The 72,089-nt window shown below is 35.4% G+C and overlaps 3 protein-coding genes across 4 annotated transcripts; 1 reads left to right on the top strand and 2 right to left on the bottom strand.

Annotated features, from left to right (window-relative positions):
- The first annotated feature begins 23,603 nt into the window (after nucleotides 1-23,603).
- Nucleotides 23,604-33,835, top strand: LOC144422874 (protein Dr1-like). The gene is made up of 4 exons (XM_078112796.1): nucleotides 23,604-23,866; nucleotides 24,273-24,408; nucleotides 26,727-26,890; nucleotides 28,091-33,835. The coding sequence occupies exons 1-4, from the start codon at nucleotides 23,795-23,797 to the stop codon at nucleotides 28,259-28,261; spliced, it is 543 nt and encodes a 180-aa protein (XP_077968922.1). The 5' UTR covers nucleotides 23,604-23,794; the 3' UTR covers nucleotides 28,262-33,835.
- A 2,065-nt stretch (nucleotides 33,836-35,900) lies between these two features.
- Nucleotides 35,901-51,080, bottom strand: LOC120343973 (endoplasmic reticulum transmembrane helix translocase-like). The gene is made up of 27 exons (XM_039413031.2): nucleotides 50,805-51,080; nucleotides 49,990-50,118; nucleotides 49,566-49,714; nucleotides 49,269-49,341; nucleotides 48,842-48,997; nucleotides 48,134-48,316; nucleotides 47,268-47,477; nucleotides 47,013-47,139; nucleotides 46,527-46,664; nucleotides 45,647-45,760; nucleotides 45,211-45,302; nucleotides 44,729-44,831; nucleotides 44,129-44,214; nucleotides 43,923-44,018; nucleotides 43,445-43,558; nucleotides 43,041-43,166; nucleotides 42,512-42,620; nucleotides 41,928-42,034; nucleotides 41,749-41,847; nucleotides 41,233-41,323; nucleotides 40,409-40,601; nucleotides 39,453-39,601; nucleotides 38,789-38,985; nucleotides 38,114-38,253; nucleotides 37,273-37,381; nucleotides 36,787-36,930; nucleotides 35,901-36,271 (listed from the first exon to the last, which is right to left on the bottom strand). The coding sequence occupies exons 1-27, from the start codon at nucleotides 51,072-51,074 to the stop codon at nucleotides 36,164-36,166; spliced, it is 3,612 nt and encodes a 1,203-aa protein (XP_039268965.2). The 5' UTR covers nucleotides 51,075-51,080; the 3' UTR covers nucleotides 35,901-36,163.
- A 6,676-nt stretch (nucleotides 51,081-57,756) lies between these two features.
- On the bottom strand, nucleotides 57,757-71,337 carry LOC120343981 (uncharacterized). Of its 2 annotated transcripts, XM_039413042.2 has the most exons (16): nucleotides 71,193-71,337; nucleotides 70,696-70,846; nucleotides 69,935-70,008; nucleotides 69,633-69,825; nucleotides 67,012-67,275; nucleotides 66,895-66,930; nucleotides 65,127-65,350; nucleotides 64,571-64,650; nucleotides 63,742-63,867; nucleotides 63,086-63,186; nucleotides 62,657-62,844; nucleotides 62,221-62,340; nucleotides 61,855-62,044; nucleotides 61,125-61,218; nucleotides 60,808-60,942; nucleotides 57,757-58,491 (listed from the first exon to the last, which is right to left on the bottom strand). In XM_039413042.2, the coding sequence occupies exons 2-16, from the start codon at nucleotides 70,839-70,841 to the stop codon at nucleotides 58,009-58,011; spliced, it is 2,454 nt and encodes an 817-aa protein (XP_039268976.2). In that variant the 5' UTR covers nucleotides 70,842-70,846; nucleotides 71,193-71,337; the 3' UTR covers nucleotides 57,757-58,008. The 2 variants fall into 2 exon arrangements, with proteins under 2 accessions (XP_039268976.2, XP_039268977.2); XM_039413043.2 differs by lacking the exons at nucleotides 66,895-66,930; nucleotides 67,012-67,275.
- Nucleotides 71,338-72,089: the final 752 nt, after the last annotated feature.

Here is a 72,089-nt window from a genome sequence, read left to right as displayed (position 1 = left end):
GTTCACAGTAATATTCTCAGGATCTTTTGTAACAAGCCCCGCCCCAAAACAACACCCCGCCAACGCTCGAATTAAATAAAAATAGTACTTATTCAGTTAAGGTGAGGGATGCAGATTCAGCCGGAAATTCAAATTTTCGAATCGTTCTAACCCAAAACCCTAACTGCATAATTACTCATTTTTTATTTTAAAACTTGACAGGGGTGTTTAGCTCAGATCACACATTTTTGCATCAGTGACGGGAGCTTAGTACAAAGAATCCAGCAATTCCATTATATTTGTCTGTTTACATTTGTCGAGTGTAAACGCGCACGTGAATGCCATCAAAAATGTAACCGTCCTACAACTCAATGAAAGAATAACGGCGTGTACAGGTTCAGCGTTATATCAATGCATTCTCTGCATTGGCGTACAAATCTTAGCTCATTAACTGGCGCATAGCCAAGAATACTTTTAAGTTTTCTTACTATAACGTGCGGGTGATGTCGTTAAAAGGGAGGTCATATTGTGACGTTGTTTCGATGACTACTATATAGTAATTTCTTCGCCCAAACCAAACGGCGGAGACATAACATCAGCAACAAGATTAATCACGGTTCTATGTGAAGTAAATAATTGACTGCTCAAGACAAGAGCATACCGACGACAACAACTGATGATATATAGATCAACTATTCGAGACCATTCAAATATTTGGTGTTATGGAGCTCGTGAAGAGGTGGACTGTTATTGACGTAGCCCCACAATAAGAACGTAACAAAAACAAATTGTTACTTAGCGATCAATATTGATGGGTGAATTGAAATTACTCTATTTAATACTTCAGATGTATTTGCTGCTGCTTAAATTTTATTAATGCCATTTTGAGTAGACGAATAGATCGCGGAGACCTTAGGTCCGTTTGAAGCACTTTGAGTCTGTCTCTAGATTAGACCTCTTGGTAAAGAACGATCATGATACAGGAATGTAAGGCCGTAAAGAACATTCCTGAGATTTCAACATCCAGCGGAAGGGTATACACGTATTTTAATGTATTTAGTATCTATGTCATCCAGCGCACTGCAGCTAACTACGTTTGCGTTGAGTGGCGCATCGTGCTAAGCCCTAGGAATGCGCTTGATTTCTAACCTAAGACTACCCCGCTTAGATTCGCAGGTTCAAATCCCGTAGGGGATAATTTAGTACCAGAGGATTGCTGGCGGCTTCCTCCCGCCACCCCTACCCCAAGCCACAGAACACTTGCACTTTTTAGGTCGCTTCGCGGAACACCAAAAATGAAATTGATAAAGAAAAATGATGCAATGCAGCGAGTTGCTAAATGCGCCGCGAATACCTAAAATATGATTGGATATTTTTGTTTTGTTTTTTAATTTAAATGCTGGGTATATGAATTAATAAATTATTTTCACCTTTCTATGTCGATTACTTTCATTACGTAGTGTGTGCCTTTAATGTTACGTAACAATGAAGTACTTTTATTTATCTGCTCAATCTATTATTATTTATCCACTGAATCGAGTTTAGCAAACATAAGTAATTTTTTCCGCATTTTAAAGTGTAACCAGGCAGAGGTGGAGGAAGAAAAGTTGACCTTTTGCCATTATCCTTTAGGCATACATGTTTACCTACAGCAAAACCAAAAGCTGCAAACTTGATATTGAACTTGACAATCAAAAAGCTAGGCCGACGGTTAACGAAAATGCCGCCACCCGCAAAAAGATTGTCAGCTTTAGGCCGACGGTGACGCGATTTTCAACAGTCGTTAGTTGGGCGACAACTTTACGATGACGTGATTGACATGGCGACCAATTTAGCCCTAAGCGAACGCCATATAAAAAAGATGTTTTCTTGTAGGCTTTCCCACTACCGGAGGAAAAAATCTCATTATGTATAATTTTTGCAGCCATAGATTAAACATTTACATAAAGTCATCAGCTCCACGAAACTAGGGCTCAACGTCTCAACTTCTTAACTTTGGCCGCGAGTGAGCTAGCCTAAATTTTACTGGTTGGCAAAATTGGCCCGACTTCGTTCAGTTGGATGGTTCGTGTCAACCATAACATCGACTGATGGATTTCATTAATCATCTTGCACAATTTCATTGATCATTTGAAGGCTCTCTCCTAACTTTCCAAGCTAAGGAAGAACGCGAGAGAATCGATTCCGGCCCATTACAAGTTGAAGCTGTGAGGAAAGCTTACTTGTGCCTTTATGGGTTTCGCTTTGGGTAGGATCTTCATATAAGCGCGACTGGACTGAGGTCTGAACTCTGGATCTCCAGTTGGATAATGTATATTTAATACACTGACTTGTAAAGATCCATTTGTACACTCAGTGTCCAATGAGAGGATGAGCTGAAAAAGCCTAACTTGGTAACATCACGCGCACTCACTCAGAAATACAGGAGACCGATATCTGAGCAAAGTTACAGGCCAACACACTAAACTGCCAAGAAAGACTATAAAAATACATGATATACTCGACATAGTCGACCACATGTTGGAAGTACAGTAAGTTGGTCTCGCGCAATCCAACTCGTAATTCATTTAGATTCGCCAATATTATAAAACTTACGACACTTGCATAAATATAATTTTGTGTCTCCAGTATTATATTTTCTATATGTAGCCTACTATTCAAACAACTGAACTATCGCACTATTGGATTTCTCGGGCCCCTTAAATGTTCCACTGGGATTATGCTTCACCAAAAAAAAAAAAAATTCAAAACCACTGGGTTGCATCAATAAATGATTCCATGTTTGATAACTTGACTAACTGGACAGCATAACCGATTTTTAATCGCATAACCCACACGGACTGGTAACCTGGCAAAAGGGCGTGGTACTCAGGTTTGATTACGCAGTCATTTCGGCTTTCATCACCCCCACCGGATTGTGTGTGGAAATGCTTCTTATTAAATTTCATATTTTTTTTTTTTTGAAACTTCATCGCTTTTGGCAGAATCCAAAAATCGAAAATACCTTAGAAGAGTGAGTAATTTGATACATAACATTATCACATTGCACCAAAACTTGTAGGGTCACATTTTTGCCAGAACAGCCATAGACCACTCACAACACTATCACCCTTGTGTGGTGCATACCATATATGTACACACCCTTTAAACTTGACCATTTCCCCGTTTTATAGTATATATGTGGTATCATCACTCAATGGTATTGTACTTACATCCAAATTCTTAATCTTATTACTATATTTACATGCAGTGTGTTTCATGTTGTGTTGTGTCTGTATTTATATAGATGTTGTTTTGTTATACAAACTCCTTTGTACACACAGTTTTGGATACTCCACCCTTACCTCTGTTACCAAACCCACCCACCCTCCTTGCACAACTGTCTGTATAAAGGACCATATTATACGTATTTGATGTACCGTAATATAATTTATACATATCAAAAGGGATGTATGACGCACATTCGTGTTTTAGGCCAGTATGATCTTGTGCATACATACTGTATTCAGTATTTATAATTACTAATTCTTTTATATTGCTTTTACGAGACGAATAAACATACATACATACACCGGACCAATATGTAAATCCTATCCCTTTCTTACAAACTTTTAGTAATAATATACAATAAACATATATAACCGCACGAACAAACGCAGCATGTTAATTACCGAATTTGCCTCGAGGAAAATCTGCCTATAAGTAATATTTTGACGGCGGTGTCCTCGTCAGTCACCGTAGCACAGGGGTAGCGACTAGGTGCCGCTGAGCGTAAGTCTTTGGAGGATGAACTGATAGTAAGCCCCAAAACGGCCAAATATCAGTGAATAGCTCTAGAATAGAGCAAAATAGTATTGAAAAAGACGTCCTTACCACTTTGTGTCTAACTTTAAATGCCATGAAATCGTTTGTTTCAAAATTTCGGATCTTAGGGCAAAAAATAAACACACTCGCTACCACTCAAAATTAAAAAAAAAAAAAAGATTGCGCAAGAAATTCCAATTTTCAAATCTTTCCTAACACTAACTAGATAAATACCAATTTTTAAACGATGCGGACCGTTTGCGTGTAAAGCGAACGTGATGACCACTACACTACAGAAACGCATACGCCGGTGGGTCATATTAAAATGAACAATACTCTTGGGAGACTTCTATATAGGGAAACATATACACCCGTGGTTCGTGAAATCGGCTTGAAACCGACCCTGATGTCTTTCCGTAGTGTAGTGGTCATCGCGTTTGCAAACGGTCCTTCCAAAGTGAGAAACATGTTTTCCTGTTAACATTTCGCTCTAGCCTAAAATCTTTGACGGATCTCGTTCATCGCCGTAAGAAATGGTGCATATTATGAACTTAGGTATCCTTTTTAAAGTATAAATTAACTCTTCGTGGTACATTTTTACTTCCTCCTAATATCTCGAAATACTTTTAAGATGAAATGAATATTTGCTCGAACAATCGATAATAACCGAATGTATTTTTATCATAATTATCACACATTTAAGAAAAATGGGTTGAAATGCTGAAATTAATCAGTTGTTAAAAACATCTCAAATACAATGAGTAATTAAAGTTTAACTTCAGTGGGAAGTATTGCGGTAAACTTATAAATTAAAATAGTTGTCAAATCACCGACTTTTTTTTTAATTCTAGATAAGTAATTTTATCCGTTGCTAAAACGTGGAGATAATGAAGATAGACATTTCAAATGTCAAGTTGCTCAATTTAAAGCGTAAAAGTGTGGAATCGAGTAATATATGAACCGATTAAAATGAACAGGAGATGAATTAAAATATGCAGTGGATCTTGAGAAGACTTCGAAGTTTTTTAAAAACCCAAATAACACGCATATGCAGTTACCGGTTCCATTATCTTTGAACCCGCGTACATTTGAACCCGTACATCTGAACCCGTAATTTGAACCCAGAACAATTGCACCTGTATACTATTGCACCTATGGACATTTGCACCTACGGACATTTGAACCCATATATTTCCACCCATGGATTTTAGCACCCGCATATAGATTGAACCCGCGGACATTTGAACCCGTGTACGTTTGCACCCGCGTACATTTGAACCCATGTACATTTGCACCCGCGGACATTTGAACCCGTGTACGTTTGCACCCGCGTACATTTGAACCCATGTACATTTGCACCCGCGGACATTTGAACCCACGAACATTTGCACCCGCGGACATTTGAACCCATGTATATTTCCACCCACAGACATTTGAACCCACGTATATTTGAACCCGCGTACATTTGAACCCACGGACATTTGAACCCGCGTATATTTGAACCAACGTATATTATATTTGAACTCGCGTACATTTGAACCCGCGTACATTTGAACCCACGTACATTTTCACAAAAAATGTTTGCCCTAACGGCAATTTCCAGTCGCAAATAATTTTCATGTTACAGGCGCAAGCTCAATATTCTAAATTTTAACACTGTTTTGGTGTATATGCATTTACCCGCTTCTACGAAGCAAGCATTTTTGAGTGTCATTGTAGTCCGAGGGATAAACGTCTCTTAACGATATAAACAACATTGTTCTGCCAAGGTCTTTTTTCTTTTGCTGTTTTTTTACATTGACATTTGTAAAACCTTATCTCATTCGTTAGCCGCGATCTTCAAAACAGACGATGACCTAGAAAGCGGTAAACCTTATCTCATTCGTTAGCCGCGATCTCCAAAACAGACGATGACCTAGAAAGCGGTATTTCGTTGAAATACCTGAAACCAGGGCTAATACGGAACAAATATCTCACAGACCAATGAAGTCTTAAATGAGGGTCTTACTAAAACTAGCTTTACAGTAATATTTTTAGTGGTTAACTCCTATAAATTTGTTCTGAAATTATTGCACCAAAAACGCCTACTATGATATCCCGCCCAGCATGAGATTTGGGAGCTCTGTGGTCACTTCATGTTTTCTTGCTAGCATGTTTACAAAATTGTTATATGTATGCATACACGACCACGCTTTACTGTTGAAAATGAGTGTTGTCTCAAATCAGGTTTTGCCATTTTTCCTAAAATCAATCTATAAATTGAATACTATTGTCTGTATATAAATAAATAAACGCACAGATACTTCGTTTCTAAGAAAATATGAAATTAAGATAATGAAACTATGCCATTTTTGTAACAACATGTTCATAGCCAAATGCCAGTTTTATTGAAGTATTGTTTCATTAGAATGTCAGAACAAAACTATACATAGAAATCGTAAGTCATGTAAATATGTTGAATATTCAAAAGTGAAGAAGTTTTAAAATCATTATCGTGGCCAAAAATGGTTTTTGCTGTTTACACTATTTAGAGTAAATCGAACACATTCAGCATATAGGGTCTGTTAAATATGATATTGCAATTTACAAACGACGTCATAGGTTACGGATTACATTTATTTTAATATCTCAATAAAGTTATCACTCACAAATTTGTGTCGAATGGGCGATCAATTTTGAGATGGAGTAGCTATGGACGTTTTACAAAATAGGAATTTATCAATTATGATACAATAGTTAAACAACAAATCAAAATAATGACGATAAACGAAATTTTACGATATCACGATCAAAATCAAATAGACTGCATTTGAGCTATTGAGTGGAGATACCTCAGCTTGTCGGTTTCAGTTCCATATGAAAAAACTTAACTGACAACCTAACAGCAAGTTGTACATACTTTGATCTTCGGTGGGCCGTAACTCCTACATGAGCATTTGCCGCAGTCAGTTTGTGGACCGCAATGTCTTTTCGTAGGCCATTCAGCAAACCTCATATATATACTCGGATGTTTGCATCAGAACATTCCTTGTAAGGCGTTGTGAAATCCTTTTACAGCGTTTGTTGTTCTTGGGGCCGAAGGCATCATTTCAATCTCTTTGGCATAGTTCCACAATCGAGGGGGAAATCTTGCTTCTCTTGGACGTGAACCCACTTGAGGTCCACGAATGTAGGTAGATTCAAATTCAAAATATTGCAAAAGTTGATTGCATTCGGGCAAAGGTGTCGCAAAGCAAGGTGAAGACTTCGGCAACCTCGTTAATGGGAACAAAAGCCAGAGCTGCCAAACTTCTAATTTTCAGATTGAAAGAGGGTAAACATTCAAACTTCTCTTTTAATCCGATAGAATCAACTTTTCGAATTATAGCTTGTGACAGGTGAAAATAACATCCTTTAAAATCGGCCAGAGGAAATTGTGCATGGAATGCATTGATAGCTGCTATTTCAAAATCAACAATGATTTTGGTGGGGTTAGCATTTGGGAAAATGATTTTCAACACTTCCAACATCTGAACGTATGTTTCTTGTCGCTTGTCTCGTAATAGGAAATATACGCATGGTGGATAGGATGCGCCCACTTTACAGTGAATTGTATACAACTGGAAGAAAATATCGGGCACCACATCAAATGTACCGTCGCCAAGATATGGGTCACTATCTAGATGTGCAAGTAGTGATCGATCTCCAATGGCCATTATCCGATGACGATCCTCCGAGCCAGTGTCATGCAAAATGATATCTAAATATTCGCTCGGAATATCAAAGCTTGCACTTGTAGGATTCGTACGTGAACAATTTTTCTGTCGCCTTACTCTGCGTATATTGGCCTCCAGAGTCGACTTGCCTGGCAAGCGCATTAGTACATCTGTTGATCTATTATTCAATACTTCACCTAAAATATATCTTGTCGATGTACTTGATGGTGTTGATGCTGCTTCTTTTAATGTTGCACGGATGATCCCAACTTCAGTCTTAATGCTGTCGCCAGAATGACTGTGATATCCTAGTTCTTTTATTAAATTTTCAACGATCGTAACAACAGTCGATTTACATCGAAATTTCCTAAACTGACGGCAGCGCCAATGAGTAGCATCTGAAACCCGATCATTTCGCTTACAATATTCGTGGCCTTTGTAAATCAGTAAGTCGTTTCCTCTTGTGGTCTTGGAAAATGTAGGCGCCATGTTTCCAACTTATTTTCGCAAAGGGACTTGTCATCTTCGCAGCTGCAACGTCCTGAAGAAACAGTTTGGAATTGACTGCGAGGGAAAACAGGCATTGATGCGAGGAAAAACTTTGCGCGGGATCGAACTAACACATCAATTAAAATCCTTGCTCGCGCTCTTCAAGAGTCGTCGACCGTTCAAAGCACAAATCATACTCCCCAATTTTGGCTCACATTCTACAGCGGAACATTTTGTCCATTGAGTCTTATGATATCGACAATTGCGATGACAATGACAGACGGAGTATAATATAAATATATAATATAATTTAAATATATAGAAAATAGGTGTAATAAAGCCTTCGAGTATATAATCGAGAATTCCATGGTGTTTTCGCAACGTATGCATTTGGAGAAAGAATCCTAAGTGTACCTTCCAATCCTATATACTATAGTATATAGCATGGAAGGATAAGGGTGTATATGTAAAGACGCATATATCCGTAAATGCAAATGCCCATGGGTGTAGATGTTCATGCGTGCAAATGTCTGTGGGTACAATTGTACGCGGGTGTAAAAGTACGCGGGTGTAAAGGTATGTAGGTTCAAATGTACGCGGGTTCAAATGTACGTGGGTTCAAATGTCCGTGGGTGTAATTGTACATGGGTTCAAATGTCCGCGGGTGCAAATGTTCGTGGGTTCAAATGTACATGGGTTCAAATGTCCACGGGTGCAAATGTTCGTGGGTTCAAATGTACATGGGTTCAAATGTCTGTGGGTTCAAATGTCCGCGGGTGCAAATGTTCGTGGGTTCAAATGTACATGGGTTCAAATGTACGCGGGTGCAAACGTCCACGGGTTCAAATGTCCGCGGGTGCAAATGTACATGGGTTCAAATGTACGCGGGTGCAAACGTACACGGGTTCAAATGTCCGCGGGTGCAAATGTACATGGGTTCAAATGTACGCGGGTGCAAACTTACACGGGTTCAAATGTCCGCGGGTTCAATCTATATGCGGGTGCTAAAATCAATGGGTGCAAATGTATGGGTTCAAATGTCCGTAGGTGCAAAGGTCCATAGTTGCAATAGTATACAGGTGCAATTGTCCTGGGTTCAATTTACGGGTTCAGATGTACGGGTTCAAATGTACGTAGGTTCAAATGTGCTGTCACCGCAGTTACCACACACCCTGCCCTTATACACGGCTGTTGTGAATTAAGTATTTTAGGTTCGAAACCTGCATGGTCTAGCAGTATATTCCTACCAAGCCGCAAGTTTCAGATTTCAGAAGAGTTACAGTTTCCGTGAAGCCTCGTTCTGAGTGGAAATACAAAACACCGTGAGAAAATGACCGCGGAGACTTATCATAACTACATTCTCATTTGTCACATATACAAATCGTTACGTTGTAAACGATCCATCCAACGTGAATCTAGACCGCTAGGGTTGATATCTAACTTTTAAGTGTTTCCTCTTCCATGTCATTTATTTTGCCGTCATATCCATTGTGCAAGGCTGGCTGCATTCTGCATTATTGGACACGTTAGTGGACATAACGATCGTTTTGTTATTATGTTGTTGTTGTACTTGTTCTTTGTAGCAGAAAAAAACTCTTTGATTACTGGACTAATCAATTTGAAACTAAACTTTTCGCTAGAACGCTATTACTTTTATTTATTTCAAGTATCCCGGTGTGCTGTATGGGATTCGTTTCTTCGTGTGATATGACGTCATCACAATTTTGCCACTATGTTGAGCTATGTGCTCATAAATTTGAGCATAACTCTCTTGTTTATCGCCATTTGATTGTTCACAGCGTACTCAATTATAAATTTTTACCCACTGTCTAATGAACACAATTGCTACGACACCGTCACTCCCACCACTTCAAGGCAAACCATATGCTTATTTTGTCTCATATTCTTTTGAACGATGTATAGGACTGAAACAAGTGCAGAAACGAAACATTTAGTGAACTTGCAAACAGCTGTGAAGATTATATCTCATATTCGGTAAACAAAGGTTTAGAATTCGAAGTTTTATAAATATTTGCATATTCAGCAAACGAATAATTCAAATTTTACAATTGCGGTAAATTTTGAATTCGACAAACAAACATTTCAAAATCTAAGTTTTGTGATGAAGTTTTTATTTTGTGTTGCAGTCCTAACCAATTACAATTCTTATTTCTACGCCGTGATTATCTTGTTAAAACGTGTAAAAACAATAAAAAACCGTCAAAAAGCACTAGAAACCTTGCTAAAAAGTGCAAAAATGTATCAGAAGTTCGCTCAACTTCATTTGTCTCTTGTAACTTTGCTCAGAGATCATTGTTCTATATTTTTGAGTGATGCGCGTAACTTTGCTTTCAGTAAATTTGCTTATACAAACACACACACTTTGCTCTGATTGCATATAGGAGGAATGCACAAACTTCATGTGCGGCGAGCACCCTAATCATCATACACGAGTAGCAGACGTAAATTAACTTCTCGCTATATTTATCTCGGGAACTGAATGCCAAGCCCTGTATTATCCCCAAGATTAACAACTGAATAAAAAAAATATGGCTATGTACTGATTTATATTCTTCGAGTAAAGTTGTAAATTGATGATGTTTTAGCCTTTCTTGATATAATTCGTACACTTCACCACAATTTTCACATTACTTGAATTTCGAATACAATTTGTTGGAATGGTCATGATCACAAATGTACTGATTGACTCGACATGGTTTGCAATACGCTAATCATTGTTATCACATTTCCTATTTCCAGAGGTAAATAGTATCTTGTGCTACTATAATAGAAACCAGTCGAACTTTACATATATTATTGCGATTTTGAGGAAAATCCATAACATGCACTGCGATTAATACTTCAGCCTTCTCCTCTTATGGAATTAGTTTGAAACGAGCGCGCCAAAACCTGACAAAAATAGCACGTGGTGACTCAGTATTCTAAATTACCAAAATTATGTTGAAACCAATGCATCCATCGAAAATATTCATAACGGTCGGTTGTAAAATAGCAAATATGCAATTTATATATATGTATTCCTATTTTATCGATTTGATCGACAACACGGGGTTATTTTCGCTGTACTTGGGCGACGGTAATATTTGGGCCACATTTTGCTGTCGCACAAATAGTTTGGACTTTATTTTCTTTAGGAGCAAAGAGTGTGAAACTTTTTGTGATTCTGGTTCTTGTCGACAGCTTCTAGGCCCAGCTATCTATCTTGTAGTTGTTTTTGCTAAGTTGGGGCTACAAATATATATCATGATTTCTCTTTTTAGACCCGGTTATCTTTTGACAAGATTTTGAGGATTAACAGGAAAAATTTTTCGCTATCGTATTGTATTCCAATAATTCGCTGGAAACATATCTGGAACTTGGAATACTGTTATGGTAAATTTCACCCTAAATGTGCAAACTTGCAGACTGGACCTATTACGTCATATATAGTATGTATCTGCTTAGTCAGGAGCGATGAGAAGTCGGTTTTAGTTATCGATTCAAATAAAGGATAAATTCAGTCGGATCTTGCTCGCCTTACCGTACTTGGTAAGGATTTCCCATAATTAATCAAATTGGTGGGGATATCACTTCAAGTGTGCAAAGTATCTCACTATCTAATTATGGCAGCCATGAGAATATATGGAGCAAACATAATAATCCTCTCCAGAGTGACAGAATAGAGTCTTTTCGTGATATTATTAGGAGTGTTTATAGAGTTTCTTTTCAGGGTTTTGCTGATATATCAATTCAATGGACCATATATAAAACCTTTATTATGTTGTTTTGTTCTGCCAGCTAATATTTAGTAAGTTGCATATTAATAGTTTTATTTGAACTCCTGGATATGAATCACTGTTTGCCACAACTTGTGAATGAAGTTGCCAAAGTTCAATTCGTTACTTGAAGGTGAATATAATTTATTGAACAACTATCATAATGTCAAATATTCATTAGTTTCATAGACACCCGATTAGTTTTTGTTTTGAGCATTGAAGATTAAGTTTTTCAAACCAATCAATTCTGTACATTCTAGCATTGCTCAATCAGACATATCATCTCAATCATCATACACGAGTAGCAGACGTAAATTAACTTCTCGCTATATTTATCTCGGGAACTGAATGCCATGCCCTGTATTATCCCCAAGATTAACAACTGAATAAAAAAAAATATGGCTATGTACTGATTTATATTCTTCGAGTAAAGTTGTAAATTGATGATGTTTTAGCCTTTCTTGATATAATTCGTACACTTCACCACAATTTTCACATTACTTGAATTTCGAATACAATTTATTGGAATGGTCATGATCACAAATGTACTGATTGACTCGACATGGTTTGCAATACGCTAATCATTGTTATCACATTTCCTATTTCCAGAGGTAAATAGTATCTTGTGCTACTATAATAGAAACCAGTCGAACTTTACATATATTATTGCGATTTTGAGGAAAATCCATAACATGCACTGCGATTAATACTTCAGCCTTCTCCTCTTATGGAATTAGTTTGAAACGAGCGCGCCAAAACCTGACAAAAATAGCACGTGGTGACTCAGTATTCTAAATTACCAAAATTATGTTGAAACCAATGCACCCATCGAAAATATTCATAACGGTCGGTTGTAAAATAGCAAATATGCAATTTATATATATGTATTCCTATTTTATCGATTTGATCGACAACACGGGGTTATTTTCGCTGTACTTGGGCGACGGTAATATTTGGGCCACATTTTGCTGTCGCACAAATAGTTTGGACTTTATTTTCTTTAGGAGCAAAGAGTGTGAAACTTTTTGTGATTCTGGTTCTTGTCGACAGTTTCTAGGCCCAGCTATCTATCTTGTAGTTGTTTTTGCTAAGTTGGGGCTACAAATATATATCATGATTTCTCTTTTTAGACCCGGTTATCTTTTGACAAGATTTTGAGGATTAACAGGAAATTTTTTTCGCTATCGTATTGTATTCCAATAATTCGCTGGAAACATATCTGGAACTTGGAATACTGTTATGGTAAATTTCACCCTAAATGTGCAAACTTGCAGACTGGACCTATTACGTCATATATAGTATGTATCTGCTTAGTCAGGAGCGATGAGAAGTCGGTTTTAGTTATCGATTCAAATAAAGGATAAATTCAGTCGGATCTTGCTCGCCTTACCGTACTTGGTAAGGATTTCCCATAATTAATCGAATTGGTGGGGATATCACTTCAAGTGTGCAAAGTATCTCACTATCTAATTATGGCAGCCATGAGAATATATGGAGCAAACATAATAATCCTCTCCAGAGTGACAGAATAGAGTCTTTTCGTGATATTATTAGGAGTGTTTATAGAGTTTCTTTTCAGGGTTTTGCTGATATATCAATTCAATGGACCATATATAAAACCTTTATTATGTTGTTTTGTTCTGCCAGCTAATATTTAGTAAGTTGCATATTAATAGTTTTATTTGAACTCCTGGATATGAATCACTGTTTGCCACAACTTGTGAATGAAGTTGCCAAAGTTCAATTCGTTACTTGAAGGTGAATATAATTTATTGAACAACTATCATAATGTCAAATATTCATTAGTTTCATAGACACCCGATTAGTTTTTGTTTTGAGCATTGAAGATTAAGTTTTTCAAACCAATCAATTCTGTACATTCTAGCATTGCTCAATCAGACATATCATCTCAATCATCATACACGAGTAGCAGACGTAAATTAACTTCTCGCTATATTTATCTCGGGAACTGAATGCCAAGCCCTGTATTATCCCCAAGATTAACAACTGAATAAAAAAAAATATGGCTATGTACTGATTTATATTCTTCGAGTAAAGTTGTAAATTGATGATGTTTTAGCCTTTCTTGATATAATTCGTACACTTCACCACAATTTTCACATTACTTGAATTTCGAATACAATTTATTGGAATGGTCATGATCACAAATGTACTGATTGACTCGACATGGTTTGCAATACGCTAATCATTGTTATCACATTTCCTATTTCCAGAGGTAAATAGTATCTTGTGCTACTATAATAGAAACCAGTCGAACTTTACATATATTATTGCGATTTTGAGGAAAATCCATAACATGCACTGCGATTAATACTTCAGCCTTCTCCTCTTATGGAATTAGTTTGAAACGAGCGCGCCAAAACCTGACAAAAATAGCACGTGGTGACTCAGTATTCTAAATTACCAAAATTATGTTGAAACCAATGCACCCATCGAAAATATTCATAACGGTCGGTTGTAAAATAGCAAATATGCAATTTATATATATGTATTCCTATTTTATCGATTTGATCGACAACACGGGGTTATTTTCGCTGTACTTGGGCGACGGTAATATTTGGGCCACATTTTGCTGTCGCACAAATAGTTTGGACTTTATTTTCTTTAGGAGCAAAGAGTGTGAAACTTTTTGTGATTCTGGTTCTTGTCGACAGTTTCTAGGCCCAGCTATCTATCTTGTAGTTGTTTTTGCTAAGTTGGGGCTACAAATATATATCATGATTTCTCTTTTTAGACCCGGTTATCTTTTGACAAGATTTTGAGGATTAACAGGAAATTTTTTTCGCTATCGTATTGTATTCCAATAATTCGCTGGAAACATATCTGGAACTTGGAATACTGTTATGGTAAATTTCACCCTAAATGTGCAAACTTGCAGACTGGACCTATTACGTCATATATAGTATGTATCTGCTTAGTCAGGAGCGATGAGAAGTCGGTTTTAGTTATCGATTCAAATAAAGGATAAATTCAGTCGGATCTTGCTCGCCTTACCGTACTTGGTAAGGATTTCCCATAATTAATCGAATTGGTGGGGATATCACTTCAAGTGTGCAAAGTATCTCACTATCTAATTATGGCAGCCATGAGAATATATGGAGCAAACATAATAATCCTCTCCAGTGACAGAATAGAGTCTTTTCGTGATATTATTAGGAGTGTTTATAGAGTTTCTTTTCAGGGTTTTGCTGATATATCAATTCAATGGACCATATATAAAAACTTTATTATGTTGTTTTGTTCTGCCAGCTAATATTTAGTAAGTTGCATATTAATAGTTTTATTTGAACTCCTGGATATGAATCACTGTTTGTCACAACTTGTGAATGAAGTTGCCAAAGTTCAATTCGTTACTTGAAGGTGAATATAATTTATTGAACAACTATCATAATGTCAAATATTCATTAGTTTCATAGACACCCGATTAGTTTTTGTTTTGAGCATTAAAGATTAAGTTTTTCAAACCAATCAATTCTGTACATTCTAGCATTGCTCAATCAGAAAATTAACTAACAATACATATGATAACAATTTTTGATTTGGCAACATATTCCATATTCTTAACAACATGCTTGACTATGGCCGACCTTATTTATATTTTGCTTGAAAGCTAACAAAAAAGCGGCGACGTCGTCCCATAAACTGGTACCTATCTATATCGATAAATGAATATGAAACATTCAGTACTCCAGAAGTATGTGAACCAAGATGGCGGACACCGGAACATTGTATGTGTACAACGTTAGGGTTAGGCCATAATTTCATGAACAAATCGTACGGGACTCACTTGGCTATTCCCCGACCTTGTAATAGAACTAAGGAAAATTAGAATACAATTATGGCCTAATCCTAACCTGGTACACATACTGCGTACCGGTGTCCGCCATCTTGGTTCACATATTTCTGGAGCGCCAAACATTCATACCGGTAATTTATTATATTTTCCCAAACCAAATCAACAAAATCATTTTTTTGCTGAAGATGCATTTTAGATCAAATAACGTTAGCGTGGTTTTCCTAATCGCAGATGTGGTGAATTACGATGCTAACAAGAAAACAGACAAAAAACAAAGCGCTTTGCTTCCATTTTGAGGGTTTAATAAATGAAAGACGTTAAAGCGGTTCAATAAATGATTGAAGAAATATGTGCTTCATTGTACAGTATATAAGATAATTCGGAGTCATTCAAAAACATGTGGAAGGAAAGATGGTATTTGGAGAATGAAGAATTCGTTGAGGATAAAACTAGTAAACATCGCAAGAAAAATCATATGGTTGATCTGAAAAAAGAAGTTGTTCAGCAAATATCGGAAAAAAGACATATTGGCAGAATATCCACAAACCGTTGGTATGATTGGAAAGTTATTTATCAGCCAAACCCCTCTTGTGCACTATAAAAGTTTATCTATTACCATTCATGAATAAGTGATATAGCATAAGTGATATAGCATTGTAAGCTGGCCTCTAAGTGAGTGTTGATTCTGAGTATGCCAACAAAACTACAATCGAAATCGGTGCGAGCCTGGTAAAATATGTTGGTGATCGACAAGGAATGTCTTTTTTTAACATCTGTATCTAATTCTCAAACTCAAAATTTATGTACCTATACATGTACCTTATGCTTTATGAGGAAGTGAATAAGCGATTGGTGTGAAACTAAAAGTAAATGAGAAATAAATTTACTCTTACATTCTCTCTTAAAGATACTCAGGTTATTTTCTAATATGTAATATCGCCCCTCTTTTCTAAGTTTCTGATAATGCATCTTTCAATTGGTTTTTAAATTCTTTAAAATTTCGGCACGAAACACGCGCACCAATTTTTGATCTACATATTGATTTTCCCTTATCTTAAAAATGAAACTGGATTCTGAAACTATGCCCATTTTGGCAAATGAATATGGGTTATTTTTATTCATTTTGTAAAAATTGTTCGAAATACCTTCATAACGTTTCTGGACTTCGCTGACAACGAAATACTAGAAAAAGTGTGGTGCGTGATATATAGCGGTCATCGTGATATTTATTCTTGATTACTGTGTACTTTTACTAGGATTTTTGCCGCATTGTTGTAAACACATAATATTAATTACATTAACTGGCGTAACTATTTTCCGACTATCAAATAAGCAAATCAGTTAATGGCCTATACACTGTGGACTAATTTGGACTCATCCCACTCAGATATATATATTGCCTGAAATTGAAATTCAGATTAAAAAGATCTACTTAGCTCTTGAAATTTTTCTAACGAACTGGAACTCTGGCATATTCAAAAGCTCATGTTATTCTTTTGGCGACAGCATTCCTAATTAAACAAATGGGGTACAATTTGTTGCTGAGACTTGTGGCAACGTAGGAATTAGGACACGTCTATGTACGGAAAGTCTGAATTGCTCCTGACGATGCCGAGTTATTTCGTTTTCCACCCCCATTCCCTCTGTTCTCCCGTTTTAAATATATAATTATGCAACTTACGGTCATCAGAACACGAAATATTGCATTTATTAGGAAAAGTTTCTGGTAATGGTAAAAGTTTTCTGGAAATGGTAACTATATTTGAAAGAATATATTTTATTTCAAAGAACGGGTAATTATTCAGGTGATGGTTCGATTTAATGGTGGGAGGTACCAAAATACAACGTGTAGTTTTAACTTGCTCATATAAATACTTTCAATTGTTAATACAATAAATTATCGCAAAACAACTTAATAATTATGGCGATTTCAAGACCATCAACATCATGAATCGATATTTTCTAGTTCTTTTGCCTAAAAGTGATGTAAAGCACGTGTAATGCACTTATTATAGACAAATACATTTGAATACAACAAAAAACGACATCGAACGCACAAAATTGAGATAATCGATGAAACCCTATAGTAAGTTCGATATGCGATAATTAGTTTTCTAACCCCATTTATTTGCGAATTTAATGCGTCTCTGAAATACCAAGTGATTGGTATTGACATCATTGGTTTTCATCAAATATATCAAAAGTGATGGCCGAAAAAAACGATAAAAAAATAAATTTGAAATCCAATTTTTTCGAATTTTATTGATGATAACATTTTTAGCTTTCTTATGTTGAAATATATCCGAATATACTAAAAATTTGAATCCAAATGCAACAGAACAAATTTTCCATTTTGGAGTCCGAGGTCAAATATAAAGATAAAAGATATAAATATAAAATTCCCACATCGACTAATGCAAAAAAAAATTAAATTTGACTGAAAATTCGCTCATTTATATGTGTTTGAAGTTCAACTCACGACTTCGTAACTTTCAGCAATAAGTCATTTAACAGATAATCCAATTTATGAAATTATGGAAATTTTGTCATGTGGTATTCAAAACTCCACTATGAACAACTTTCAAAATATCGCTATTAGATCTCTTTTCAGGTTACACTTTGACCTCAATAAAATAGTCTATTCTATTTTTGAAATTGCAATTACTTCGCAAAATATAATTTTGTAGACGATGAGATTTTAGTTCTGAACAATTCCCGAACAATACTTTTCAGTATGTATACTGTCAATTTATTATTTTTTTCCACGTGTGTCATCTATTACGAGTATAAAAATAATTAAATGAGTAGTCTCATATTTTCATGTGCATGGTCTTATATCGTCTGTTACACGAGAATTTATGGTTATTTATGATTGGGCAACCGAGAGCACTTCAGTTCGAAAGCGCAGTCGGAGTCAGATGTCGTTACGCACGAATAAACTTGATACGAAAGTAAATTCGGGGTTTCGGGAACAATTTACAGGGAACTAATCCGTGCCAAACTTGGCAAGAAGGTCTGTCACGATGTCTACAAAACCCACAAAAGTGATCAGGCCAAAGGAAGAGTTTTTTTTTTTTGCAAAATCGGGTTTTTGGGTCTCGGATGCGGGTACCCGTCAATCTAGTCACACTCGAGTGATTTCAATGTTTACAGGTCATTGAGCTCTGTTTCCGGGCAGAGCATTTTGCAGACTATATTTTCACAAATATATTCAACGGGGTGGGCAGTGGCTTACAAGCAAAGCATTTAGGGGAAGCGCGAACGTTTTTAATAATGGACTATGATTAAATAGCCAGCTCGCGGTGTCGACCATATCCAATGATGTTCCTCATTCCCGCAAATAGGCTAAATAACGTAGTCCCTCGGAATTGGGCGACGACGATTGGGCACCAACTCCACTATATTTAAAACGAACTGTATTACTTGCGTGAAATTTTGTCATACCATTTTTTATTGAAAACCGCTAAAAATAACGCTGTGAGTGGCTCACCATATGCCACAGAAAACGAGTAGCCCAACTGCAGCAAAAAATAACATGTGACCGAAATGCAGCAAATAGATGTATATATATATATATATACCCAGTAGCCACGAGTAGTGAGATTCATCCTGTTTGCACCGATTCTATAGAACCGTCTCACGGAATTTTATGAGATCAGCGAACGGGTTAGCATTACAAGACTTTTGGTAACAGAACCGCCTGGAAATATGACATTTGTATGATGGAACCGACTGACAAAACATTTGAATCCCACAACTGTATATTCCTATATGTTAAAACCAGTGGCGTAGCATCCACCCCCGCGGTCGCGGGAGGGCCCACAGTGAAAAGGGGCCCAAGCGGTTATAATTTAGAAATTTAAGCCGCAAAACCAAAAGCTGCATTGCAAAACCAGTAACGCACATCTTACAACGTTGATGTTAGTTCTGCTCAAATCGTTTTGTTACGTAACAATGCCAGGGATTAGTCTATTTTCGGCGTTTTGTGGTTTGATCGCACCGGCAAAATTACGAAGTCTGTCAGAATGATGTCGAAAGCAAAACCTCTCAGTGGCACACAGAAACACAGAAAGGGGCAGAAGAGGAAGCACGTATGAAAAGAATTGACGTAACCAAGATAAACAGCAAATTTTAGGTTACCATTGCCTTTTAATAGCGACATGTTTAAGCTTTTTGACGAAATAAAAAAAGCCACTGGTTAAAACTATCGGGCGACAGAAGGGAATGAATGATAGTATACTCCCTTACCTCAGCTCTTTGTATGTACCAGTTATTATTATGGCATAGACATAGACCTACCCAGTATGTTCCCCAGCTTTTCTTTTTAGGGGGGGTGTTTCAAAATTTAGGGGGTGGTAAATAATTTGCTATTAGAGATAAAACTAGGCTATTTGTATTCTTAAAAAAATGGTATGTATTTAAGAAACGATGTACATGGGGGCCCCCAAGTTGATTGACGCGAGCCAAAATCCACAGCAGAATGAAATTGTAGGGCCAGAAAAGGGGAGCGAGGAAAACGCGGGACGACACGGCTGGGGAAAATTTTGAGAAATAGGCACCAAAATAGGCTCTAAGCTTGATTTTAGATACACCTAGCATCGCAGTTTGTTATGTAATGAAATCAATAATTATATTATTTAGCTGATAGAATTCCCGGGGAATAGATAACAAGCACGGCATTCAACCGTAAATATATACTACTAGGTTTCAATAAGTAATTTGCAACTGATAGTGACTAATGAAGTTACTTGCTAATCTGGCATTGTATGAATGGCTACTTATGGCTTGTTTTGTTACACATTTCTAATTTTTTTGAACATGTTTGTTTGACTTTTGTATGAATTAAATTTTGAAATAAGCTCGTCAACAGATCATAATGTCGCATAATGTTGTATTCCTTCAGAACTGAAATATTTTGTTGGTAAGAAGACAAATCGCTGAAGTTTGATTCTTTTTAATAAAGAAATAAAAACGCTGTCATTCATCTAAAAACGTCTGTTTTCAGTGCCTAGTTTTCGTTTTGTGACATCTTTAAGCTTTCTTAATATACGGCTGATATCTAAAATACTGCAGTGTGTAATCCTAATACGTATACATAAGATACCGGAATAATTCAATTGTTACGAAATAAACGTGCTTAAACTGTGAAAATAATGTAACAATAGACGGTATCTAAAACTCAAAGGCCGTAATTGGCCCGCAGACTGCGGTTCAGAACCCCTCAGTGTGGAATCGCACCTCAAAATTAGGGGGGGTGTTTGGAATTTTAGGAAGGGTGTTCACCCCCTATAGGGGGGGTGTAGGGAAATCACTGGACCTACCTATACTTGGCACTCAGGCCGGTTCCAGCGGACATGTAATCAGGCCTAATTCAATTCGTTTATTACTCCAGACCGCTGTGGTCCATATAAAAACAACACAACAAATAAACATAAGCAAAACAAAAATAACGCAATAAATACATAAAATACCTGATATGACAATCAGATTCACAGTAAGTCTCAAAAAAGAGTTATACTATAGCAATTTAAGAGACCAAAAGTGAGGTATAGAATCTAAGATAGCCGTAACAAACAGTATCTGGGAATGAAATAATGATTGTAATAGAATGTTATTGGAGTTCCTGCATCTCGTCATGAACAACCACAGATTTTTTCTATGGAGTGCTTCGAAAGAGGGAATGTTCCCAGATACCATTTTGTGACGGACACTCTCAGATCTAGAGACACAGTGAATTACGCGATAAGCATTATAATATGAAATTTTAACTTTTTTATAATTATAATTATTGAAAAACAACCAGAGCTGGCAGTTATAAATGCTACAACAATACGTCCTAAATAAAAGATTTTTCACAGTAGTGATATGTTTGTAGTAGTAATATGTTTGTATTTGCGACGGTACAGTGATGCCGTATACTGGCGCGTGATTTCATTTCGATATGTCTTGCTCAATGGTTTCCAACCTATTGGGTAAATTCTTTCCGTCCTGTGGTCTATTTGGATCACTCGCTTCCATAATCACCTCGCTATGCATGAAAAACTCGGTTTCTATTAGTTGTTCAATCTTTATAGCATTCGTAGCCAGTGTTATGAGCAAGGCGCAACCCAACTTTTGTACAATTTGAGTAGTTTGCAATGAGTGCATGAATAGGCTTATATACGTATTATAGTAATAAAGAATTAAATAGTATTACCGCAGAAAATTTCTCCCCAATAATGCTGAAATCTCTCCCTGCGTCGGAAACGTTGGTCTAGTCTAGTGGAATGTTGCACTCAATTTAGCTTCAAGTTTTATAATTTAATTCCATCTGTGTACCAAAGTTTCGGTTGAGTTGTGCATTTGAGGCTAATTTCACCGTTGCATCGTTTATTGTGTCTTTTAGCAAAAGTAGGTACTGTTTGTTGTCCGAAGGCATGGTTATATTGTGACCGCCATAGCTTATTTATTTTCACTGAAACATTATTTGAGAATTAAGTCAAACACTATTTCACTTCCGTCATTAAAGGTTCTGCCACTGTGATAGTTAGATCAGAAGACCCAGGATTCCAAATTGGTTATTTATTGATACGGCAACTCCACACTTAATTACATAAATAAATACGAAGCAGCAGACTTTTAGACCTCCAGCCCAGAGGCCCGAAAAGAGAGCAAAAGATGTATTTTCTCTCGCACGTGTAATGGATAACCAAATAAAATTGATTGATTGATTGAATGGTCGGAGTCTTATATTACAAATTTGGATGATACCACAATACTCAGGCCTGACAAAACAGTATTGGATAATAAGGGGTAAGCACATCAACTTAAAAACACATACACGACATGAACAAGGACATTATGGTTCGTGACACTAACTTTATCACTTACTCATCTGTATGATAACCGAACTTCACCTAGAACAGAACGACCTTTCTACATAAAAATTTGTTTATCTAAATTAGAACAATTGATTGACTAGACATTTACTTATTTAAAAAATTGCGACGTCGTAATATGACTTCATTTATGGTGACGCCAAAATAAATGCATATGCAGGCAAAATGCCAATGCAAGATTAAAAAATCGGGAATTTTTCACCGAGAATTTATATCAGGTAGGGATCGCAAAATTTGAAGCGGAACTGATCGAGGACAGACAGGAAAAGTTAATCTAGGTTCGAAGGTCGTGGAAAAACACCAAACGTTTCCATCTATCTGCCTGTTTAGTTCAGGCCGTTAGTCGTTGGTTCAGGCTAAAGCGTATATATAATATAAGCGAGGCAACGCTCGCTCTGCTCAGACAATGGACTCCATCTTGTGCCTATTGTTCTCGGCAATTTAACACAGCGCCTTATGAAAAGTTCCAACACAATTATTGAAACATATCTATTATTTTCACTAATATTTTAGGTAGAAAAACTTTGAATTAGAATCTTAGCCGTACATGCTTATATCCTTTCATGTTGGCCAAATTACATTTATAGTACATTAAATTGTCTTTGAAGACAAGTATACCGGTTCCGAGTTGCTTCCGAAGTAAATTGACCACTCTAATCGTCATAATTAACCATTTGACAATGACGTTCCTTATGACGTCACAGATGAAAAAGTTGTATTTATTTGTCGAAATTACCGGCCGACCCAACTTTGCTTCAATGGCCGTTTCTATTTTCTGGTTAACATTTTTTGTCTGTCAAGCTCCATAATGCCCTACTGCTCAGCTCCAAGCTGGGCTAGAAAAACAAATGACATTGTAGGATTGTTGCGGAGACATTTTACATTAAAAATTTACAGCCTCAAATTGGCGTATCACTATAAAATCTTTGAAAAAATGACCATTAATGGTTTTACGCTGTGTTTGTGGTCATATTTAACGCATTAGATAGTTTTTCATTCCTAATTGCGTTATATATTTAGATAGTATATATCTTAAAGTTCAAAATCCACCCTTCAGTTTCATTCTAGCCCTTATAACAGCGGACTTATTCGATTCGGTACAACAACACGACGAAAATTTCCCGTAAGACTCCATTGTTTCGCGTTTCCCAAATATGGCACAAGATGGCGTCCATGAACTAGTTTAACATCAGGCAAGTTGGTGCCGGCCGTTGTTTCAGGCTATCAGCATATCGCGCTAGGTTATTGTTAGATCTAACTTATTCTTAAAACTTGAATTCATGATTTGGTGATTTTACCAAGGAAACTTGAAAGACTTCTGTTGTATCGGGCAGCAAGCGCTAACGTTACTGTGGGATGGCAGATGATGATGAACTTAATCTTCCTCGCGCAGCTGTCAACAAATTGATCAAAGAAACTTTACCACAGGTACCGTACCCTACCTGCATCCCATATGTTGATAATCTTTTTTGAATATTGTTTATTTAAGAAGTTCACCTAGATGGTTCTGTGATTTCAATTCCTATTATAAACACACAACTGCAATCTACCGTAATAACACCAAAAAGTTCTGAAGTTACTAGTTCTAGCTTAGTTACATAAAATAGGAAGATTTGTATAAACATTAAAAGCTTTTAACAGATATTTTTTTAACGAGCAATGAGGTATGAAAGTAGTATCAGAAATAATATTATTTTTGGCATACCCATCATATATTTGTAAAAGAAAGTAGATTTTCTTGACAAAAAATGTTAACAGTGAAACGTCAATTGCATTGCAGAAAATTTGTTTAAAATCTTCAAATAAAATTATTAATTTTCCATATTATTTGTAGGTTCGTGTCTCTAATGAATCAAGGGAACTAATTGTTCAATGTTGCAATGAGTTCATTCACTTGTTATCATCAGAAGCTAATGAAATGTGCAACAAGAATGCGAAAAAAACAATTATGCCTGAACATGTATTGCAGGGTAATCACTAATATTAGCTTTGAAATATTTTTGCATACACTTCATCAATTTCCTTCTGATAGTGAATTCATGTTCTAATCTGTGATTGTGTCAGCAGTGGAGTTACAATCGGGCTTTATGCTTGTAATACAGGGTGTCCATAAAGTCTTTTTATAATTTCAATTATTGTTTATTGTTTTTTAATCAGTAATTATTTAAGTATTTTCACTTCATTTAATACTAATCTTTGGGGGACGAAACAATATATGTTACCCATTCCCTTTTGCGATTTTAATTTTTTTAAGACTTCGTGGACACTATATAATTATTATTAGGCTTACCATACGTCCCGTTTTAGCCGGGACAGTCCCGGATTTGACAAGCTGTCCCGGCCGGTTGACTCAAATGTCCCGGTTTGTCAGCACGGTTTTCATGGGTAAAAAATTCAAATTCATTAATATTACAATTTTTTTTTAACGGTGACAGCCCATTTACCACTGTTTTGCGACACACTTTGCTAGTCCAGAGAGAGAAATCGCTCTATTGTTATGTCACAATTGGTATATGTTTTAATGCGTTTTCTGGCGTTAACTGCAATGTCGTTAAGTTGTCGAAATGCCAAAAAGAAAGTACAAGTTTTCTGATGAGTTGAAGAAAGATTTACTTTATTTGAAGCAAACTGAAGGAGGAAAGGTACACTGTACGCATTGCAGATCTGTTTTTCTATTAGTCATGGCGGACGTTCAGATGTCAACGATCATATCCAAAGCAGGAAGCACAAAACAATAACATTGAAGCATCGACTCGACTGACCAATTTTGCGATAACAAATTCGGATGATTCTGTGTCGTTGGCAGCCGACATTTACCTATCACACTGCTATTCATGACCAAAGTTTTGACTGCACCTCTAAATTAATTTCAAATTTTTTTGAGGCTAAATTTGCATTAACTTGTAAATATACACAGTTAGAATTTCTGATGTCCGCTGTTTGATAAGCGGATTCGCTGATTTTGCACGTTTAGCCAGAAATAAATGAGAGTTGGTGCATTGCTCCGTTGTTCTCCTCTGAATTTAATGATGATTTACTTCAAGCTCGAATGGCAACAAAACGCAGAAAAGTTGATGCTAAGTGCAAAGGGTTCAATGGCGCTGAAAATATTCAAACGGAATTTTTTGAGATGCAATGAGGAAATAAATCTATATTCTATTCGAGAGATGTATCACTGCTTGATTTTTAATATAAAAACTATCATCCGTTCAGTTTCAACTTTCTAAAAATATCTGCGGCCCGCCAATGACTCGCAACCCTTAATTTTGGCCCGCGGGCGACAAAAGGTTGCCGACCCCTGCCGTAGATGTTGTAAATATTCTGTCAGAGGTGAAGCTAAATTTGCAGGGAAAAAATTTGTATTTAAAAAGAATATTTGCGATTTTTACGAGAAATGTCTATCGTATATAGAGCTGCACGATGAAGCCTACAATGCTGCCAGGCCACACATATGGACAAATTTGAAGAGTGAAATAAACTGGACTGAAGTGTTTGGTCTGCAAAATTGATAAATGATATATTTGGTTAGCTGATCAGATTTTGAATAGCGATGCACTTTTACGAATACTGATAAAGAGATATTTATCTGAGCATGGTTCAAATGCAATTTGACTTACTTTGCCGGTTGAAATTAAGTGGACAAAGATGTTTAACGTTTTTTCTAACAGAAATATTAGCATTTCGAATTTGCAGCAAATTGGTTGATTTTGTTTTTCGGAACATCGGCATCTGTTAAAAGGATTTTTTCCATTGTTAAAAAATTTTGGTCCGAAAGCAGGTGCAGAATGCCAGAAGAAAATATAAAACCACTCCGTAGCCTGCAAATTTAATGGTGATGTCTCTTGTTATCAGTTTTATGACAAAATCAAAACAAGAATTTTTGAGAAAGGTTCCATCTGCGGACAAATACTTTTGGTCTAAATGAATAATACAAACTAATTTTTTGTGTTTTTTCTAATTCAATGATCAGTAGAGATTTAAAGCCGTATATACCCGCAATGGCATGGTAGACGTTCCAATATTATCAAGACTGGCAATCGACCGAATGTTTGCCAAATCGCACCGTCCCGGTTTTTGGTTTCAGATTTATGGTAAGCCTAATTATTATGCTAGTATACAAGTAACCATGGACAAGCCACTCTTTGAATATAGCGCAAAATATCAATTGAATTCTTGCTTTTTTTATTATCGTTACGTTCATTTATTTTAGAGAATAGTTTCAGTGCAGGAGTTTGAATTTATATGTATGCAAAATTCTTATGGGATTTCATTGAAATTTTATTATCAGCATTGAACACTTTGGGCTTTGGTTCATACACACAAGAATGTAAAGAAGTTTTAGAAGAATGCAAACACGTGGCTTTAAAGAAAAGAAGAGGGAGCAGTCGACTAGAAAATTTGGGAATACCAGAGGAAGAACTGTTGCGTCAACAGCAAGAATTGTTTGCCAAGGTAGAGGCGTTTTCTTAGACAGTATATTTTAGTTTTGTTTTTATCGGTATTTTTTGTTTGGTTGATCGGCTATTTTTCTCTTTTTTATCAATGACCAAATTGTTGAATGATTAGAGATGATCAGACTTTGACATCTATAAATGTCACTATTTAATTTGTATCTCATTTAGTCTTCAATTTGTAGTAATCACACCTGGCAATGAATTTTTTCTATCTGATACTTGTTATTGACAGAAAAGTTAAATGGAATATGTGAGTCAGAACATGTACCTTACCTTACATATGTATGCTATGTTGTTCCAGTATTCTCTATATCAGGGGTGTACAACCTTTGTGCTATTGTCGGCCACATTGCATTCATTTGTATCCAATACGGCCTCCAGGGGGTTTATGAGCGTGCCGAAGGCGGGTGAAATTTATTGCTCTTATGACATAACTGCGTATTTGACCCATGCCATTTGCAGTATGCCCAATTACAAAGTATGTAGGACTACTTGGAAGAATAATATTCGCATTTTAATCGTATTTTTCTTTTCGGTGGACCTATTCTTGAGCAGATATATATAAGTCGGGCAGGGGCGGTCGCCCAGTATAATAAAATGTCAAATTTTTTTTATTGAATTTATTCTATAAAAGTTTGCAAAGCATTGTAGCAATTTAATGACTCCCTTGGTCTTGCATGTTGCCAAATCCTATATTTTGAACTTTTTTTTTGTTTTTGTTCATAGGATTTTGTATATGGACGGCCGCATTATTTTTTCAAGCCGGCCGCAGGTTGTGCACCTTTGCTCTATATAATCTTTAACGATGAATTTTCTATTAGTCAGGGGGTGTTGAATACTAATTGGATATTTAGATTGAATCAAAATTAATTATACCAGATAATTCAAATTCTTGGTTTAAAAAATAATTGAAAATATTTTCATTTGGAGTGTCTCAGTAGGCTCTAAAAGTGTCATTTATTTTCTAGAAACTTTGAGAAGTAGATAAATATAAATCAAACCACTGTTAATGTGAAACTTTCTTTCCAAAATAAATTTATCGAATATACATTGACATAAATGTTTACTTTTTTCAAATATGGCCCAGTTCAGAATATATTCGAAATTTGGAATAGTAGGATTATTGGGTTTTGGCCATCGCTGATTTTAGTGTATCTACCTTCATAGTTTCATATATGTATTGTATTTATGATCACAGGCTAGACAAGAGCAGTTAGAACAGGAGCAACAAGAATGGTTACAAATGCAACAACACATGCAACTCCAGCAACAACAATCAGGTGGAGGACAACCAATGATGGTTCCTGGCAGTGGAATGATGGATCCGTCTCAAATGGAAGCACACAATTCAGCATCCACAAGCGAATGAGTGAATATGCATACAGAACAATAAAAAAATGGTTTGCTGCTCCAAACCTGAACTTAATGGAGGCGTTGGTTCACCATGTGATTAAATAGAGACCTTTTCCAAAACACTTAATAACATTCAAAAGTGGTAGATTAATGGCATAAGCTGCACACTCAGTCAAAATGCACGGCTGTAGTGCATACTCTGGCATTGCAGGCATACTTTGCAAAACGATCTGCTTGTTCAAGATATGGGAATATCCTCTGCTGTCTTGGTAGTGCACTTTTGAATTCAGTAAGTGCAGTATTATAAAACAGTGACGACTTGTTCAATATGATATTGTTAATACAATGAAGTTGCTTGAAATATCAACACAAGTCAACAGAGCTATTGTATGCTAGTTGGCAGATGCTTCATTTTTTGCTTGATAGCAGTGTTCACTATTAGCGCACTTTTTTGCGAAAATTGCGAAACACTTTCGCAACTTTTTTTAGGGACTGCGAAATAGCACTTTTTTCCGATTTTGAAGAGAAAAAGCACTTTTTTCCGATTTTGAATGGAATAAAAATTCAAAGTTAACAAATATTTTCGAGTATTAAGTTGACAAATAAGTAACATACTAGTACTTTTGTAACTCAATTCTGCATATCATAACGATATTTATCGGAATTCTAACCTATGAGATGCAGACATAGGAGATAAAGCTTTTGCATTAACAGCAAAATTCTTGTTTATAATATGATTATTATACAAGCACACAGATTCCGCTTCTCCCGCAAAAAACGCTCCCGGGGCGTTTCTTTGAACGAGAGTGGTCATGTGACTATCAATGATATCGATGAATTCAAAATGACTATAAAAAGTGTTAGTAACCTGTTTTAGTCACTTTGGATGAATTGTGACCAAACTGCACGATTTTCAAATCAGACGAAACTTTTAGCAGCATGTCACAGATTTGCAAAATCAACAAATTCACAAAATACCATTAAGTGCCATTTTATTGTAATCACAATGTTGAAAGGACATGGCATTTTCCGAAATTTTGCGATATTTACACAACTATTTCTCATTGATATGCGAGGAGGGGTGGGAAAAATTCAATATTTTTTTAAATCGAATATTTTAAGGAGTACCGAATAAACGTGGTGGAAACATTAAAAAATCGGCAACAAAGCCTTTTTACTGGTTAATTCCGTTGTAATCGCTAATTGTTCTTGTCACCGATCGTTTTGGCGGCGATATCTAGGTTTTGGGTAATCTATATTCCCGCCCTCTCTTTTTTACAAATATGAATTCTTGTGGGTCGGCGGACATCGGAGTTTTATATTTCGGGTTTACCCGTTTGTTCACATCGGCAACAGCTGTTGAAGACATTGAGGACTCAAATTAACATTTGCGCTGGCTTTAATATTACCTATCAGGATTTGTAAATTCACCGTCCCAATTTTATGCGAATGGTAATATTGTCCATACCGTGATGCAGATATTTATTAAGACGATAATTAACTTCCTCATGTATTTCTATGGTGATAAACTTCGCAAATCTGAAATTGTGCCAATCCTGAATGTTGATTTGAAATAGTGATTGAATAATTCGGCTATAAAAGCATTTCTGCGTGGTCATAAGACGAGATGACGTTAATGAACAGCACTTCTTTTACAGGATATTTTACGTATGCGACTTAATGCTAAAAAGATTGGGCTAGAGTGCTTTTTTTTTCGAGTGCTCGAGTGCCTAATAGAGGTCAGGCGCTAATTGTAACTAATTCCCTCAAGTTTCAACGTGTTTCCAACAAAACAATACCCCAGCGATAATTATAGCTAAAATGTTACCGAGCAATTCACAATTTTATTTATGGAATTTGCAAATTCACCAGTTTCTTGACGATTTTGATATTGTCACGCCCTAATTATTAGTGCAAAAAATACTCCCCTTCTTCCGCGGCGGTTTGACGGGTTCTTTGTTCCATTCTTCAGAAAGTTCTGACACGGGGATATGGAATACTGAATCCGGAGGGTTGAATCCCTGTCCACTTACTGGTGATCCGTTTTGAAATGCGTGAAACATTCTCTATTTTAAATTAAATGACGTTTCGCAGGCTAGAGTTTTCCCCGAAAATGATGTGTTCCAGACGTTAGTTAGACGATAGATAAAACATTAAATTAATAATTTTCGTGATGCCCCGTTTTCGAAAATACAAAGTTATATCGCAAAAAAATGCGTTATGATACATTTGGAATGAAACATTATTTACGGTGAATTCAGATCACATTTTACTCTCCATGACACCCGGTATCCGAAAATACAGTTGTATCTCGAAAAATGTGTTTTGTTACATTTAAAATAAAACATTTTTGCGATTAATTTAGATCATATTTTGCTTTTCACGACACCCGTTTCCGAAAATACAAGGTTATATCGCGAAAATGTGTTTTGTTACATTTAAAATAAAACATTTTTGCGATTAATTTAGATCATATTTTACTTTTCAGGACACCCGTTTTCGAAAATACATGGTTATATCGCAAAATGTGTTTTGTTACATTTAAAATAAAATATTTTTGCAATTAATTTAGATCAAATTTTACCTTTCACGGCAACCCGTTTCCGAAAATACAAAGTTATATCAGAAAAAATGCGTTTTGTTACATTTATTTTGCATTCCCAATAAAATACATATTTTCCCTAATTAAGGTCCTCGATGAATCTGTTCCTGTCGTTCAAGCTCAACACACGTTTGGACGAGTGTGGGGTGTTTTTTTGATCGACGATAACTTGAAAAGTTGCCACACGTTATTTGTATAACGATAATAACTGAAAATTAAGATTTTATAATAGAAGTGAATTTGTCTCAAGATGGTATTTTACGATTCCTGCCCACAGAAAATAAACACGCTGACAGGCTTGGTTATAATTGATATTCGTTTAATTTATTTATCTTACACTATTAATAAACGCGCCACACCAATTGCGACCATATAAATTGCAGTCGCATCGGTATGGACTGTATGTTTTTGGCGCTCTCAAATTAATAATAATTTTCAACAAAACAATACCCCAACGGTCTATAAAGCTGAATTCGTTACCGAATAATTCGCAATTTTATTTACGGAATTTGCAATTTCAAGATCTCACTTGACGATTTTGATGATGTCATGCCCTAATTATTACTGCTTAAATGCCTCAAAATACAACAAATGTAATCATTTTCGACGATAACAGGCGCAACAATTCGTAAACGAGCCGTTATAACGAAATTCGCGATTGATTTTACCTCTCTCTTGTTTACAATTTTAACATCCCACCGGCCATGTATGGTCGAATAAAATGTTCACATATTCGAAACATGCCTTGGCCAAGGATGGAAGGGATCACTAAAGAGCTAATAGAAAGTACATACGCGAGGGTATGATATTAATATCGAGAATATTTGTGAGCATATCATAGGACGGAAATATTTTGCACCCGGCTGTTTGTTGGCCGAACAACGATACGCTAAAGTTAATTGATCGAATACAGGGAAGTATTTATTTATCATCTCACTTGCGAACATCGAGGTTTTGGCGGAATTGTACGATCATGTTGTCTTTCTTAAATAATAACTTTTTCAATAAATGTTCATTTAATTTTTCGTCTTTATTATATGTCTGGTTTTCATTTAAATTCTAAATTGTCCGAAATACTCCAACAGGTGTATAGGTACAATAATAATAGTACTTACCAAAGTACCTACCAGGGAAGTTTAATACACACGATGTGTAAAGGGCGTCGTAACTCCAGTTTATTAATTATAAATTTTTTTACATTCTGCTTAAAAAACAACGGCAGTGATCTCACGTAACTCTCGCGACCAAATCTTTTTTGTTTTGTATGGCATCGTCTTGGCGACGAATTTATTGCCGACTGAATTTTAATTGTGTTTTAGGTTAGTTATTTTCTGTTTGTTGGTTTCTAAACTTTACAAACTTGGGTAGCAATTACTATTAATGTGAGATTTGTGCATATGAACGATTGAATATCGCGACTGGATGTCCGATATCTGAGAATGCGTAATTCTCTTTCAACATTAATTTTCAGGATATCAGCGTTCATGTGGTCGAATAAAAATTATTTATCAAATGGATTGGTATTTCGAGACACTCTCAAAATTATTTGGGATCCATTATCATATCATTCGTTTATTTTTTATATTCATGTTTTTCTCAAGAATCACCCTCGTTATATTTAGTGTACCTTCGCAAAAGAAAACTCTTTGATGTCATCGTTCCTATTAGTGTAATTGAAATATATGGAAACCTCGCAAGTGGCGTTGTGATGCGAATATTTGATACTAGGTCAGCAGCATTACAAAGAGTGCTATTTATGAATGCTGAAAGTACATGAGTTTACTAAACATTTTGCCAATATATGATGTTTTCTGCCCGATTTAAACTAACTCGCACGCAAACCAAGGCATGTGGACATTTAAAAATTACTTGTCTTTGGGTAAGCTCTGAAATAGTATAATATAAATGTAAATGAGAAATTAGGTCACGCTAGCTCACGAAACGGGAGGATTTTCAAAGTGATCTTGTGTAATAATTCGGAGAAAAAAGTTTGAAAGGAAAGTAGGTCAACCTATCTCCTAAAACAGGGGAGTATCCTGCATATTATTTCGGAGGGAACGTAGGTTAACCTATCTTTTAATAAAACAGCCGGTGGCGACTTTCAAAGTGGTTCAAAATCACAAATTAATAATTATCAGATTAGGTTTAGGGATGAATCGATAAGTTGAATTTCCAGCGCACCTAACCCTAATTAGTTGATTGCTATTTATATTGGGGGGGGGGGATTATTTTGCACCGGATTTGTACAAACGATCCACCCTGTAACTAATATGGTTTCCAGCCGGCCTCGTGTCTGTTAGATGGAAGGAGTAACAAATGTGAAAGTCTTTGCTGTTTACGCGAGTAAGCAACTGACACCATGATACATTGCATGAAAGTTTTGTCCGCGGCAGGTGTTAGCAGATGTCATTTCGTTGCCGATGAATTCGCTTGTTTTAATTAAACATGAATTCGCTTAAAGGGAACTCCGTTAACGAAAAGGCTTCCCTTTAATTCATAATATTAACCGGAGGAGCACTTTTTCGAGTATCTATGCCGTTTTAAATGAGTTATATGAAAGGCTAGGGCACCTAACTTGTTAAAATCGGCAAAAGCACTTTCGCACTTTTTTTTTGGACTGCGAAGCACTTTCGCACTCATAATTTGCTTAGAGTTAACACTGCTTGATAGATACCCACTTTAATCCATACTATGCTATTTCTCCAAAATCGTGGTTGCGTTTTGTAAATGATGATTAATCATTATAGCAGCATTAGCAATTCCAAGATCTCAAATATTTTGGAAACCAACAATTTCGCATCTAGCAACACGTCAACTAATTTAACCATCCAAAGCTTAGTAATAACGTCATCAGTTCCTGAACTTGAATGAAGGTGCAGATATAACATTAATTGAAGCTAGCAGGGATGCTTATTTCCATGTAAAAGCTCGCTATAACCATGTAATAATGTGCAAATGTTTTGTTTATAATACACAACTTTCAAGGGACTGTTATTGTCTGTGCTTGTACTTTAAAAATGTGGCGGCTATGGAAGTCTGCTTTTTCGAGAGGGAAAGTTTTTTGAAATGGGTTAGACTGGGTACTTGCAGGAGTCTGGTACTCGGAAGCTTTGGCAAAGGTCGGATAATAGGAAATGTACAACGTGGGGGACTTGAGTAGAACCGGTACATTTGGAAACTATTAATGGAATTAGTCCAGATCAATGGGTATCAACCAGCAATTTTGTTGGTTTCTGTCGGCGCGACCACTTCACTGAATCCTAAATAGCCAATATGCGTTGCTCTGTTGAGCGATATATTTTCAGCTGTTACATCGCGTGTGTGGTTATTCGTGATATATTGTTGTATTTATTGCTCCAGCGACATGTTGACATCAGCGTTGACGCTGAATAATCACACTTTCTCGGTTCAGATTCTTCGTGAAAGCTCTTTGTTAAATCTCGAGTCAAAAACTTATAACGCTTGTTTGGTTCACATGTGAACAATGTTACATGAATATCATAGTACTTCGACAGCGAATCCAATGATGCTTAAATCAAAATTATGAACCGTCTTGTATTACCAATTTTTTTCTGCACTGTACGCCAAGTACTTTCGAACAGATAAGAATATTACTCGTTTTAAAATCTATTTTACCATTGAAACCTGATTGAGTTTCACATTTGAATCGAACATAATTGGTAAATCATTCAACTTTAAATGTCCCACAGAGTTTGCGAGAAAACTCGAGTTTTCATTCAAATGCGAACAAAGATTAACTTAATTCACGCAGTTTCGTGTGATAGTCTTTCTCATGCCATATTACATGGAAAATGCTTTACAATTGTACATTGTTTTAATGAAAATTTCACATTATTCAAAAATACGCCGACAGCTTCCACAAAGTACATGATTGCCAACAGGTAAATTTATGTCAAGTATAAATAAAGCACAACTTTTGCAATTTGGTAAAATATTATATAGCATATTATGGTAATTATTTATATCCATGTTATATCAAGTATATATGCATCAGAAACAACTTGTAACTGTTGCATATGTGTTTACTTTGCAATGCGTTGCTATTCGATGGTATTATTATTTGCTCCTCTATTCTCCTATTCCATAATTTCGAAGTGTTTTACACAGTCAAAGGCAAACACAACAAGCTTTCTTGCTTAGTTGGGTCATCTTAATACTGTGTTTCTGGTCCGCCGAAGTAAAGAAGTTGGGAACCACTGCATGATTCAAACCCACGTCGGGCAGTCGAGTAGCGGTGACAAACGTTTTATAAGTGCTGATCGACATTGGTAATGGTGGGACCATATGTTTACCATCAGCCAGATTACCAAACCATCACGTCACTTAACTTCGCCGCTTTACAAACCACGCACTAAGTAATATCGTCACCACCTATAATGTCGTCACGATGTCTTATATTTTACTGAACTGTGCAAGAAAGCAATGCCTATCATTTGATTATAAATCGCATTTTCTGTTCACAGATGTAGAGTATCGCGAAAAATTTTGCAGGTCAAGAGTTTTGGAAGCGACAGAGCTTTGGTTTTGACTTAAGACCCATAAAACAACAAGCACTTATCTTGAAACTTCTAGTATTAAACAGGTGTCCGATGAAAATTCGAAGCTGTGCCCAGAGACTCAAATGCCTTCCCCTTTTTTCACAACCACCAATGATGCGTCCTGGTTTTTTCGATGCCTGGTAAAATTATCCACTCTGCTATCCAACTCGGGTACAGATTTCTACAAAATCTGTAGATGCATCATGCGGAGATATGATTACTGGACTCTTTTACCATCTCATGGTTGTTCACAAGTCTGTACATCTGAAGCAATTACCTAGTTGCTTTAACTAGTATACGGCTGAGAAGCCAGCTTTGGCATATGATTTAGCTGCTCTATGGCTTTCTTCTCTACCCAGTATGAATATGACAAATTCAATCTATTCACTTTCAATATCTGATAAATAGAACCTATTATTTCACATGAAGCAAAATCTGGAAATAAAAGAAGAAAAACCCAGTACGCTACCTTGTGCATGAAATGAAACAGACCATAATCTCAAAACTCCTTGTAATGGCAAGATTACTATGGAGGGCCTTACAAAACTGAGGCCATAAATAGCAATGAAACTTTAAATATACACTCGGCAATTGGAATCTTCCATTCATTATCTACTAAATTCCGAGCTACCATATCTGTGCTCTGCATATCACAATGGAGATAAAATAATTTGACACCCAAAAACTGATCAGCAGCATTTATGGCGTCCAATGCCTTTAAAGAATATAAAATAATATCTTTGTGATGTCATCAAGTTCAAATTTTTGCTAATCTTCCACGTCCAAGCAAGAACCTCATCACTCTGTCCACAAGAAAAGCACACACAAAATCTGCTCCAACAACTTGCAAGATGAGCATTCGAAACTGTAACAAACAGAGTATTAACAAATGTCACAGAAAAATGAACAGGCATATTGTTCGGGGAGAAAAGAATTTTTTCTGGAATTGTGCGATAGGGTGGTGTAATAAAACTTCCGATTGTCAACTAAAGGTTCATCCACATATGTATCACACAACTAAAAATCGGCCATTAAGTCTTGAGGATTTCAAGAAATAAACAGCCAATAACTAGGAGAGACATAATGGTGTTTTAATAACCTTATACAAAGTTATCGTGAAGGTACAGGACCTTAAAGTCCCATCAGCCACAAAATATTTTGTTAACCACACACAATGTTATAGAAAAAATTCAGGGCACAGCAGATCCATTGGAATGTTTTGTTTATAAGAAGCTTCATTAGCCATATTACAAAACTATAACAATCAGGTATTGATATACACATTACAATGATCTGGACATCAACAGCTTGGTGTTTGATAAATGACAAGCTGCAAAGGTATTGCTCCATTAATATAACTCGTTAAAAGTGGTGACTGACCTCAGGATCAATTTCAGTTATTTGAAATTGTGCGTTGACATCAGGCATTGCTCCAGTTACCAGGCAAATCAGAAAAGTTCCTGATCCCACTAAACTGTATAGCAATGCTTTGTTTTCAAAAAGACTTTCCATAAAGGGATGCCCCTGAAATAAATTGATAAAATTTTTATATCTTGCTCCAGGTTTTATTGAAATTAGTGATGACAATTTGGTAAAAGCAAATTATGGAAAATATTTATATCCATGTTATATCATTATCAAGTCCATCCATATGAAACAAATAACTGGTTAAGTATTCACATACCTAACATGTACTGGTAAGCAGATGAGAGAACCTTTATTATATTTCAAAAAGTTAAATTTGAACTAATTTTCCTGTTGAAAATACGCCATTACATCAGGAGAGACAATTTCAGAGAAAAATGACAGTACATCAATGAACAGTGAACAAAAAACTCTTAATAAAAATAGCAAATTTCAACTCACCCTATAATTAATTGCAAAAGTATTTATTTGCATAGCAAGTGAAATAATATAAACAGTTGAGTTCAGTAAATTTGGCTCAAAATCTGCCTCCAGGTCTATAGGTTCTTCCCTGTATTAAAAAAAACACATTTGGTTGTGGTAAACTGCTTGTCTGAGGAAGTCCGACTTTGGTCGGACGAAATGTTACAGAGATACATTTGTGTTAGTGTGCAGCAAGACTCTTGAATTGGATAGAATTGTTGATTAACGTTGTAATAAATCTGGAATATATATTTGGACTATCATGCATTAACAATATTTTTGAACAATGGTAATATTTGATGGTATTTCATTACTGAAGGTTCATATGAAGCCCCGGCTATTATGATGATTATAAGCAATAATGAGAGAAATAAGTTTCATGTTGAAATTTTCATGTCATCCAGATTACACCATGGCATAACCTCAAACTATTAAACTCAAGAATAAACAAAATAAGTTAAATGGTAAGCAATAAATCTTAGCCAATAAATGTTGGCGCTCCAGAAGTATGTGTACCAATATGGAGGTAACTAATTTTGTTCGCCTACTTTACATCAAGTTGGGTAAAGGGACGGAAGCCTATGGGCAGGGGGTATATTCACTGGGCTAACACAAACAGTCCCCGAACTCGTAATAGAACTTAAACAAGGAAAATCGGAATAAAATTACGGCCTAACCCTAACCTGGTACACATACTACGGGAGTACGGAAATTTCTATTCGCATCGGTTGTTTTGCTCCACCCTTCAATTTCTGAAATGTTTCTTATTTGTAAATAGAAAACAAAAAATCTTCAATAAAAATAAGTCTTCTTAACATACTTTGGATCGAGCTCCTTTGCCTTCTGCACAAGAAATATAAGAGACACGAAATGTATTGCAAATTGCCCTATTACTGTTAAGATTGTATACATATTGAATATATTCGGAAGTGGCCGTTGTGCAGACAACACTTTTAATGGCTGAAATCAAAATAAGAGTGTCAAAAATACAGATGAACAGAACATATGCTGCTACTTGTTGATATTTACACTAGTGCGCATTAGCAATAACATCTGAACACAAATTTTTTCCAACAATATATTAATGCTGTATTAATTTAAAGTAGGGTTATCTAACTTTGATGTGATATATAGCGGGTTCATCATTTCAGCAGTGTTTTCAGGGCAAAAAAATGGCAGTACTGTTCTTGTTGTTACATATAGTATAAAAAGTTACAGATTACAACAAGTACAGTACTGCCATACTTCTATTACAGAACCCAATACCAATTTCAAATTCAGGGTTAATGATTTCGATACATCATATTCGAAAATTGTTTTTAGAATGTCTTTAAAATAGTGGTATATTCAATTTTAGCTTTGACGGCCTTAAATCTTTTTCATGATGACACTGAACCAAACACCAATTTGTTCAACATAAGCCAGCAGAGTCTTTTGTTTCTATTGGAAAAATAATAGCAACTGATCAAAATTCAGTAAAATCACCACATCTCACCTTACTTCTTGAAATGAAAAGAAAACAACCAGCCAACAGTAGACCTTGTAGAGTAGCCTGACCATCAGCAAATTTGACTCCATCCAAGTACAACACACTCTGACTGTACGCCAATATCAATGCATTGAGTGCAAGAATTTTAAACATTTGTAATGTTGTTACAAGAGTACATCTTCCTTGCTTGATAATATGACAAACTGGTGAAGTAAAAATACATAATAATCATATTGAATTACATAACTCCCGCTCGATACAGTTCATAATACCTTCTGCATAAGTAAAAAAGAAACCAATAGCTGACTAATGAAAATGATACTAGAAAGCAACTGGGGCTTACACAACCCTCGCTTCACAAATTTGCAAAATGAAATACTAAAAATTAGTTTCCCGACTTTAACAGTAAAACTGCACCACAATTGCAAAATCTTCTACAAACAGTTCCCCATGTCTTCAATTTTGAGCCTCGTTCGTGGCAGAAAAAATTTCAAAATACAAATTATATGAATTTCAATCATACCAAGTGTGATTATATTTTTCTGCCTTCAGAAGTCATTTTTAACTAAACAGTTGTAAACAAATATCAATGAGAGAATTAAAATTGTTTTATCGCTTCAACCTTATCACAATACTGATTTCCGATAGATACAAAGTGCATTATAATTACCTGCCATTATACTCGATAATTTGTAAGTAAATGGAGAAGCAATGGATGCGTCACCAAGTTTGACAACACTTGCATCTTGTTCCATTTCACCCATCATGTCTTGGAGTTTCTTTTTCTTACGTTCCAATTCTTCTTGTCTCTGTTGCATCCTGGTACAGAGAAAATATATGTTACACCTTATTTTTCTCTGATGCTGAGGTGATAGTCCGTAATACTTGTATCCATGGATGTGGATTGTGAAGTGACAAATTTGGCATGTTTTCAGTGAGGAAGATATTTGAATTCCCCCAAAACTGGAAGTTGAAATTTCAGACTTTTGATAGTGATAATCGAAATCATTCAAAGTGGTTGAGCATTCTAAATAGTCTACTAAAAAATGGTTGCACACGCTAAAGTTGTTATTATCGAAATTTAATTTTCTCTAAGGTGTGGAGCTGCAGTCGAAATTTCAACCAATTTCAAATATGAATGGGTTCACCTCCAGGAAGGGAGTCTATTTATTGTTGTCAATGATTTTCTTTGATTCCACGCCCGTGTTCGTATCCACTATAATACACTATGAACAGCAGATTCCAGACATTATTTTATTGTATCATAGTGCTGTTTTTGGAAAATAATTCTGATCAGGCAGAAAGGGTAATGATAATGACTTGGTTTTGAAAAAACCTCAATTGGATGTTTTTGCATACTGGATACTATAACAGGGTTGTGAAACTGTCTAACTGAACGTTCGCTTCGCTTCAAATTACAAGCAAGGAAGATTAAAGTTTATTTGTGAAATACATTGGATGAAAAAACAATGTATTATGACAATGAGACATTTAAGAATCAGAGAGAGCAAGTTTTCTATTTTGACTTGGATGTCACCTAGGCATACAATGAATACACATATTAATTTTATCTGGAAGAAATTAATATGGTGCAGTTTCCATAAAACAAAAATTCAAAAATATTACCTATTTTTGATTCCTCTGGGTTGACCTTTCTCAAAATTTCTTTGACGAACATTTTGCCGACCTGGGTGATTTGCTGACTGTTCAGATTGTTTGTTTTGTTGCTTTTTATCATTACCATTGCTTAAACTTGGCTTATTCTTGTCTTCCTGTATGTTTTTTTTTGGAGCAGGTGCGTTGCTAAGAAGCGCAACCCCTAAATATATAACGAGGTAAGTGAGCAGAATGTTGTATAATGGACTTGCTGTCTAAATTGAGAAGATGTAATTTGTAAAGGCTCACAAGTGAAGAATATGGAATTGAGACAAAGAATGACTAGAAAAATCATATGAATAGATGATAACAACCAGCAAACACCCAGATGATGATCTTTTAAAACCAGCGATGCATAATGACTGAAAGAAAAAATTGTATCAAGGGTCATGGAATCTGAGTTTGGGAAATTTAGTCATCTCATAGCATTGAATGTTGCCCAAGCAATGCAAAAATTCAGTATATTGTCACATATATTTTTAGGCTATTTTCTATCAAAAAGAGACATCATTTTAAAAAGAATATTTGTCATGTTACTGAATATATATTCTGTTGTATACAAGATACAACATTTGAAAAACTGATTATGAGAACTTTCCTTCGTCAGATTCAGATTATTATTTTTGTTACGCATGAAATAATTGAAAGAAAAAAAAAATTTAAAAAAATAATGACATACAATATTTTGACAGTGATTGATGAGTTACTGCGAAAGACTATCTGATCAACTAATGCTTATTCAAATGTCCGAGATGTTCTTCATCTCAATGAAACTTCCAAGATAAATTTCTTACCAACATTAGCATGCTTCAAAGCACCAACATCGTTAGTACCATCCCCACACATCAACACAGTGAAACCAAGTTGTTTCAAATTTGTGATCACCTGTTGAAAGTTAGATTTAAAATTTATTAATTCATACCGCCTCACAAATGACCAATCTTACTGAAAGAAAATTACTGCAAACTGTTTTATGGGTATGCTCGTAGTGTGTGTACCAGGTTTGGGTTAGGCCATGATTTTATTATGATTCTCCTGATTTTAGTTCGGGGACTGTCTGTGTTAGCCAAGTGAATTTACCCCCTGCGCATAGGTTTCAGTCCCGTCACACAACTCGATGTAAAGTCGGTGAACAAAATTAGTTACCTCCATATTGGTACACACAGTTCTGGAGCGCCATTTTTATGTATATACGTAGAATATTACGGTAGTTCAAAACTTGATAAATTGGATATCTCTAGTCAATGTGTTAAATATACTTCCCTGAGCTTGGATACAATTAGAACTGAACAAAAATAAGAAAAACAAACCTGCTCTTTTTGTTTTGGACTGACTCTTGCGAACACTCTGATGCCCGGCAGAACTTGTTTTGAGAATTTCATATTGAAAGATTCCAAAAATGTCATACCCTGTAATTTATATTTTCATTATAAATTTAAAAATAAAAAATAAATACATAATGAGAAATGAATTAGCATCACTATCTTACTTCTCCTGTTATACATAAATCGTACTGTTCGGCTAAAACCTTCCTCCAGTTTTGAGGTTCAACAGGGAAAGATTCAGCATCATCAATAGACTTCCAATGCCAAGAACCTATAATGAAAAACGATGTTAAAAATTAGTTCTGTGGTGGTGGGAGTCAGAAGTTTGAAGTGGTTTCATTGAAAATGGGGTCGAAGTCGTATTTTCAAAGTTATGCGAGTCAGAACGTTAAATTCGCTTGGCTCAGTCAGAAATGATAATCGACGTTGAAATTCCATTTTCGAGAAAGCATTAAGAGGCAATTTCAACCGACAATTGAAGGATGCTTTTATATGTCAAAGATCTTGTTATCAAAAGGTGACTTTCACTTAGCCCAGGGCCCCAGAGTCATATTTTTGTAGACCCGCAGTCAGCGTCAGAGTAGTTTTTTGAAATCGAGTTTGAAATCTGAGTCAATTGTTATCGAGATCCATAGAGTAAAAACATTATAGTTTGGCATGAGCAGTTCAATTTGAGTATTGTAGACCATTAGACTTGGAGATTAGATAATATTTCAGGTTTCAACGAATATGTACCAAAAAAACTGACCTTGATCTGTATCAGTTTTAGACAACACCAAGATTTTCTTTGCTGTTATTTTTAAAACCTTCGCAACATGACAAGCAGTCAATGGGTTGTCACCAGTAATCATGCTGATCTGAAAATAAATAAGTTCTGATTTTATAAAGTGGGGGCCTTCGTCCTGGCATCATGACATGTCTGTGTACCTACTTTGATATTTCATATTTTGAAATTAAATTGAATAGGATATCATACAATATATTTTAGCACCATCCGGTACAGGCACTCGTATGAAATCGGATGAAGCCTTCATAAAAGTTTTCCCAGGGTAAATATATGAAAAACTATCCATTATGAAGAAATCTTTATTACGCAATGGCCTACTAAAATTTATCTCATGACTGATTACCTCCAATCAATATTTCTCATCTTTAAGTATTTAATAATAGGATTACTTTTTAACACTTTGAGTCACGAATCTATAGCTTTCTCATGGGCAAATATTTGCCACCTTCTTTCGAGGCATTTTTTAATAAGAAAAACTTTGACATATTACATGATGAGATGCAGCCTTGAGTTCACGGATGACTGCTTTTGAGTCGTGCTTGAGTGGACTTGATATGATGACAAATCCAGCGAATTCCAAGTCCTGTTCAACTTCTTCCCTTTTAATTTCACGAATCTGAAACATCAAATTGGGTAAAATAAATGATATTGAAACAAATTATGCAAATAGCAACAGTTCTACCACCGAGGATTAAGAAAGCATTTGCCAAATGATATGAAGTCAAATATTGAAGGACTGTTTTTTCTCTAATATCTCTACTTCCACAAAGTTTTCAATGAAAGTAAATTCTATGATTCTTCAAGTATAGAGAAAAGTTACGACCAAAAAAAAACAGAATTCTATTAATAAAAATCAATTTTTAGTTTGTTCAAGTCGATAATCGTACTACTAACCTGCTGTGAAGAAAAATTGCTTCCCATTTGCCTGATTCCAAGTGCAAGAACTCTTGCACCTTGATGAGATAGTTTTTGATGAATTTCATCGTAATTGTCAGGGACTTTAGTGAACTGAATGAAAATGGAAAAAATAAACAAAATATATGAACATTATTAAGGTATGTATGGCAACTTTCCATAATTTCCACCCTTTGCCATTTATATTGAAATTTGTATCGTAGCGAAGATCAAAATAAATTATCTATCTAATTATGTTATTTTCTCCTTCAATCAAAATATGAAAAAAATTTTTTTGAAGAAGTATTAGGTCTCAGAAGATAAATTTGAAAATGATAAAAGTAATATTGTTTGGTGGCCTCAACCATCTTTAGGTATTGAGAATTTGAATGTTCGTTTTTTTCAGATAGGAATATCACTACTACCAAGTCTGGTGTTAACGTGAAACAATCATTTCTAAGTAATTTAATAAACATACCATTGGTTTCAATATTTCAGCAGCACCTTTGACTGTTGCCATATAATTATGTCCTGTTGAGCCAGACTCTTCATAACTTACTATCACACTCATTCTCTAAACACATAAACAGGATATGAGAAAAACTCAATGACTATCATGATATATAACTAGCCAATTTTTAAATACTAGATTACTAATAAAATACAAACAAATAATTATAATACCTTCAACAAAGAGCTGAAATGGAATCTGTGAACGATTTTCATTGGATGAGCACCAGGTAACTTCCTTCTAGGAATCACAATGTCACCTATGATTGTGATTAAATATATATTAAACCTGCAAACCTAATTTTTTCAGGGAAATTTGCTCAAAGAAAGACTCATAAAAGTAAGCACTCATTTAGAAGAGAAGGAGATCAATCTCTGAGTGGGAGTGACCTTACGAGTGAGCACTTAATATTGGAGCTACTAATATGTGAGTCTGTAAAGATTATGCTTGAGTGGACCACATACAATTACAATATTCAACCACAAAAAGAAATTACAGAGATACAGTGATGCCTCGATACTCGACTAAAGAACTTTAGCCAAAAATGCTGCGGTGGTACACTTCGACCACCCACTTGACCATACAACAAGAAGGTGGTGCTCGAATATATGGACACGAAGCTCAAAACTAAGCAGTACGGGTTCGCAATCTGTCACAGTAGACTACCAAACAAACCGATAGTCGAACACCAATCCTGAACAAAATATTTTAGCCTAGTGAGGTACGACTATTTTTATTTGACGATGAATGTTGGAAGTTTGCATTGGTGTTACCTTTGGTTAGAGACCAATCCACTGCTTTTAACATTGCCTGTTCCAATGGATCACCAACAAGATCATCTTCCATGTTCACTAGAGCATGACATGATGCAAGAACCTGTTCGAAACATAATGTAACAGTTCGGCAACATAAAACAATTTGAAAATTTCGAGTTGAAAATATTAAATTGAACAAAATTGTAAATATATTGAACAGAACAGAAAACATAATAGATTTAAGTTCATTAGCAATGAAAAGAATCACTGAATTCGAAAAAATGATGTATGCAGAACAGTAAGCAATATAAACAGTTTTGAATGAATGGGTCTTTATATCAGATTTGTACACTCAAAATTACTACCACATTTCTAGCAAGGTCAATCTAATGGCGTATTCATGCAATTAATCATTGTTTGAGTTTCCACTCAGACCTATCATACAGTAAACATAGCAACATAATCTCCAGAAACCTTTCTTAGTGTAAGTAAAAAAGTACCTGTTGAGTAATGACAGGAGAGTTGAGAACAGGACATAATTTTTGTTTGTTATTTTCATCTTGATTTTCTACTGTGGATGAAGGATTGACACCTAAAATAAAGATTGTGTAAAGTAGTGAAAACATAGCTTACCTGGAATTATAGTATTAGTTTTTCTGTGAAGTAAGTAACAATGTCTAAAATTGAAAAAATCTAAAAGGTATAGGCCTATAAACTTTAGAATTAAATATAATAAATTATAAAAGGTTATATAACTTGCATTTTGGCCTGAACATCAGAGAATAAAAGAGAAAAACCATATTATTGCGAATTGAATAATTATAAATGCTTCCTGAAATCAGGAATTTACAAACCAATTTTCAATGTATTTGAACATTCAATTTATTCTGGGCATACAAGCTTGAAGGTATTAAAAGTATTTAAATATGAACGAACCTGCAATTCCTTCCACAACTAAACAATCACTCGTCAGTGTTCCAGTTTTATCGAAACAACAAATATCCACTTTTCCAGCAAATGGAATACGAAATGGTTCAGTGCAAAAAACATCTAAATGCATAAAGTTTTTCGTAAAAATTCTACATTTCTTCTCAAACTTCCAAAATTTTTGAGAAGTAACAATTTCAATTTATAATGGATAACCACATTGTAATAGTTTGTAAATCTTCTAATTCTCTGACATCCATATTACATGTCTCAGGATCAAATCATATGCCACCACCTTACCCAATGTATACTAGATAGTGTAGGCTAAGCTGAACTTAGATCTTTGTTCGGAGCGAACGACATGTATGTGCGCCATATAAAAAAATTTGTGTGTGGGAATAAAACCGTATCTGTTAATTTGTTCTGTTAAGTTATTCAAACAATCCTTTTAGACACCCCAAAAAGTTTTAAATGATCACTGACACCCTAGATCAGGGGCGAGCAAGGTTTTTGGACCAAGGGTCAAAAATTTCACCCACCTAGACTGGCAGGCTATGTAAATGTGAAGTGAAAGTTACATTTTATGAACAAAATCCACAGTGTTACCAAAGCAAAAGTGGAAAACAATAGGGTTGGTGTCAAAACAAAATTAAATCGCAATCTTAACACATTCATTCAGCTATTTTTGGCTAGAACGTCAAAATTTGATTTTGGTTAGGTTGTGGCAGCATCAGGCGGGCCAGATTGAATTACCCAACGGGCCGGATTTGGCCCGCGGGCCGTGGTTTACCCATGTCAGCCCTAGATAAACCTACACAGTGTAAAGCTGAGAGATCCTTTCAGTATATAACAGATCAAGTTTTGAATGAAAGTTCATGAAAATGCTTACAAAGTTTTGACAATGCCAGGAGAGATGAATTAACAGCAAGTGAAAGTTCAATTGGCAATTCAGGAGGAACCACCGATGTCAGAATGAGAACACAGTTTAGTAGAAGTTTATATCGGCTCCTGTTTGGATCTTCAGTACCTGATGATAAAGTGAATAGCGTTGTGGAGAATTTGGTACTCCCGTAGTATGTGTACCGGGTTGGGATTAGGTCACAATTTTATTCCAATTTTAATTACTTAAGTTCTATTACGAGTTCGGGGACTGTCTGTGTTAACCAAGTGAATATTACTCCTCCCCATAGGTTTCAGTCCCTTTACACAACTTGATGTAAAAATACGTGAACAAAATTAGTTACCTCCATATTGGTACACATACTTCTGGAGCGCCGTGAATTTAACTATTTCGGTGGAAACGGTAAAAGATAATTTGAAAGTAATATCTGATTGCTATAAAAAAATTGTTCGAAATATTTTTTATCAACAGTACCTTTGATCCAGACATAAGCAGAAGCAGCAATCGCAAAAATGAGTAAAAATAAAATGAATGCAAATGTTTCTAAATTGTTAGCAGTCACTCTCTTCACACCAAATAGGATTGTTCTCAGAAGCTTGCCCTGGGAAAAAAGTTACAAAATTAAAAAAACGATTATGCCAAAGCATTCATTACAAATAATAATGGAGAAAAATTAAATATTGAAATTCCCGATTAGGGTTTCAATCAAAAATGCCTGTTGCTACTTACCTGTGATGTGTTAAAACCGGTTTTCAATACATATGCAACACATCCATTATCTGAAGGTCTCAATGGACTCTCTTTCCCTGTAACTTCCTTGCTTGTGTTTTTAGGAGGAGGTGTATGCTGCACTATTTTTGTTCCACCATTTATTATGTGCAATCTTGAATGAACATCTAAATCCAGTATTGTATCCGCAGATACTCCTTCAATAGGTTCCTAAAGTCACAAATAAAGATCATGTCTGAATAAATTTTGTTGTTCTCTGTGACAATTTCTTATATTACTGTAGATAAATAAAATTTGATATAGTGAAATTCTAAAATAATAACATATAAGTTGTTATAACTGTAATATTTCATTGAAAAAATATTCTGCAAGTTGGGCTGTACACAATCACAAAATTTTAATTAAAGTGGAGGTGCTGTACCAGTACATCATATGGAAAGTTAAGTATACTATCAAGGACTTAAAATAAATAAATTAACAGTATTTCCATGCCGGGTATATCAGAAGTCTGGTGGGCAAATGATTTTCATATTCCCCAATTAGGCATTGTGATGTAACATCTGAGTGTTATTTCAAAATAAATTTCAAGCAAATTTGCATACAAGTTTAGTGGTGGAAGAAGCGAAGCCATTATGTGAACCAGTCAGAGATGAGTCATGTCATACACAACCATACTGCTGGATGTTGAACATCAAGTGTCACCAGTACGACATACAATACTAATCAACAGGCCATATGGAGCAGCATATGGAAGCATACTTTTGACAGAAAAGTAGGGTTATGTTTATATAATTTATGGTAATCTACCAACCAGAAAAAGACTATGATAAAATGAACAGCTGACCAATTAAAAACCATAAAAATACCTTCATCTGTGGAATAGATTCACCAGTCAACATCGCTTCATCAACAATTAATCTTCCTCTTAATAAGAGCATATCACATGGTACAAGTTGATCTTCATCCATCCTAGACCTTGATATGGAAACTATATCTCCTGCCACCAACTCTTTGCTTACAACTTGTCTCCATTTGCGTTCTCTGTAAACCTGTAGAAGTAGAATTATAAGATGATAAGTGAGTTTGAAGATTTGCCTTGGATATTACAAAATTTGCATTTCTTTAGGGATTTCATTAAGGAAAAAAGAACCATACCTTCAAATGTAATACTAGAGTTGCTTGCAAAAAAGTCATGAATACAGATTGAACCACTAAAAAAAGCTGTGTAACTTAATTAACTGTGTAACTCCTGGTAAATTTTTTAGATGAAATTTTAATCTGGAATCTTCCAATGCATTAAAACATGCTTTTTATATTCTTTGCAACTGAGAAATCATCGGTGTTAAAGGGATATGGATTATATCAACCAAACATTTATCTTTATTAAACTGCCATTATCACATCCAATCCTAAAAGTATAAAGCAGAGATTATTGTATATATCAGCTTTCTATACAAATCGTTGTTCTAGACTGGGGTTATAAACTTAGAATACTACAGCAGTCGGTTGAAACAAAATGAAGTCCCTAAGCTCAATGTTAATAAATTAGCTTTGAAATAAAATTAAAAACTTACATTCACAAGATGAGGTTTATTTCCCATCTTTCGAATTTCAGCCATGTTTCTTAATTGCTGATAAACTAAAGAAGCCTCAAATGCAATCAGCATAAATAATGTGAAGACAGAGTAATACCAATACTCATCCATACACCATAAAGCAACACAAAATACCTGTAATCACAATAATATTATCTTGAATTGTATCATTTTGGCAACCTTATAAAATTTTGAAATAATTTTATTAGAAATATAATACAGAAATTATAATAGCCACATAGGAGGCCTTAACAACCAAGGTATTTGAAATTACAGATTTGTCGGTGTAATTTGCCTTAACTAAAGAAACAAGTGAAAATTTGAACAAATTGGACCTATTCTTGACTTGCTATAAACTAGCCCATATTTTGTTTACATACGGCTTCCAAATTCAATTATATATTACTTGAAAAACAAAAAATGGTGCAGTTGCTCTTTCTTGGAAAAGTTCACGAAAATCTGGTATAACCATCTCCATCCTACAATACAAAAAATAATTTAAGTTATTACAATTTATTTTCTATTTAAAACGTCATAATATACTTGACTGATTTGGCACCTTCGCAGCGCAGGTCAATGGCAGATGACTTATCAATATTTCAAAATAGGACCAAAACAAATAAAACTTTCATTGTATAAAACAAACTACACTTCTTAAAAATTACATTTGAAGGTGTATTTTTATCAATTAACCATAACTAACTGGTTATTTCCATAATCATCTTTAGCACTTTGCACATCTTGTTCATTCTCATATCCTCTCCATTTTTGATAATATGAAAATGATTCACTGACTGGAAACTGCACTGTGGTGAAACATTTCTTTTCGTCTTTGTCATAAACATAGTGAGCCTGCATAGTTGGATTAAACAAATTATCATTATATAAATATATCATATCATATCATAAATATATCATTATCAAGAGATACAAAAAAGAAACACTTTGTAACTGCCGAGTTGTGGATATGTAGGAAATTAAGCCAGATCTGAGTCGTTCAAAATCGGCTCTGGCTCCAACTCCTTTTTGACTAGATCTCAGGTCTCCATACTGAAGGAAATTTTGACTATAAAAAGTAATTTAAAAGCATAACTCATGAGTAGATTAAAATCTAATACAAAACCTACCTTTTGAAATTCAAACCAAATTTTTGTTGTGCCCGGAAATACATCAACATGTATTGGAACGAGTTCCTTCGATCCATTGTGGGGTTTTGGAGTTACTTTGACAAATTTTGCTGTGATTGGATCATATGCCTGAAATAAATCACATAGAAAGAACAAATGAAAATCATACTGAAATAAAAAAAAGGGGTTTAAAATCAGTAAATACCAAACTACTAATTGAAAATTTTTTTCAATTTATAAAGGGACAGTGGTCATGAAACGAATTCATATCATACTTTTAAGAATATATAGAATTTTATATAAAATAATGAAATTGGGCAAAAAATTAGTATCAAGAATATATATTTACTTACCGATAGATAAAATTTTAGAACATAGGCCTATATAGTAAAACCAAATTAGATTATGTCACATTTTTCAAAAGTGAACTTTCTGATTGTCCTGCATTATGAACCAGGGGCAGTGTTCAGAGGCTGCGCACACACATAGATTTACTGCGCACAGACGTATTTCGATGTAATGTAACAATGTGCTCGGTTGGCAGGTTGAGAAAGTTTGTTGTTGGCCCACTTATTACCTGGTTAGAACGCCAAAATTTCTTCATTGGTTTTTGCACAAATATTAGTCATTTCCAAAAAAGTGAGCACACACCAAAATTTCTGCGCACACATACTACAAAAAATTAGAGGGAACATTGACCAGGGGTCATATTTCGGTCTGGATTTTCAAAGCTGTACTTGTTATAGTATAGATTTGACTTTAGATGTAATCTACACAAAACCTTAATATGATGTGATGTTATTCATTTTCCTTACCTTTGAACATGTTAACCAGCACTTTACATCAACTGACCAAAAGCAAAACAAGAACGTTAATGCATGAATTAAGCCGATAGCAATTGCAATGATGACACCAGGTTCATATTGATCCAAATCAAAATACGTTGACCATGCCAAGAATCCAATCAGATAGAAGGGAATGAAAGGCAATGCATAACCATGAAAAATAGTTTGTCGTTTGTTACATAGATCTACTCTTGCTATAAGGCTATCTCCAGTTCCAATAAGACCAGACATTCTATTCATACAATTTGATACAAAACAAAAAAACAGAACAAATTTGAAACAATACATGGATGAATGAGATAGATATCCAGTTACAAATTACTTGACAAAACAAAAAATTACATATAGTTGTATTAATATATGGCTTAGGTTAGGATTTGAACATTTATTCCGGGGGAGAGGACGACAAGACAGCCTAATCATATGGCTAACTATGGCCTCGCATCCTGTTACTAGTTCATGTATGGGATTAGTTAGTCAGGTATTCATTTCAGATTAATAGAACCTGCAAAATCACAAAAGGTAAACAGAGATGCGGTGGAGAGCAATTATATTCCTAATGCTTAACACAGTGACACGAAGCGCCACATTGCCGAGCCGAGATTGCCAAGTTTCAGGCGTTCCCAGTGCTGTCAGTACTAGAGTGTGAGACTGTAATAGTGCTATTGTAACAAAAGATCATTTTCTAACTTATCAAGATGACGTCAATGATGTACCATAATGTGTATGATTATGAGATTACTGAATGAGGAAACTGAGGTAAGCGAGTATAACGTTAAGTTTATTTTGATTCCTTAATCTGATAATCATCATGACAGGCAATAACATATTTGATGAAAACAAATAAATAGAATCTGATCATGAAATCAGAAGAGCAAACCAAACCTTAGAAAGATTTAAAATGTACAGAATATATAAGATGGGAGGTTTTGCCAAGAAGAAGTGGTACCAGTACTGCGGTACGTGTTTATTCACATAAAAATATTAGGTTTATTCACACACACAACCATTATTAGATCTATATATGATTGTAAAACATGGCTTTGTGGAACAGTGACAATTTTTTACAGAACACATCTCACTACTGCATTGCGATTAATAATTTCAAATAATGACAGAATGCGGTATCTCATTTTTTCCTGCTTATAATCGTTGTAATATAATAACTATAATCAGCTTGGCAATACGATATATTTTTATTAAAAGTTTATCTTTACTGTTCACTCCCATTTAGGAAATCGATCAATTCGGCAGTGGCAACCATCACCGCATTATAAAATTATTAATACTGTAATATGGTGTGGCAAGTAGGTCATTTTTATTTATTTATTTTTTTATCATTTTTGTTACTACTGTACTACCAGTATGTAATTTATCATGTTCTTCTTACTTTATAAATTCTCCGTGGTTGTGGGTTCGTGGGAGCGTATGTGAAATATTTCAATTATTTTAGGTGAGCGAACACGCAAGTTACCACTTCTTTTTGGCAAATCCTTCCATCTTATATACATTCTGCACGATTCAAATCTTAAATAAGAATTTGTTTGCCCACCTGATTTCATAATCAGTTTTTATTTATTTGTTTTTAACAATCATTTTATTGCTATGCTGATTATGGAGTCGAAATAAACTTAAATGGATAGAGCCACAGCAGCGACTGAAACTGTCCCACATCTGTCCCACATTAGTGCTGCTGTGCAGAATCCGGTTGTCGGATTTAAATCTGATCGGATTTTCATGATTTTCCGCTACCGGATTGGATCCGGATCCGGATTCGAAAATCAGACACTGAGCCGGATTCATACGGATTTTGGAAAAATCGAATAATTTTGTATATGTTTTTCAATTTCGGCTGACGATATTGGGATATTCCAAATTGATCAATCAACAGCAAATCCACAATGTCAGACAGATGTAGGCCATAATTTTCTCTATTCAGGATTTACAGGATAGGATTTACCAGTGGCGGCGCGTCAATAGGGCCAACCGGGGCAATGCCCCGGTTGTTTTTTCGGTATAATAAAAAATATTCGAAAAATATCTCAATATCGGTTGCACAGACTGTCTACACCAGCCATATTCTCCCGACATGGTTCATTTTTCGCTCGCAAAGCCTTCGCCGAACGTCGATGGGGCGACGCCGATTTTGCCCCGGTTGCTCATTGTATATCGTATTCTCTCTTTTATCTTCCACTCGCCGCGTTTGTCTCGTTTGTTTTCTGTTTCTTTTACTAAATCATCGGGGCCGATCGGGGCTAGCCCCGAAATTATGACACACAATACCGACGTTTCTTACAACAACGTGTTGACATATTCACGCATTCCTTCTCGTTCGTTGGTTGCTTGAAGAGTTGATAGTATCCTCGCCTTCGTTTTTGTCGCTTGTTTCGTTATTTGAATCAGTTAGAGACCTTTAGTCCATTTGCTTTCGATTTTCCACATTCCTTTTGAGCTCCTCACTTCTTTCCGGCTTCGCATTTCCTAGCCTTAGACCTCATAATGAATAAGGTTGATGCACTACTTCGCACTCCGTTTTCGCAGCTGCCGCTGGAACAAAAATTAGAGGTACAACGTCTTGGGCCTGATCAACCAAAAAATTGTTCACTGGAACAATCCCATGACGGAGGAAAGCGTCGGCGTACATTCTGCGCAGAAACTTGGTATAAAAAACACGAATGGTTGTGTTACAGCGAGGACAAAAATGCACTTTTTTGTTTTTATTGCCTACTTTTTGCTACCGCCCGTGACTCACGTTGGTGTAAATTTGGTTTTAGAGATCCTAAACATCTTTCCGAGCGCGCCAGGGATCATTAATCTTCTATGGAGCGTCTGGACAATGCAGTAAAATACCGAACATTCGGAAATTTTTAATATTGCAGCACAGTTGGATGAAGGACGCGCGGTTTCTATTCGTCGGCACAACCAAAACGTCGAGAAAAACCGCCATGTTCTCGGTCGATTGATAGATGTTTTGAAGTTCATTGGTTGTCACGAGCTGTCCCTCCGTGGGCACGATGAACGGGCTGGCTCTTCTAATAGAAGGGTATTTTTGGATATGGTGGAATACACCGCATCCCTAGATACAGTATTGAGAGATCATCTTGATGCCGCAACTGTTTCGAAAGGGACATCTAAGGATATCCAAAATGATTTGCTCGACTCAATGTATAAAATTTATTTACAACATTTGGCTCTGGAAATTGAGAATTGCCAGTTCCTTTCGATTCAGTCTGACGAGACAACTGACATCACGTGCGTTTCCCAACTGGCTGTGATTTTTCGGTTTGTGAAAGATGGTAAACCTACCGAGAGATTTCACAGCTTTGTACCAATCGTTGATCGCAAGGCTTGTGGGATATCGGCTGTACTGAAAAGAAGTGTTACAGCCTTACAACGCGAAGTCAAAATTGATAGTTCAAACTTATGACGGCGCGGCAGTCATGAGTGGGTCGAAACATGGTGTTCAAGTTTATATAAAAGAAGATTTTCCTCATGCGCATTTTTTACATTGTTATGCACACCAATTTAACCTCGTTATTAAAAATATGTGTCTTGATACCCCTCTCGTCGGAACTTCCAATCACGCGTGGTGCAGGGCGTGTCCGAAATTAGGTCTGAGCTCATTGAGTGTTTCAATGGCATTCAGAGCTCTCCGGTTTGGGACGAACGCTCTGTGAGGGAGGTCTAAAGCGTCTGCTAGAAGATGGTGAGTTTTCATTTTTTCTCGCTTTTTTCTCCACAATATTCTATCACGTGGATGTATTATACGGCGCATTGCAGTCAAGGCTAATGGATGGAGCGTCTGTGCACTGTGTGCAGTCGTGTATTTCAGACTTCTGCGATGCTGTATCTCGTATCCGGGAAACAATAAAATACGACGACACATGGAGTGCTTCTTTACGCCGCGGGCAAACAACGCAGCGTTTGATTTTGTCTGCAAAGGAATGCTTTTTGAACATCACATCAACTTGCGCGCTCTATGGGTTCCTCATAGATAACACTCTAGTAACTACCTTTGCGGCGTCTGCAAAATTTCTGGACATCATTTTGACGATGCCTATTTCTTCCGCCGACGCAGAGCGAACATTCAGCACGCTGAAGCGTATTAAAACGTATCTCAGAAACACAATGAAGCAAGATAGATTAAATTTCTTGGCTGTTTTATCCATTCACAGAGACGTTGTTTCTGGGATGCATGACTTTAATCAGCGCGTTATTGAGCATTTTGCTTCCAAGAAACCGCGGCGTGTTGCATATATGTTCAAGCAGTGGAAGTCTAGCAGCATATATATCTATGAGTGAGCGACGCATGTCCTTATCTTTGCATTACCTTTCCTTTCTTCATAGTAACGTTTTAAACCTTATTTTAGGTTTTGTCTGCTTTCCCGAAGTTTCTGTTAATATGTCATTGTATTTATCTGGGTAAATATTGCCTTTCCTTTTGAAAGAGGTTTCAAAATAAACTATGTCTATATTTATTAATCCCTTGACTTGAACCGGTTTTAAAGACACTTTCTTATCGTTAAAAATTGTCGCTTTTGCCGATTGGTTGTTACCGATGGAATGGTTTTTATACTCATAAAATGATGGGAGAACTTACAGCGCTCATCCTGTCCCCGTAGATGGGGGTGACTTGGTCCCGCAGAAGCTTGCCCCGGTTGTCAAAATGACCACGCGTTGCCATTGGGATTTACATGTATATCCCGGGGGAGAGAAAAGCCGATAAGACGGCCTAATCATATGGCGAACCACGGCCTCTCGTCCGGTTACCAGTCCAGGTCAGGTATGGGATTAGTTAGCCAGCTATTTGTTTTCGGAAGCATGGACTTGAGGGTAGAGGAAGCCGTAACCGACCAGCGGTTACGTGAACCAACTTACGGCGGCGAGGAGTCCAGCAATCTTCTCGCACATGATCATCCCCGCATGGGATTTGAACCTGCGATCCCACGAAGGGTAATCAGAGATGCGGTGGCGAGCGTATTCCCAACGCTTAGCACGATGCGCCACACCGCCGAGCCAATTCTCTCTTCTCAACAAAAGTGTAGGGTAGAGTGAGTGTTATTTCCTAATATGTAACCCTTGAATATTCTACTCGCAGATTTATTTTCTGTTTTTCAGGTCGTTTGTGATGACCAATTCAATGGCTAGTTTATTGAATATAAAGGCTGAAAGAGTGTCTACATCATCAAAATTGGCAGTCTGATGTCTATGATAAATTTGAATTGACAACAATTGCGTTACATTAAGTAAACGAAGAAATGATCCTGTGAAATAACAATCCTAATTCCTTTGTCCCTGCAGAAGTCAATATCTAAGATTAAAAAAAACCATACTTATAAACCTTGGTAACCAACATATATATTCCTATTCCCCGTTGTCCTACCTTAATTAAATATAATTACTTATACTGTTACTTGTACCTGCAATAATAGGCTCTAGTTTGGGGAATGAAGTGGTCTAGCCCACCTCTTCAAGCACCCAATTCTGGCAACTTTGGTTGGGCAATTGACTCCAACTATAATCAGCTTGGCAATATATTTTTCATAAAAGTTTATCTCTTCTGTTCACTCCCATTTATAAAATCTATCAATTCGGCAGAGGCAAACGTTATAAATTTATTAATATGGTGTGGCAAGTAATTTTTATTTATTTATTTTTTTTAACTACCCGTATGTAATTTATAACTTCTGTATGGTTGTGTGTGTGGGTGCGTGTGTGAAATATTTCCATTATTTTAGGTGAGTGAACACGTAACACTTCTTCTTGGCAAAACCTTCCATCTTGTATACATTCTGTACGTTTTAAACCTTATCTAATGTTTTGTTTGCTCTCCTGATTTCATAATCAGTTTTTATTTATTTTTCGACCAATCATTTTATTGTTATGCTGATTATGGAGTCGAAATAAACTTATACTTATACAATTTGCCAATTTGAGTCAATTTGACATATTTCAGTATTTCATGATTTAACTGAAAATGCTGAAATGTGGTCTATAATATCATGTAGGTACAGAAATACCGGACCCTAATAATCTTGTAATCAGTCCTTGTAGCATGGATAATATCATATTACAGAGCAATGCCAATATGTTGGTTCCCATATTGCGAATGATTTCCAATCGTATCACAGACTGGAGTATAGTCTGATAGCGTTTTAAGAATAGGCTATTATATATATATTATTGTATTACTATTTGTTACTCCCCAGAATACTTCTTACCGTCCATGCAACTAAATATGGCAGGTTAACATGATTTAATCGTAATAGTAAAAATAGTAATTTCAACCGCACTGCATTTCTTGATCATCAAACCCAGGATTGCTTTATATCGGAGCAGGATTTTTCCGAAGAGACCGGATTCGAAATAACAGAAATATTTTCGGACGGATTCGGATTCTGTTTTTAGCAAATCCGAACACCACTATCCCACATTTCGCAGTGGACGTTTCCCCGACCCTTGACCTCATAAAAATTCTTTCCGCATTCGACAAATTTTTGACGACACTCATTTTAAGCCTTTTTCAAGAGTTAGAGCTTGCAAAGTCGTTAAGAAATTTCATAACAGTCATTGTGATTTATAACATACAACTATATATCTGACATTCAGTTTAAAAGTACTGACATCTAGTTTACTTTGTTGAATTGAGTGAAACAAGAAGAAAAATACTATAAACAACTTAAAATTTTGTGTCGAAAAAGTGTGTCAGCTGCTGATGCTGATTTCAATTTTCACGTAGGGGCCTACAATTGACATCTCGACGATTGGCAAATATGACGAACGTGACGAGAAAATCGACGCTCACGTGAAACTCACATGCCGATATATCCTATCTTCCAGCAGTGAGTTGGTAATTTTTCTCCACGATATCAGCATCCTTAGAATTACCCCACGGAAATTTAATTAATGATCGAAACTTGAATGTACCTAAAAACTGAATTGTTATTCAAAAATATTTCATACATACATAGAAAATAAAATTATTTAATTTTCGTAAAAAAAATATATATTATTGTTAATTTGATGTTGTCGAAACTTTTGAAATTAGGCATAAAGTACACAGAGATAAAAAGGACGTTTTTTGAAAAAGATGAATGAAGAAAAATTAATATTTCATTTATGAATAATCAACAATTATCGATAAATTTAGGTCAACACAAATAGATAGGTTCGTTTAGCTCATGTGTAGTTTTTCCATTTCGGTTTCAAGTTCTTCTTTGGCAACATCTGGCGAGACTGTCGTTTCAAAAGTATCTTCGTTAGTTTCAATTCTCTCCAATGCTATATTTTCTTCATTCGATTTGTCTGGATTTTCATCAAATTTGGAATCAACACCGTCTTCAACTTCTGAAGTTTCATTAATAGCTGGCGTTCCACCAGGCGTTCGATCGCTGTACCTTCCCTGTGGTGTTTCCACATTACTTGTTATGCTGCTCACAACCGGAGTAGGTGTTGATCCTATACCAGTTTCCGCAGATGACTGTCCAGATTTATTGGTTAAGGTTGTAAGTCCTAAAGCAGTTGATGCTCCCCCTGTTCTGGTAGGTGCAGAGTCTACGGTTCGTCTGTCATTGTTAGACATTGGTTCCGGTGAGGGTGGTGGTGGTGCAGGTGAACGTATTTCTCCATGCTGTAAATTTTGAAACTTATCTGCAAGCTGTGATGAAACAAAATTAGAACAAGTTGAATTTATAGTTTTCAATACATTACTGTTTAGTTTATGCTTGCTTTCCACTCATAAATAAAATTTAGGATTAGAATGATATCATTGATTTCATCACTTGTCAGAAGATGAGCGAAATAAATATGTGAAATATTGACATATGTGTAATAATATGTCCTAGAATTGATGAAGAGTATAGCAACCACGACTGCAATAAGTCATTGCTAACATAAAAAATGTAACAGTTTGATTAGTATATACACAGCGCCAATAAATAATTCTTTCCTCAAAATCAATCGTGTGCTTTTAAAAGTCGGTGTGGCTAATGCAGCGTTTCCCAAACTGTGTTCCGCGGAACACGTCTTCGAAGTGTTCCGTGAAAAAAGAATCAAAAATACGTCCAAAATGGTCGCCATGGCATTCTATGGATCGTGGAGTTGCCGCCCAACTGACCGGCGATATTGCGTCACCGTCGGCCTAAAGTGGACCAATTAGGGTGAGTTAGTGGAATTTTTGATAACCGTCGCTATTCTTCCTTCATCTTTGACTGGTTTTACTTTAAAATAATTTCTTATTTGGCCAAACTCTATTCAATAGATAAATAAACTGCAGCAAGTACTTCTATCTCCATTAGAGGCAAACACTATGTAATAGAAAGTAAACGACATAGAATGGTAAAATGAAGGAATTGATTTATATACACAGTATTTAAATTAATCAAAAATAAAACATTCATAATAATAAATATGCAAAATATTCAGTCCTTTTTTAGGTATGTTTAACACAATTGTGTTAGTTCTCGCGGCGCATTTGGCAAGATTGAGTAGCGGTTACATTACACCGTTTTTCTTTATCAATTTTATCTTTCCAATTTTTAGTGTTCCGCGAGGCGAGATGACAAGTGCAAGTGTTCCGTGGACGAAAAAGTTTGGGAAACGCTGGGCTAATGTATGGATCAGGGGGTGCTCTATTGCCTACACTCAATAGACAATGGACAATACGTTTATTTCGTCGTGCAAGAAATCGCAACAAAAATTCACAACAGATAAAAAAGGTGACCGTACATTTGAACCCATGTACATTTGAACCCATGCGTATATCCACGGGTTCAATCTATATGCGGGTGCTAAAACCCATGGGTTAGGGTTAGTATGGGTTTAACTATCCGTGAAACAAAAAAAATTCCATAGGTGCAATAGCATACAGGTGCAATTGTCATGGGTTCAAATGTACGTGGGTTCAAATGTAATGGAACCGATAAAAAATTATGCATTACAGTAAAGGATTTCATTGCAATTGACAGGAAGTCGCAAAGGAAATGGTCATCATAAGTCAGCGACACCTAAATTTAAGACGAGTCAAGAGTAAAAATTGCAATAAAAAAAAGCAATGGATACAAAGAGAAACTTAGTCATCCAAAAAAGCAGGGAATGATAAAAAATCTTAATATACGGTAGAATTTGAGAGCGAGAAAAAAAAATTCAAATCGGGAAAATTCATTTAGTACATTCAAGTTTTAAAATTAGTTCACCACATTACTGAGCTGTCATTCTGTACAAAATTTTTATCTCCATTCATTTCGTCATGCAAGAAATCATACACAAATTCAAGACACAGCTTATTAAACAATACAGCAACGGATTTAATCCCAGTTGACAACAGGTGGCTTTCATCGCAAGAAACCGACGGGGTTATCATAGGTCTGCGACACCAACATTTGAAATGAGTCAAAAATTAAAAAAATAGTACCGGGATTGTATAAGTATCAGTATAAGTTTATTTCAACTCCATAATCAGCAAAACAATAAAATAAATGGTAAAAATAAATAAATAAAAACTGATTATGAAATCAGGAGAGCGAACAAAACCTTAGATAAGGTTTAAAACGTACAGAATGTATATAAGATGGGAGGTTTTGCCAAGAAGATGTGGTACGTGTTCACTCACCTAAAATAATTGAAATATTTCACACACGCTCACACGCACCCACACACACAACCATATAGAAGTTATTAAGTAAACGGAACATGAAAAATTACATACTGGTAGTTAATGAAAAATAAATAAATAAAAATTACCTGCCACACCATATAAATAAATTTATGATGATTGCTTTGAATACCGTTGAGTCTCAAAGCCCAACGCACCTTATGTATGAATAAGTATCAAATCTACGCATGTTTTTTTGACAGTGCTCCTTATAATATGGTGCGCCTCATGGTGTGTAAAATGCATTACTTCTGAGTGGTCACACCTGTTCCACTAAATTTATTGATTATTACAAAATGACAAGCAAATAATCACAAATACCGATGATTCATCATGTGCAGAATCTGCAGATTCATTTTTGGAAACAGCTCTCATTTCTTCTTCTGTGAATGAAGGTAAAGGTGAAACTGCAAGCTCTGAAGACCCTGCAGTTCTGAGGTAATCTTCTTCACTGATCTGTTATATCAAAATTAAAGTCAGTTGTGTATTGTACGTACGTAAGGTAGTAAGTAAGTTTATTTCGACGCAGTAATAAGTGTGTGAAGATATAATTTAAACATCAGCAATAAAATTTATCAGTTGCATACTTTTTAAGGCATGTACTACCAAATATGACTTTTAAAAAACTTATTTTCTACCTGTGGCCATCCTTCTTGTCCATTGCTAGACCCAAACGGTGATTGCCGATTCCTATTCAAAGAGCTTGTACTTGTTTTTGCCATTCTCATAACTCTAAAATTGAAAATATCTTTTACAATTAGTATACCACATAAAAACCATTAACAAGTGGGCATTGTCAGTCAATCAGTTTATTTTTCACCACTTTGTACGAACATAAAAATAAATGCCATTCCTGGCGGAGAGGAGGTGCGAAAAATATTACTTGTGATCAAGCAGCAACGCCTATGATTAAGCTCAATATTGATACAGGAGGAAAACGAAAAATGTCAAACAATATATATTAGAAAAGTTTCGAGTCAGAGAAACGAATCTGTTACATGCAAAAAGGGAAAAAAAAGAATCTGAACACTGGCAAGTAAGGTAATGTGCATTCACTATGACTGAATAAAGGTACAAACAGGCAAACGATTCAGATTACTGTAATAACTATTAATATTCGGTGTATCATATAGTCATTGAAATAGATATCTGCCTTTCATAATTAGGAAAAACAGCTAGACAGTTGGGTTATAGTTTCAAGCAGTAAGCACTTGCCCTGTGTGTCGAAGAATTGGTTGTTCGTGAAGCTGTTAGCTCAATCTTCCACCATAAATATATTTAACCTAGACTGGCAGTAAAGCAGTACATATCATATTCATCATACTAACCTACATTGAAATATTTAATCTGAGAAACAATCACTAATACCTTCCATCCATCTCATGAGATAAAAAGGTTTTTGGTTCGCTTGAACAAGATGATCGATTTTCCCCCACAGATTTGATAGTTGGAGGTCCTGTGGATGAGGCGTTCACGAGCATTGTTGACCCACCAACTTGAGCATCATATAATGAATCTCTTTCCGTAGGTGTAGGAGGTGATGGTAATGAAACAGGGCCTACAAGTAAATGAAAGAAAATCTAACAATTAGAGCTATTTTGAAAAAAGTTTCCCAAAAGTTTTGTTGATCAACTATTATTATTGATTCTATGTCATTTCAAATATAAATTAATCAAATCTAATTCACACAAAAGTAGTAGGTCTATCATTTAAAATGAGAAACAAGTGCCAAACCAAGAAACATTTCCCTCGGTGTCCTTGGATAATGAAATGGTTTTATCTGTGAATCAGGCAATGAATCTCCGTCCAACACAGTTGCAACATATTTAACCGGAGTCTTTTTGGGACTCGAAACTGTAAAATCATGATAATTTTAATTGAAATCTCAACTACGTTTTCATTTGTAATATAGTTCACATTACATGACCGAAAACGAATGATGCTATTACAAAAGGAAATCATATCAGCACACACTTGAACATATTTCATTGAGATAGGTTAAGATGATCAGAATCTATACTGAAGAGAATAGACACAGGAATAATGATGACACAGATTAAAATCAGTGTGGTCAATGTAAAAATAGTAACTTTCAATGCACATGTATGAAACTGAATTAAACATCAAGTGAGATATTGACCTCTTACCTGGACTCTAAACGAATGCATACCTTCTCGTCCCAGAGCACCAATACTCCTTAAATTCTCCTCTGCCAAATCTCTCAGTTTTTCATCATAATCATTGTCATCCATATTTAATTCTTGTTTGTTTGAATCCCGTAGATATTGATTCCCAGGGTCAGGAATTGGGATATTTGTCACAGTATAATTGGTAATGCGGGTTCCTGTGGGTACTCCGCTAAACATAAATAACTGAACAGATAATAATGTGGATATGATAGGTGAAGTCTACATTTGTAAGGAAGTATTGGTAATTAGGAAGGAAAAAGATGGTGAACCACATTCTCTTTCCCAATTATCGGCCAGGTCAGGCATAGAGACAGCTAATCAAATTGTTGTTCCTGAGGAAATTGTGTAGTGGAGAAAGCCATAACCGTCTGAGTAAGGTATCAAAATATTGCATAATATTTCCGACTTACAGTCTAGGACTTTGTATGGCTGTTCCTTCATCCATTTTGAATACAGGCTCCACAGATACAGTTCTAGGACTGAGAATTCGAGCTTCTTCTGCTCCCAGTATCTGCAAATTGTAAAATAATTTTTTAATTCAGATAAGTAGAACAAGAAACTTAAAATATAACTAGAATTGAATACATGTGGGACACCTCATACAAAATTATACATTCAGGATGCTGAAGCGGTTTAATGTTAATTTTTTGTTAATTGACAAGAAATATTTGTGGTGTTATATAGAATAGGATTTTCATATTTATCCCGGGAAAGAGGAAAGGTGACAAGACGGCCTAATCATATGGCGAACCACGGCCTCCCGTCCGGTTACCAGTCCATGTTGAGTATGGAATTAGTTAGCCAGTTATTTGTTTTTGGAAGCATGGACTTGATGGTGGAGGAACCCATAATCGACCAGCGGTCACATAAACCACCCTACCGCGGCGAGGTGTCCAGCAATCCTCTCGCACATAACTATCCCGCATGGGATTCGAACCTGCAAACCCACGCAGGCTAATCAGGGTAGAGGCGGCGAGCCTATTCCTAACGCTTAGCACGATGCGCCACACTGCCGAGTTAATATAAAATATCAACCTTGAATAATGACAAAAATGTACAACTGTACCTTTAGGTTCTTCGCTTCAAATGCAGCTGTAGTCACAGTTTCATCTTTTACTGTCTGGTTTGCTTTATCCAAAGTGGATCTACTTGCATCTCTAATAGATGGTAATTTGTCTGGTTTTCCAGTAACCTGAAATAGACTAGAACTAGCAAAGAGAAAAAATACTTTTTAATCTTTATAAAGCGACCAATATTGGGACTTGGCATCCACAGTAATAGAACCAAGATGTCAAAGAAGAAAACATGAATGGAATAGTTGTTATTAAACGTTTGCTACATGGCACGAAATCGGGTTGTGGCAAAAATATATCCTATTGCATATGCTAAAACCGCTGAAACATTAGTATTTTCTGGTAATTACGGTAAGTACTTCCAGCACAATTATGCTGAAGACACAGAGCTATGATGATGGTTTACTAAGAACACAATTTGAAGAGTAATGCTGTACACTTTTTTTAATCTAGCATTAAAATCATAATTTTATAATGCAAAATTTGACACATATATAATTCAAGTAAAATCATTTCAATCACTCCAAATCTTAACTAATGATAGTATATGGTATGGTTAGATATACAACTATATTATCAAGGAGGACCCATCACGCAGTAAGTTACGTCTCGAAGAACTTTCAATCAGTCTGCTTAGACTTAGAGATACATAAAATGAATAAGATTTGAGTCAGGATTTGAAGAAAGTCAAGGACGAAATGGAGTCTAATTTCAATTGACTTGAGTAAAGTCAGTGAAGTTTTATTATATAGTCTGATTAGAGTTTCAATGCCTGTTAATTGCATCTGTTAGCCCAATCTCAGCGTACTAATAAATGCTTACTTGAGCAAGAAGAAAATTTGTTTGGCGCTTTGTTATTATCCCATTTTCTTCAGCTTGATGCAAAACTCTTATTAATACATCTGTGAAAATTATGGTAATATAAATATCAATTTATAACATATTGACTGTTCACTTTATAATATTTGTGACTTTTCATTTCAGAAATTGTGTAATGGATAACTTTCTTAGTCAACATGCTAAATTTATATGTATGTAATTACACATGAAGACCTAGTCATACAGGTTGGAAACAACCCGAAGTCCTGGTCAAAGCAGTGCTTTAAACGCATTGACTTGATTCATGTATCAAATCTAATTTGTGACAAAAACACTCCTTGCTTGAGTCCAGATATTTTAAAATCTTCCTCAGAGATTCTGCTAAAACTTTATGAGTAACTGTGCAAAATCAAACTTAATGTACTATAAAAATCATTGCTATTATTTCAGCGCTTTATGACTAGAGCCAACATTCGATTAAAATGACTCAAGACAAGTCAAATAAGCCATGTATCAATGGCTTAAAAGATACAGCTATTTTCAATGTAATAATACAAACCAACAGGGACTTTTCTTAGTTGAGATATTTCTTGAGGAGTGGCAGAGGTAGTTTCTCTAACATTAGCTGCATCTCGAACTGCTCTCATCTCTCGAGTTGTGGCGTAGGCTGGTTTTATTTTCTTTGGAATTGTACTTCGAAGTGCTTTGTGTTGTTTTTTGGATGTTTTATACTCAGGTACAGATTGCAGTGGTAAAGAAACTTCTTTTACAGGGGGTACTTCCCTGAATAAAGAAATAGGAATATATGTAAGATATATAAGCATGGCAAGTTCTATTTATAAAGTCAGATGCAGTGGAGAAAGAATGAAATCAATAAATTAAAAAACAAATTAAATAATTTATTATTCTGAATAGATAATGAAAAAAGGGCGAATTTTCGACTGAAATTATTTTTAATTATTCCCAAGATAAAAAATCGTTATGTAGAATATACCCAAGTTCCAATATCATCGCATCATCTATAGCTCGGGTCAAAGATGATCTTATTGGAAAACTTGACTCAATTCTGTTGTAAGGGAGGACCTGTTATGTATCTTAATTATCTTAGTTTGATGTAAAATCTCAAAATACTAATTATATATATCTCAACACAGAACTGATGCCCCCCCCCCCCCAATTCCAAAAAATAAATGCAAGAAATTACAACGATTCAACTATTTAGGCACTATAATATATATTGATAAAAATGTTTGTGATGCTTTGCTTCAATGCTTTTAAAAATTTTCACAAAAAAATATAAAACCTAATCTAAAATCCTTAATGAACCTGTTTATCATGTACTGTTTTGTGTGAATGTATAAAAGTGGAATGCAAACAGCCAAGTAAATGCAAAACATTAAATGCAATTTTATTAAATATCCCACATCTTCTCTGAACAAAAAGCTATTTACATGAAAGTTAAGTATTTGAATAGTTTGAGAAAAGAATTGTTCATATTTTATTTCAAATATTTTTAGGGGAAGATCAAAGTCGGAATACATTTAGTAAATATGAAGGCTCCATTTTCATAAAGAACACCCTCACATAGCCGATAAACATGGCATAAGAAATAATTTACAATGAAAAGATAGATATGATGGAAATATAGGATCATGATTTTACAATATTCAAGACATGGAAGATATACGACAAGTTATGGAGATACAAGGAACCTAAATGAAATGAAAGATCTGTATAACTGAAATACAAATCATTTGAAAGATCCTGAGTTTAAAAGAGATTCTATGATACAACTAATTGCTGATAAAATCATATAAATGATTCTTGCCTGGGTACCAGTCAATATTGTCAATAAGTATGGTAGTTCATTTAAAAAGTTATGAACTGTGATTACATGACCATTACCATATGTGATAACTAAGAGGTCAAAAGATATCAAAGTGTGTTTAATCAAGATTAAATTCGAACCTGCAAATCCAATAGAAGTTTTTCGGACCTCCTGAACTCAGGTTGTGTATTGGGTTTGGGTTCAGATTATGCGACATCTTGGTGCGCATACTTCAGGAGCACCAGTTTTTCGATATTACAATGTCGCAATATTCATTGCGTGAATGCGATCACATTTGGATGCATTAGCTATGATTACTCACATTATGTAAAAGACTAGAAACCTGACAAATTTTTGGCATTGTGAAAAATTACCCACTTTGCCTCACACAAAACAACATACAATCTTCAATTTTTAATTATGATGTTCATTGAATGTAAAACCTACAACTAAAACATTTAGAGGAATTAAACTTTTTTTTTTCAAATTAACACCTTACCTTTTACCCACATATGATTGCTTTAATCTGTTAAGTCTGCAAAAAATAATAAAAATGGCCTTAAAAGTATTGCATCTGATGATCTCCAGTAAACACAAAAATGCATAGACTTATCACCTTTTGGACTTTGGGGCAGGGCACCAGACAAGCATTCGTTTTGGCTGTCGGCCTGCTACATTTGGAATATTTATATCGAGATGAATCTTTTTGTAGCCTTTATTAGAAATGTTTTCACCAGTGTGCAGTGATGAAGGTGTTTCAGTATAAACTTGCTTGTATGACCCACGTTTAGTATGAGTATGAAATTCAGAATGATCACCAAATCCATGAGCGCTTTGCAGTGGAGTGTTCGCGGGAGCTGTGACATCTTCTACCGACTGGCTAATTTGAAGAAAAAAATATCGCGATCAATTACAGATTATTGTAATATATTTGGAAAAGTGTTTCAAGAATGTTTCATAAAATGGTAAAACACATAACATGGTAAAAATGCTCAAATCTCACATTGACATCCCAATTAGGGTTAGATGGTAATATATTCAGCAGTTTTAATAGTGTTTTCTACTCTATCAATCAGGCTAGTAAGATTTAAAACTAAATTCCAATGTATGTTGGTTTAAAGATATAAATACAACCAAGATAAACACACATGTACTTCAGTTCTTAGTGACGGCTAGGATGTTGTTATTCTGAATTTCTGAAGCATTAAGCACACAGCATGCAGTAACAACAAAAAATGATATTTGTCAATTATTACCACATTTAATTGTACAAAAATCGTGATGCAAACACAGTAATTTATATGAAAAAACAGTTTCAATTGCTTTAAATTTTTAACAACATCTTTTCAAATCTGTCCTCAAAAAATCCTTAGAGCATTTCTAACTTGATACTTTGAAAAATGGAAGAAACATTATCAAATAATGTGTAGTAATTTTCATAAAATCTTAAACGCCATTGATTCAAATATGATATTATACAAATAGACCAATCAAACATGGAACGTTTTCCCAATGAAAATAAGAAATATAGTAATGTAATTTTGCTAGTTTGGCTATAGTTTGCGATCATGACTTTATTGATTAAATTTATGCTATCTGTTTTATTAAATTAAACAGTGATATATGGCTCAGTCGTGAGCTTTACAGAAAAACAGACAAGAATTATATTTGGCAACAATTTAATTGAGTTTGACTACCCCATCTCTGTAATTCCAATGTCAACATACTGGTAGCTACATTAAGGAAATGAAACCGCTAGATGAAAAGTCGGCTTTATCGAGGTATTTTTCTGGCATGATTTATCTTTGCGTATTTCATTTTTAGCATTAGCACTTAGGTACGGAAATAATCAACACGAATATTAAAATCGATTAGTACCAGTATCATAGTCATAAATATGCTGCCACAAAAAATCAAATTTATCTGCAGAAATTATCATAAAAACAATGCAAAACTCATCTATCAAAATCAGTATATAAGTAAAATGACTGGCAAAAAATTCTTGAAAAATTAGATATTAGTCAGCAATATCTTAATTAAGTTATGTTGAGTTCTATCATGCTGCTGAATTCATTACCAGAATACCAGTATTTCATTTGATCATTTGATTCAAAGCATGATATTATTTATACCCCAACCTGTATTTTAAAAAGTACACCACAGACATTACTATAATAAGGCCAGTATTATTTCCTGTATTCATGATTTAAAAATTTAAAGGTAATATTGGTGATTTGTAATACATAACAATTGATCATGGTATCAATGTGTATCCACTTCTTATTATCTTACTTGCTGACCGTGTCTATTTGTCACTCTTGAGTAGAGAATAATAAACTAAATGAGAATAATTGAATACCACATCCTGGCACTATCAATAGATTAATAACACATAAAATAAAAAATTTAGTTAACTCATTGTGATAAACAATGTGAATGCACTTGCCATCTCAGCAATGATTACACTGCATAGGTTTCACATTTTCATACAAGGGGAAGATGATGATAAGTGGGAAGACTTATGGACTCCCCCCCCCCCCCCTATATTGCTGAATATAATTGCTAGTTAACTGCAGCTTTCTACAGACAAGTTCATGTATCTAAAACAGCACATCAACTCCAATAAATAAATGCCACTCCAGAATTATGTGTATCGATATGGAGGTACGGGTAACTAATTTTGTTTGCCTACTTTACGTCAAGTTGTGTAGAGGGACGGAAGCCTATAGGCATGGGGTATATTCACTTGGCAAACACCAACAGACCCGGACTTGTAATAAAACTAAAATAAAAGAAATATGAATAAAATTATGGCCTAACCCTAACCTGGTACACATACTATGAGAGTACCAAATAAATACAAGAAAAAGTTAAAAATAGAATTTCTTATACTCATCTGGGAGAAGAAGGCAATAAAAGAAATTAATACCCGCTAAAACCAGACTGACTTTTTACAACTACTAGTCTAGGACAGACCAGGAAATAACTAGTAATTCAATTGGGTCCAGATTTATTAACTTGTATGCAGGAGGAAGCTGTAATCAACTAGCAGTTTTGCTAACTAAGGGCTCAACCTTATGATGGTGAGTACACCTTATCATACAACATATACGGTAATCCAGACTGCTGAAATCACATGGCGTAATCAGCCATGCAATGGCAATCTCGTTCCCAATGATTAGTACTAGGCCCCAACCAAAATCTTTAACATATTGTTGCAAGGTAATACCCACTTACCTGGCTAATGACTTCAGTGTTAATCTGGGAACAATATGTATGCCTTCAGGTGGAAGATTGGAAGATTTCCGTGTTTTATACTTTCGACCTTGTGAGCTATGACTTGAAGTGATCTTTGCAGTTTCATAAACATCTCGTTTATCATATCCATAGTCATCCAACATGTTCAAAATAGTTACAGTTGGGAGACCCTCTGAACAAAATTGGATTATTTTGGTTATAGAAATAACTCTGCTGATGAAGAATATTATCTTTCTAAATACATTGATATTTCACCCTTAATTAACTAATCATTGATTTACCCAACAAACTTTCTGTTTCATCATCTTCTTCTGAATTATCTAGAACACTTTGACTTTTATCAATATCTGAAAATCTAGAAATGAATAAATATCAATAAAATTTATATTTAGATCATTTCTGGTGAACTAAACCAAAATATGGTAATTAACAAACAATCTGTAATATTATGAAGTAAATCAAATCAAACTATTCTTAATAAACTAAGTATATCAGTACACTGTGAGTAAACATAGGATAGGATTTACATATTCATCCCGGAGGAGCAGCTCAATCATATGGCGAACCACAACCTCTCTTCCGGTTACCAGTCCACGTCGAGTATGGGATTAGTTAGCCATTTATTTTTTTTCGAAAGCATGGATTTGATGTTGGAGGAAGCCGTCAACAACAAGAGATTACTTGAACCACCCTATAGCAACGAGGAGTCTAGCAATTCTCTCGCACATACCTATCCCAGCATAGGATTCGAACCTGCAAACTCACGCAGGGTAATCAGAGGTGCGGTGGTGAGCGTATTCCTAACGCAAAGCACGATGCGCCACACCGCCGAGCCATCGTCTTTAATATTTTTGTACATAATACTAATTGAACAATCATTGAAGCTGATGCAAGTGAATATTGAAATCATGTTTAAGCGACACCAGTGCATAAGCTATGGAGCCAAACATTTGCATATTCCTAGGTCCCACTGATATTCGAGAAAATTCAGCAATAACTGCTCGATTCTAAGAGCGTCAAAAAGACCAAAATAATTTTTTACCTTGTTTTTGACTTGGATGCCGTCACATTATCACCATGTACTGCAATCGGTAATAACCCACGAGCTGCTTGTCTGTTTGTTGACCAGCACAATGGATGTTGACACACTTGCAATCCACAAGTTGCTTCTTGATGGTTGCTATGCATAATTTCTGGTTAAAAGAGAAATATGTAATTTATTAGATATATATTACACTATCAAAACAGCAAGCAATGTAACAAATAAAAGTTGAATATTCAACATTTCTAATTCATTTTCAAGGTTCGATTAAATCAACTTTTAGGCCCATTTTAAACAACAGACAAAAAGTGGATTGAAAGGGGCGAAAAGAACAATGACAATGTGTTTTGTTGAACTGAATTAAATTAAATAGTCTACATTGGCACCCAATTCTATTTTAAGTAAAAAACACATCTATTATAAATTATGATAGAAAATATTTTATATATTCAAAACAGAAACTAGACTATATATGCATACGATCTATTCAGTATTACCTGCATAAGGTTGAATAAATAGATGTTAACAATAAGTCGCCTGATTTACAAAATTAGTTTTGTGTTATTCCTGTAACAGCAAATGTAAGAAAGTCATCTGTAAATCTCTCATTTGTAAATCTCAAAATATTAATACTGTAATAGGTATTGAATTAGTAATTATTTATCAGTCAATTTGAATGTCCGACATGTGGATATCTGCCACAGTGCCGCAGTACATTAATCCATTACGGTACCAACAGGCAACAGCAACAGGTCCCTAAAAATCAAGGCTGGGGAGCGAGTTTAAAATCAAAATGCTTCGATATGGCTACAGTAAGAGTATGGTAAACGAGTGAGATTATATTTATTTTCTGTGGTTTGGCTTTTCTTTTACTGAGTAATATTAGACTAAATTATTTTCTCGGAGTCGAAATATACGGTACGTAACGTTATAGTTTTACATCGCGTGTGGGATTTGTTTTCATCGTTTATCAATCATCTGTAACGGTTACCATAACTATTTTAAGGTGTCGCTATAGAGCAATTAATGGCCCTTGACCTTAAATATGACGACTTGGAAATATTGACTCGGTTTCGTGAATTTACTAACCATTGGTCAGCTCTTAGTTGTGTTTCTCAAATTTAAGTATAAATTGAAGAGCTCGACGATCATTTTTTGGGGCGAAGTTCGGGTTTTGTTGCAGTAGTTAAAAATAATGCTTGAATAAGCTGCAATATGTATTAAACAAAATTAGCTACCTATCAGTACCTACAAATGACAGATATTTTGAATTTAAATGATGAATGTGGAAATGTAAATCAGTTTGTAAGTAGCAGCAACAACCCTCGGAAACACTCTCGGAATAAGCATCAAGTTTGCATTGGTGAAATATAAGAACGATTTTCCATGCTCAA

The sequence above is a fragment of the Styela clava genome, chromosome 5, assembly GCF_964204865.1.
Source record: "Styela clava chromosome 5, kaStyClav1.hap1.2, whole genome shotgun sequence".
NCBI lineage: Eukaryota > Metazoa > Chordata > Ascidiacea > Stolidobranchia > Styelidae > Styela > Styela clava.
This window is presented reverse-complemented; position numbering and strand designations above follow the sequence as displayed.

What these genes read in the sequence shown, in the direction of transcription:
- LOC120343973 (XM_039413031.2), bottom strand. Translation starts at nt 51,074, where the DNA reads ATGAATAGAATGTCTGGTCTTATTGGAACTGGAGATAGCCTTATAGCA. An exon ending in TCAAGGCTGCATCTCATCAT is followed by an intron (nt 42,621 to 43,040) that starts GTAATATGTCAA and finishes ATTTATTTTCAG; the next exon opens with ATCAGCATGATTACTGGTGA. An exon ending in CTTTTGCAATTAATTATAGG is followed by an intron (nt 36,931 to 37,272) that starts GTGAGTTGAAAT and finishes AATTTATTTCAG; the next exon opens with GGGCATCCCTTTATGGAAAG.
- LOC120343981 (XM_039413042.2), bottom strand. Translation starts at nt 70,841, where the DNA reads ATGCATAGCAACCATCAAGAAGCAACTTGTGGATTGCAAGTGTGTCAA. An exon ending in TGAAACAGAAAGTTTGTTGG is followed by an intron (nt 69,826 to 69,934) that starts GTAAATCAATGA and finishes AATTTTGTTCAG; the next exon opens with AGGGTCTCCCAACTGTAACT. An exon ending in TGGTGCTCTGGGACGAGAAG is followed by an intron (nt 62,341 to 62,656) that starts GTATGCATTCGT and finishes ATGATTTTACAG; the next exon opens with TTTCGAGTCCCAAAAAGACT.
- LOC144422874 (XM_078112796.1), top strand. Translation starts at nt 23,795, where the DNA reads ATGGCAGATGATGATGAACTTAATCTTCCTCGCGCAGCTGTCAACAAA. An exon ending in TCAAAGAAACTTTACCACAG is followed by an intron (nt 23,867 to 24,272) that starts GTACCGTACCCT and finishes TATTATTTGTAG; the next exon opens with GTTCGTGTCTCTAATGAATC. An exon ending in GCCTGAACATGTATTGCAGG is followed by an intron (nt 24,409 to 26,726) that starts GTAATCACTAAT and finishes TTTTATTATCAG; the next exon opens with CATTGAACACTTTGGGCTTT.